Below are 60663 nucleotides of genomic sequence, written 5' to 3'. Positions count from 1 at the left end.
CATACAAATTACTTTTTTCATGTTAAATTGTCTGTGTTCGACAAAATCTGCTGATTTTTCACATGTGATAGCAAAACTGAATTGGGCATGCACAGGATGAGTCACATCATTTGAAACTTAGCCCTGATTGGAGAAATTGAAAGTGTTACAACTGACCCACGTTACAACTATCCCCGGTCTCCCCTACAGTGTGTTGAGTTTCTTCTTCTCTTCTTTGACATTTCTTCAGTGTGACTGCATCCACAGAGAGAGAGGGTTCACTGCTCATCAACTGTGACACCAACATGTTGTGTACTTGCTTTAGATGTTAGTTTGACAGAAATGTAGAGACTTTTTATTTAAATGTGAGTTGATTAAGACCATTAGCACATAGGAATTAGCACAAGGGATCAAAATGAAAGAAATGCCAACCATGTTACCTGGAACACAGCTGACAGGTTATCAGGGAATAGTATGACTGTTGTCATACTTTATTCCTACATTTAGTGTTTTTCATTAAAAATAATACATCACCTATTATAAAACCTTTAAAAATTATAATTTCATAGTAATTCACTGGATACTTTTAGAAAGGATTAATGTAGCTGATCTAAACTGTAGTTCATAGTCTAGGTACAGCATTTATATTACACTGAGTGAATAATTACAGTAAACTTCACTACCTGATTAAAGGAGCATTTGTGTTCCATCTGTATTATCTTCAGCAATATATCAACAAAGCAATTATTTCATGAAACATGGCTCATTTTGATATGATTCAGTGGTTTAATGAGGTGGCTTCCTGCTGACATTTGCACAATCTGATCCACAACTGCAAAGTGCTCCTTTAAATCATTACATTCATACTCCGTGTTTATAGAAACACAGAAAATGAAAACGTCTTTATTCTTTAATTTTTCTCCTAAAACAACCTGTGATTTTTGTGTGATCAATCTTATAACTGTTGGCTAAACGGCAATAAAATTGATAAGGTAGATTTCTAGAGGGGGGAATAGTATATAATGTTATAAAACCCTCTAAATTCAGTTGATATCAGCTCTCAGAAATCCATCATCAAGCCCAAACTTCATATTTTCAAAACCTCCAAAATGAATGTGTCATTCACGTCTTCTACGACTAAGATTCTCTGTAACCAGATATTAAATGTTCATTTTATTTAAATATTTCAAAAATTGTCAGAGCTTCAGCTTGACAGTTAAAGGATTTTGAACACTACTCGGGTGTGTTTTGGAGATAACTTGCTTGCTTAGTAAAAATAACACTGTTTTCTTCACATTTTTGGCTGATATGAATTCTAACCCTCGCTATAGAATCACTCTGACGAGCCTCAGACTCTAATGTGACACACACAAAACAGGGAGGCACACAGGATTCAGTCGAGTCACATCATGCTTTTATGACGAAAAAGGAGCTCATTTACAAGACAGACGGTATATAAAACATACATTTAAATTAAAAAAGAAGTCATATGTGTTCTATAGACAAATACATTATTGTCTTATCCTTCCCTTTGAGACCAAGCAGCCATGGGACTGAGCAAAACATGGGCGATCCCCGGAGAGAAGAAACAGCCGATAAATCCTATTTTACTATACCTACACTATTTACAGTTCAACAGTCATTTTCCTCTGTCAGACATGGCAAGGAGGTCTACAGATTGGATGACATGATATGGCTAATAGATCTAATATGTACAGTTCCTGTTCTTCTTCTCCAAGGATCCACTTGCTATGGCACAAAATTTACATGCTAGAAATATTCACGTACACTCAGACGCTCAAGAAGCCGGAGAGGATCAGAGTCCAGGTTTGGTATTGATTGTATAACAGTCTCTTTGACATTAATGATTGATCGTTTTAACGCCATTCGACCTGATAAGCTGCTGTTTTTACGTTGGCTCTGCATTTAGTTGGAGCTCTCGGCACCCATTCCTAGGTTTCAGCGGTCAGCGACAATCACGCGAAAGAGGAACAAATATCAAAGAGTGATGGATGGAAAATGTTCTGAGATACTCAACGAGGTCAGTGCCAGGCAGATAGATAGATAGATAGATAGATAGATAGATAGATAGATAGATAGATAGATAGATAGATAGATAGATAGATAGATAGATAGATACCTTAAGTATCAGTATTATTTTACCTGTTTGTATTGAATCAGAGCGCACCAAGAAATGCAGAGCTATACCAAATGAAAGCTTCCTCTAAAGAGTGGGAGAGGCAACAGAGCGTTTTATTACCCCAGACCTGGAAAAAAAGAAAGCATAAAAGCTGGCACCATCTCGTTTTAAGAGGAAATCATTACAACAACAAAAAAGAGGTGTAGAAACCTAGGAATGAGTGCCAACCAGGTCTATGAGAGCTCTGTATGCCTCCTCCTACTCCAGAGAGACTTTGAGAGAGTGACAAGATTCAAGATAGATCAATGAAAGTATGCCATTAACAATCCTGTCCCCACACAGCATGATTGATCAGTCCCACCACCCTGCTTGGAATATCAATAGCTTTATCAACAGCTTACACATCAGAGCAGATCATCTGTTTGAAGATAGATATGTGTAAAAGTACAATCATCCCAAGTAAACAAATGCTTCTTTATATATATATTCGTGAATGCCGGTGACTCTTTGCCCCCTGGCTTTAACTTGTACCAGATTAAAACACACGTTAGTCGTTTCAGCCAGTCCCATGGCCAGCAACGATGGCACCCATGGCTATCTGTACAAGTGTAGGTGAGAGTTTGGCAAGACCAATCACTGTATATAAAAGGCATGCATAGATTTAATCTGCTAAGACCACAAGAAAGAAACTTTTTTTTTTTTTCTTCTCTAGAGAGTAGCTGATCTTTTGCTGAGCAGCACTTAATCATATACAGAGAAAGAATAATGCTGTGAAGTTTTCTGGGGGGAGGGTTTGGTGAGACTGGTGGTGGGGGTTTAAGTGTGTAATCTCCAGACTTAGAGCAGTTTGCTTTTTGATGAGATGGAGGCCTCTCCTGCTCCCACTGCAGGCAGAAACACACCCAGTGCCAAGACAGGGGTCACGCTATGGCTATAAGGAAATCAGTGAAGCACTGACTTATGAAGCTAACAGTCAATTTTCTCGCTTACCTGCTTGAGACCCCGAGCTGTTGCTTTGGTACAACAGTCATCAGGATTTGTTTCCTATACTCACAGTGACCACTGGGGGTCAGTATTGTCACACAGAAGGAAATGGAGGTGATTTTGTTTGTGTGTGTGTGTCTGTTGGGGGGTGGGTGGGGGTCTGGTCAAGGTTAAGATGAAGCATTTGTCTGTCTGAGGTGCTCTAAAGTGTTTCAGCAAAGCTCTGCAGCATGCTCACTTATATCAGGCGACAGCGATTGTTTGCATCACCGCCTCTTTGCCTGAGAAACTCATCACAGGTCATATCTCTGTCTGACACTGATGCTGTTAAACAGCTAAAAGTCTATTTGCATGACACTCTGTCTGAGAGGCCCGTTATGGAAATGGTACTAATAAGCCAAGTAATCACCCAATCAAGCCAGGCTCGCTCCTCTGTCATCCTATTACTGCTCGTCTCAGCTCTGATAAATCTCAAGTCTAATCCAATCAAAACCAGCAGCTGTAGGACGCGGAGCAAGAGATGGATTTATTTAGAGCTAACATGGAATCAGAAATGACAGGAGACAAAAATGTAGAAATGTAGTCCTGAAGATACGACTAATATGGTTCTTTTGATGTTGTTGTGGCCAAAATTGTAAGAAAACCGCTTAAAGCGTTTAAAGGAAAGCTTCCCTCAGTGTGCTAATGGAATGGAAACAATGGGACACACACCAAAAAACCCAAATATGAATAATTCAGGCTTGACGCCACGACTGTGGTGTGTGTCCAAAGGGTTTTTTTCGTCTTGTTTTGTTGTGGGTCTTTGAAGAGTTTCCTCAGTGGAAGGTACGCTAACGGTGAGGTTGCTTCTGCTCCTGCTGTAAATGGGACGTCTAGACTACGGTGTACCAACCGCAGGCAAGGACAAACCAGCGGAGGGAGCGGGGGATATCTCAGCCTACTTTCTCAAGAATCGTGGCAGAGGAGATGAATCAAGCTCGCCTCCACTGGTATCTACAAACACAGAGAGTCTGTCAGTCAGAGTCAGGCAGGCAGCGGCTCAGCTGCAAAGCTGTGTTGTGTGCTGCAGCCTTTTTGAGGAGAGCTGCTGAGGATTTTTTTTTTTGGAGAAGTGTCTTTTTTTTAATCAGTTTAGCATACCAATAAAACCTTTGAAAGCAAATCTCTGCTAGGAAATTTAAGATGCAGGACATTTTTTTTAACAGCATCTAGCTTGAAGCAAGCTTTTGGAGCTTGAATAGACACAAGTGCTTCGTTCCAACCCCGATCAGCTGGAGGTGTCAGGTTTTTAATGAATGGACTACCTCCTTGTCAAGATGACTCAGTGTACCTCAGTAGGCAGAAAGCGAGCGTATAGGCGTTTAGTCACGGCTCTGCAACAACCCAACCTCTTTTCTGCATTTGCAAGTTAAATTGTGTCAAGATATCATCAAGAGAAAGTACGTACAGTACAGTTCACAGAGTTTCACACGCAGAGAAAGATCCCAGAGTGGCACTGTGCAGAGAGGGAAAAGTTCCAGACATTTTTATTTTAAGGAATGGGTGTGTGAAAAATGAGAACCAGTGTTTTTTTTTTTTTTGTTATTTTGTTTGTTTGTTTTGATTTTCAGGGAACCTGGGTCACCCCTTCCTTTCATCTTTTGTCTCCAATGATCTAATCACTGCTCCGTGTTTGATGGTATCACGAGGAGCAACACATCATAAGACAACAACACTTACTCACCAGTCACAGTGAACACGTGTCTACTACCGCACAACCATATTCCAGCCTAATACTGTGAACAGGGACAACGAGGAGATGAAGAAAGAAGACGGGGGCGGGGGACGGGAGAGGGGGCCACGAGGACGGTAAAGAGGGAAGAAGGAGAAGAAGGTCAAAAAATGAAAACACACCTTCATCGACGCTTACAATTTGAAATCGATGTTTACACAATAACACCATCCACAATCGCTACGCACATTCTCACTGTCATCTAAACCTAAGTTTGCACTGAGAAGTACCGGGGGATGGAAACACAGAAGGAAGGGCTGAGGGAGAAGAGATATCCACGAAGGCAACATCCTGTTCTCAACACCACCAGAGCCAAAATGGCTGCAGACCCTGTCAAAGACACTGTTAAAAAAAAAAAACAGGCTAATTTGTTCATCTATTCTTGTTCGGCCTCATGAATCTTTAAGAGCTGTTCAGTTATTCATTCTGACAGAGAGGCTGTGGTTTCATCATTCGTTACAAGCGACAAAAATGGAGTTTGCAAGATTTAACTCGCAAAGGAGTCTGAGGGTGTCTCTTACCTGGGGGAAATGATTTTCAAACCATTAAGTTGCTATATAAAGCACCGTTAGACCCTCTGCTACCCCTGACATGTGTAAATAGCAGCTATTTTTCTAATCTAACTAATCTTTTGGCCTTTTGTTATTGCTATATCCATTCTTCCATCCTCTTCCGCTTATCTATAGTCTACCATGGTTTTATTTCTTTGTTTTCTTTTTAAATTCTATGAAACAACATTTAGCTTTAACATATTTTCCATTACTTTAAGGTTCTCTTCAGAGGCAGGGACATTAGCAGTGATAGCTATATGTAAATAGACATATTTACCTCACCACAGGAAAAAAAATGTTTTGTTCTTTTTAGTTATTTTATTATCATTATTTTTAATCATCATTATATATATATATATATATATATATATATATATATATATATATATATATATATTAACAGGATTTCACCACACAACAGGACACCAGCCCATTTCTCTTCCTCCTTTTTTTGTGGCTTCGATCCATTGCTCATACCGAGGCTCTCTGGGCTCTGGATAGCTTTAGCTATATCCACTTTTCCATTGTTAGTTTCTTTAAAATATTAATGTTCAGCTTGGTGATTTAAGTATCTGATTAGGTCTGTCATTACAAAAGTTTTTGGGGTGTTCCTCCCCTGCGTTTAACTTTGGTGAGCTTTGCTTATTTGCCTATGCTGCTGTGCACATGTTGTGCATACTGAAACGCACACACATGAGGCTCATTGGCCGGTCACTGCTGAAAATCCGTCGATTCCTGTCCCCAGCTGATCGATCGGCGCACCTCTAATTTGTTCTCATTCAGGATTTGGTTGTATTAAAAGACACTGCAGTGTGTGAGCTGCTCAGTTTTCATGTAACTAAAGTTAACATCACATTTATTATTACAGTGTGATGTATGGACATGTCCATTTAAAAAAAAATGGCAGCAGCTAAAATGTCAAATTCGAGTATTCAATAAGCCAAAGCTGTCATCAGGATGAGTGAATCAGGCTGTGTTTTACAGTCTATGGTAAATCCATGATTAGTGTGTAAAGTTTTAATTTCACAGCTTTTAGTAACTAGCAACTATCAGTTTCATCTGTTAACTTGCAAACATTTTTTTCTTCTCCACAGAACAGCTTTAGATCAAATCTCAGCTGTGAATGAACTTAACGCTCTGCCTGCTTTAGGCTTACGTGCACCTTGAGATCTGAAAGGGTGCTACTGCATGAGGTGTTGAGAAGAGGACAATCCCACATGGAGGACGAAGAACATTAAACAGCCAAAAGGTCACAGAGAACAACTGAAAAAAAGAAAAAGAAAATGAATTGAAGGACAAACAGAACACTTAAAACCAATTTTTTTTTTGTCTTTTTAGTCTTTTTTTCCATTTTTAAAACCACAGTACTACTCTCCACTATACGATGCACATGGCGTGGGTAGGGTTACACGACTTCATTTACATTTTAAATCCTCGGTCTCCAGCCAGGGACCCCTCCCAAAGGAGGACCCAGTGGGGGTGTGTGGGGGATTTGGGTGAGGAGGGGGGGAAGCACTGGGCTAGGGGGGCAGAGACATTCGCACACCGGCCCTCTGAGAGACAGACAGAGAGCAGCGAGTGCTGCACTTTGTGATTTGTGGATTTTTATTGGTCCGTGTGTCGCTGAGTGTTGTTCCTATCAGAAAAAATCACCTCAATGTGGTTCTATCTCCTCTGAGCACGTGCGTGCGTGTGTGCGTGTTATGAGGTGAAACTTTATGCAAGCCCGGTGACAGCAGATGGTCTTGTGATCATTGCGACAGCTTGTAGGATGGCAGTGGCAATAATTATATAACTGAATCATGCACACACTACTGTATAAAAATACAACCTACACAACTATGGCTTAGCTTATACACTCACGAATTCACATCACTTCTCTCTCAGAGAATGGACTTTTAGCTTTATGGCTCCACATAAAGTATTGCTGGAATGTTTTACAGTTTATCAGAGTAAATATGCATAACCATTCTCACTCTGTAGGCTAGTTATTTCACTTTTCCTGAGAAAAGGGGCTGTACGTGTGCCGCCTTCCACTCGTAGGATGAGGGTGTTAATGTGTGTTAATGTGAACACCTCCTAGTGGGCCCGTGTGTCCTCTGTCTGCCTCTAGGTATGAACCAACTCGCCAGGCTGCTCCCCCCTGGCAGCGCTGGTAGGGTTGGGTGTCCACCAACACAGCAGGGACGAGGGGCAGGAGGCAGGTTGACCCTCTCGTGTTGAAGAAGAGCACGAACGGGATGCAGGGCAGAGGGAGCAGAAGTCACCTGCCTCTTCTACCCAGCAACCCTCTTGTGGCCACCATCCCGGTCCCTCCTGTGTTGGTTGGCATGGTTACAGTGGTGGCCTGTGACCGGTGGGCACGACTTTCAAACCAAACCCACCGGGCCACAGGCAGCTACAGCAACTCTCAGCCGGTGCGCTCGTCCCAAACTCACACAGCTAATGTTGTAAAACCTCACAAAGCTCACAAAGAAGAAAAAGCCAGATTTTTTTTCTTGCTTTACGCAAATCTTATTATTTTTCAGCTTTTGTGCATAAAAGCAAAGGCCATATGATAATATTCATAAAACATTTTGCTCTTTGTTATCCTTACTCCTCAGCGGTGGTCTGAATAAATAGAAAAACATATTTAACTGTCTTTCAAAGCTATGTGTTTTTGTGAGTGGTACAAACTTACAGCTTAAAGCTACATGCATGATTAGCAGCACGGCAGGCTTTAGAGAGAGTGATTAATGGACAGAAGCTCTCTGTACTGAATTTCTTTTCAAATCCCTGACTCTACAAAAAAGAGAGAAATTGAAATTAAAAAGGAAACCTTATCATTTCTCATTAAAATAAATGAGAAACAGGACTATCACTGTTCCACAGGCCAGTGATCGTGCCAATTTACATCTTATCACCTATATTTTCTTTCTTCTGTGCCTATTAAGCATAAATGACAAGTAGCTAGCACTCCTTAAGGTATAATTTAAGCAAATTTTGACCACAAGCTGAATAAAACTGCTGAGAGATCAGGGTCACAAATCAGACCAAATTGAGAAGTGGCTCCGGTTTTGATGTGGGCGCTCGAATGAGTGGAGCCACGGACAGGGGCTTGTGCTGTCAAGCTTCTTTGCGAGTCAGAGGCTGTGTGCGTTTGCGTGCGTCAAACACGTTTATGGGACGTGCTCATGCCTCCCCTGAGGGACCCCTGGCTGCGTTGTTTCATATCATTTTCATGTTAAACTTCCTGGTCCCTCCTGAAGAGCTTCCAGTGACGGGTTCAGATTTCCGGAAGGAGTACTCCACTGTGAAGTTGTTCCTGCGTTGTCCGCGTCCCCGGCTCCACACGAACAACAGCAGGAAACAGAAGAGGACAACCCCGAGGAACGTGATGCAGCCCATTGCCGTGGAGACCAAGATGGTGGTCAGGTCAAAGGTGAACTTGAGGAAAACGCGTGTGCTGTTTAGATTTGTGTCGTTGAAGAACTCGCTGCTGTACAGTGAGCGGTTGAGAAAGAAGGCTGAGGCGGCATCCAGCGGTTGGCCACGCACCGTGAGTGTGGCAAAGTAGGTGTCATTGCCTCCGGCGTTACTGGCTATGCAGATGTATGTCCCACTGTCAGTGAGCTGGGCGTAGCGGATCTCCAGGGTGCCACTTGGGTGAACTATAATGCGCCCTGAACTCTTAGTTGTGATCCGCCTGCGCTGTGGGGAAATCCAGACAATAGAAGGGGGAGGGTCTCCTTCGGCTCGACACAGAAAACTCACCGGTTGGCCTTCACGAGCGATCATCTGGAGAAAAAGAGTGAGTGGATGAATAAATGCACAAGTTTAAAAAAGCACAGCAGATATCTATATGTAGGAATATTTTAAAACCTTAAAACAACCTTGTTTATGGTTGTAGAAAGTTTAACAAACTCATCACCATTCATTACCTGCTGCAGTTTTCGGTTGCGTATCTTAGGCTTCTGGCATGTGAAGTGATCGAAGAGTGCAGAATCGGTGAAGGAGCTGAGGCTGACGCCTTGCACCTCCACCGGCCCCGCACACACCGGCACTCTGCCGTCAAAGTTGAGGGTCTTGCGTCTTTGCAGGATCCACAACAGACGGCAGTCACACATCAGGGGGTTCCCGTCCACTCTGAGGGTCTCCAGACTGTTGACAGAATGGAAGGAGCCCTCTTCCAGTGTCTGCAGGTCGTTTGAGGAGAAGTTGAGCACGCGGATCTGTCGGAGGCCTCCGAGGGCATGGGGCTCCACCGTCATCAAACCTGTGCTTACCATGATGAGCTCCTTCAGCCTCAGCAAGTCTTTGAAGGCCCAAGGCTCTAATGTGGTGATGGGGTTGTAGGACAGGTTAAGGTGGGTGAGGTGGGCAAGGTTCTTAAAGGAGGACGAGGGGACAGAAGTGATGTTGGTGTTGGTGATGGAGAGCCAGTGGAGGTCCAGGCCCTGAAAACTGAGAGGGGAAATGTACTCCAGGTACGGCCAGTGGTCGATATCCAAACCCCGCAAGTTTGACAGCTTGCGAAAGTTCTGGTCCTCCAGGGCAGTGATGCTGAGGTGGCGAAGGCGAAGAGTGACCAGGCTGCGGAGGTAGGACAGCGTCTGACCAGAGATGGATGTCAGGTTGCAGCGCTCTATTGTGAGGTCCTCCAACCCCAGCAGACCTGAGAATGCCTGGAAATAAGAAAAACATAATGGGAATCTGGGAATCACTGTTTGCTTATACATATACATATATATTTATTTATGTTTAAGTAAGACAAACAGACAAAACTTGGTTCAGTATTTCACCAGAACACATTTTTGTTGTTGCTACTGTATGTGAGGTACATGCCAAGAAAAGGACTCGTTTAATTTTTAATATTTCATAATCATTCTCAAAGGAAAATATCAGATTTGTGGCCATAGCAACCAGCTCCGATTATGACGAGTTTTAAAAGTGCTGAGACATTTTTCTGGTTTTCTCTGAGGTCTTTGTGTTTTAATAGTGCCTTAATCTCTTAATACGTAATTAGAAACAATAAATTCAAATAAAAGTAACAGAATCATTTTTTACACACTCCATTTGAATGTGTGCTGCTGTTATTGTAAGTATTGCAGTATAACAGTAAAACAATATTTCAATTTATCATTTTATTTTTTGACACAGAAAAAAATATTCAGATGTGTTTGGTTTCTTCTAAGTGTAGTCTAAGTAACAAACCAAACACTGAGCTGAGTGCTTTTTTACTTATTCATGGGGAAGCTGGAAATGTGTTACATGGATGCTGTGTAACTGGTATCAGTGTTTTTATCTATGCAGGAAAACGAATAGACTTTGCCAAAATGTCACACCAGGATTTTTTAAAAATAAAGTGCAAATTATTGTATCCATTTCCCATTTCATCAATAAGCTCAATTCACTACTGGCCAGATGCTTAAGAGCTTACCTTGTGGGATATATAAACCAGGTCGTTGTCTCCGACCTCCAAGTGTTTTAGACTTTTCAGGTCCTGGAAGGTGTAGTCCAATAAAATCACCATCTTGTTCTCACTAAGGTCTAGGCTGGTAAGATTGCCAAGCTTGGCAAAGGCTCCCATGGGCACCAACTTCAACTGGTTCCCCCTTAACTTCAGCACTTTAAGACTCTGGAGGGTGGAGAAGGCATTCGGTTCTAACGTGGAGATGAGGTTCTCACTGAAGTCCACTTCCTCCAGTCGTGGGTACGGTGCCAGGTCTCCCGCCTGCACCCAGCGGAGCCGGTTCTTGCTGAGGTCTAGGAGCCGCGTCTCTGTAGGAATGCCCTCTGGGATGTTGGTGAGCCGCCGTCGCTGGCACGACACTGACCTTAGCTGGGCTGAACACTCGCACCGTGGCGGACAGGCGTGGCTGTTTCCTGGCAGTGTCAAGGTTATCATGGTAACCAGTGAAGTCGCCAGGACCCATCGCCACAGCTTCGGCCATGGCACTAAGGCACGCCCACCATGGCCAGGAAAGCCAGTCATGGCCCTGGTCCTCTGACTCCTCGCCTGTTACAGGCAGGGTGAGTGCGCCAGACACCTGCAAGACGAGACAAAGGGAAAAACAGGAGTTACAGAAAAGAAGTGAAGGGAGAAATAGAAAACAAGGACGGAATAAATATGTGATGAAGAAGGGAAAGAGGATGTAAGAAGATGGAGCCTATAATATACCCTATCAGCTCCCAACCTCATTAAGACAGGCCTAAATCCACAATGTTGTAAATTATCAATGTCTCCAGCAGTTTAAGTAAAGGAGTTGAGAATTTACTGCGGAGATTTGGGGCATTTCGTGACACAGCACTTAAACATCGCAGATGAGATCCCGTCACAGGAACAAGGAGCGCTTTAAGATAGTTTAGAAGATTTGTCTTTTCACTAATTCATCTGTGGTTTCAGCTGGAGAACCGGGACGCCTGGAGCCATGAGAGGGAGCTTCTTGCTTCAGCTGAATTCATGCATCTTGCATCTCCTCCGTTCTCCTTCCAGCAACGAGGCTGTCTGCTCCAGTTTGACAAACACAATGAATTTATTATAATCACCGTGCATAAACAAAGATGGAGCTCCTTAATAATCACAGTGTGTGTGGAAACCATGCACGCTGTGACGAGGAATAGGTGTTTGAGCCATTGCATGCATTCGAACAGGTACGCTTGGATGCAAGTTTGACATTTTGCTGGGTATGAATTAAAAATGCTTTGAGGGAAAAAGAGATGAATCATTTGTGCTTTAGCATTCCTTCAGGCAGCCGGTCATCTCTCCCACACACTGTTTTCAACATGAAGACAGTCAAAGAGCACCTGGCATTGGATCTGGAACACGGCTCTGTGTCCATCCAGCTAGCAGAAGTTTCATACTTGAGGAAGATGCCATTTAAAAAGAAAGTTTGGCTAGAAGAAAGTTTTTTTTCTTCTCTCAAACAACAACTACTGACCAGAAACCCCCAAATGTTAAACTGTTTGTTTATTTTTCAGATTCAATGGATATGAGAGAGAATATATCATCACCACCAGGGAGTATCATGTTAAAATGCACTCTGATGCTGTTTCATGTTAAAATGCACTCGGATGCTGGCAGAGGAGGAAGGCAGAGCTGAACAGATTAATAATATATGGGTTGGTTTGTGCGTAATGGGCAGTTTTCAGAGGGCCAGCCAAACAGTTAAAAGAGCCAAAAGTTGGTAGGCTCTCTCTTTTTGTCGATGAGGCCGTTGCTTCAAATTTCTTACAGGAAAACAGCCTCTAAAACGCCAAATCATATCCGACTGTTTCGATGCATTGGCATCAATGGGATCAAACGGGATGAAATGGGATTTAAGCTAAATATAAATGACAGCTGACAAATTCTATGCACACATATGCACATACTCGTATTTTCACACACAATCACACAAACTCAAGCTGTAGGAAAAAAAATCCTCCAGAGATTCTGTCTCATCTACTAAGCCTCAAGGTGGATAAGTCCTTCAATTTTTGACAGGCCTGGAAAACACTGTGTTTACAGATCCCATATCTGAACAATCTGGTAGAAATCTGGCACAATCTCTCCTTTCGCTGGGAGACAAAACTCAAAACACAGAGAAGCTGCTGTGCAGAAACAGACTGACCCACTTCTCAGCAGCAACTCGGCCTCGCACTGTCAACCATCAGCAACTCACCATGACCACAACAACAGAGCGGCAAACTCGGTGGAATAGTGCCCAGGAGAAAAACAGAGAGATCAGAAAAACTAGCAAAATTCTATCAAAGTCCTGAAATAATGAGATTAAATCGCACATCAGGTTCTGTGTCCTCGTGTCTTCATGGTGACTGTTGTGGAAACACTGATGATTTTTCTCCTTCTTGCACCTTTTACCCTGCTAAAGATTTAGATTGCATCCCATCAACTATCATCCAAATAACATGAAATGAAACATGAAATTTTAAAGGAACCACGAAGTTAAAAAGTTGTGCTTTTGGTCACTATTTTGCTGCAAGTCAAAGAATTTACATCTTTAACCCTTAATCACACAGGCCTAGAGACTGGTGGGCAGGGACACAGACTTTATTAATCCCACACTGTTACAACAGCACAAGTGTCAGCAAGAAATAAAAAAATAAAAATCCATCCATTTTTTCAGCTGGGATGTTGGAGCCTATTCTAGCTAGCATAGGGCGAGAGGTGGGGTACACCCGGGACAGGTTGCCAGTCTGTTACAGGGCTAACACAGCGAGACTGACAACCATTCACACTGAGATTCACTGCTATGAGCAATTTAGAATTACCAGTCAATGTGACCTCACTAACTGCATGTCTTTGGACTCTGTGGACTCAGAGAGAACCCACACAAACACAGGAAGCACATGTTAGCTCAACACAGACGGACAAAGTGCACAAATAAAAAAAAAGGCAAAAAAACTATACAAGAGTTATTTCTACCATTCACAAATTGTCTCTATATAGAGTAAATACACCCACAGAGAATTTTTCATATTTGGAAAAGGTGTAGTGGGAGTGATAATACACACAAGTACATTTTTGCAGGTATCTATTGTATGTGTGGATTATACAGTCTGACTGCTGTCAGGATGAAAGACAACATTCTTTGTTTCCTTTTTTAAAATCAAAATATCTTGAAAACGTAAATTGGCATTCATGGTCCCCCGAGGATGTTCTATAAAAGTTTTTTTTTTTTTTTTTTTTGTGTCCCGTTTGGATCTTTAGCCATCAGAATTGTTGTCTTAAGGCCAAGAAAGATGCCAAGCGGATTTATTTTACCAAGTGGATCATCATGGCCTTGCCATATTGGTCCATTTGATTGACCTTTATTATAATTATGAATTTATTTTATTTTCAGTTGCTACAAACGGGACAGACATGACTGGGGGATAGGACAGGGAGAAAGAATGAAAGAAAGAGAGGGAGAGAAAGAAAACCAAAGGGGAGAAGGTTTATAAAAGGTTACACAGAACATAGTTCAGTACTTGTGATTTAATGCTCATTTAAAAAATGTTAAGATTTTGGCACGTTATTGTTAAGATGTTGAACATTTGCCTGTAAAAAAAACCTTTTGAGTTAAAATTCTGACACATCTAGCGAAGATGTGCCCTGAGAGCGTGTTTGGGGCTACTGTGGGCAGACACACGAGCCCCAGTACCAACGTGAAATATAGGTCACATCTGGGCTCTGCACTATGGGGCCCAGACAGGTCCCAGTGGGATATCCAACAGTGTGGGTTGCCCACACTAAGCAAAGAGAGGCCCACAATGGGGCATATTATAGGGAGCGTACCCACAACTGCCCTACTGGGGCCCCACCTAGACCCCACAGTGGAGAGCTAATGCCATGGTATATTAGCGATACCAACTGGTGTGGAGTGTGGACCAGAATGTATTTTAAAACAGAAAAGAAAACAACTATCAGCTGCTCATTTAAAAAAAACGGGGTCACCACAACAGGTATATCTGCATGGTTCATTTAGCAGAGTTTTACACCCGATGCCCTTTAGATGCAGCCCCCTGCAGATTTGTGCTTTCTCCCATGGGATTTATTGCTTATTAGGCAAGTATGTAAACTACTACACTATAGATCATCTCACTAAAAACCAACCAACCAACCAGCCCTCCACACAAATCCTCTGCATAACATGTTAGTATGTTTAAGAAATTTGAATATTCTCTGATACCAGAATTTGCTGATGTTTTGAATCAGCTGTCTTATCTCAGCCTCATAATTCTGACACTATTTCTCCACAGTTGTCACATTTCCCTGTCTTGTGTTTCCTAACATACAGACCCCACATGGGATATCCTATATAGGCCCTATATGTGTTTTCTATAGACAGCCTATAGTGGGCTACCCACAGAATTCCCTCTTGAGAGCAGAAAGGGCAAAAATACGAACATAGAGTTTGGGTTTGGACAGGGTTTGCACACAAAAAAACACAGAGCACCCCATAGGGCAAAACTGCCGTGAGCCCATTTTGATCCCATGTGGAATAGATGCAGGTTGCCCACACAGCCTCACAGCTACCCACTGTGGGCCTGCATGGGCATGGTTGCTGGGCAGACATTCAGCTCTACACACAGCTGTTCCCATACATAGCCCGCTGCACGACTATAAACTCTTCACTCAGTGTATCCAGTGTCTCCGTGTGTGTTAGTGTACATCTTGCCCAGCTCTTTGGCATTGTGATGGATGCAGCCTGTCTCCGCACCCCCATGAGAGTCATCCTACGGGTCAGTGGCAGAGTCACAGTATGAATCACTGAGCTTACATCGTCAAGGCAGACAAGGTCCTTACTGCTTGACTCAAGGACAGACTTGGATTCCTTAACACACACACTCTCTATCAGACACATGGGCCCAGTGCTCTACGCATCATCTCATGAGCAGGTGATAAATACACACCTTGACTCTGACTCCCAGGCCACATACTGAAAGAACATTTTTATATGTTGTTGCTTTAGTTGCTTTCTTTTAGATTAGCAGCCTGTCCCTCAAAGTTTAAAAGCTCAGTCTTACATCTTATCCTGCACCTGGACAGTGGACCTGCACGGAAGTCACAACAGGAGTCCCTAAAGCTGCCATACAACCTGCAAATGATCATCTTCCAGACGTTATGGTAACAACAGGGGCAAATCCCACAGTTGTAGCCAGCGAGGAAGATAGAGTCACAGGCCAGCTGTCCAAGGAGAAAAAAAAGAAGAATGGAAGGAGAAACAGCCCAGAAGCTAAAAATAACTAAAATTTGATGGCTGACCTAATGAGCAGATGTTTTGGAGCAACATTCTTTCTCAGCCACTGCACAGGCAAGACACTGATGACCACAGCCAGATGTTTCAGACACCGGTTGTTTCACCTGCTTTATACAGTCAGGTTAGTCTGATTATAAACACCACACACTCTTCCCAGGGCTGGACTGGGACAAAAAAATCGGCCTAGAGACCGGCCCCCCAGGTATTATAGGAAAAGCCATTTTTAAGGAGCCATTGGAAACTCTACTAACTAACCTTATGAATAAAATAAAGTTCACTATCAGTAACATCACAGCACCCACCCAGCTGTATAGAAACTCCGTCATGCTAGCTAGTAGCAGTAGGAGGTATTGTAACTGACTGTAAAAAGTCAGCACAACGAAAATAAACTGCACCTAAACTTGGTTTATATCTGACCCAGATAGACTGCAGGTCATAACTTCTTACCTGAAGAGCAGTTCACCTGGCACTCGGACCGGCGGCCGCCTCGGGTCTCTCCTCCTCCTGCCTCCCCTTTCTCTCATCCACCTGCTGGCCTCCACCACTTGCTAATGTTACTGAATCTGTGGAAGCTCCGCGATGCCACCACCAAACAACTGAGTTATTTTTACACGTCTCCCAGCATCTGGCCAATCCACCACCTTTCATTGTTTATACCGTTACCAAAAAAAAAAAAAAAAATCATTGGCCCATAAAAACGAACAATCACCATCGGCCCACCGGTCAAATGCCCGTATGCCCAATGGCCAGTCCAGCTATGACTCTTCCCAAATAACTGCAGGGAAAATAACATCATTGTGGTTTGGTGTGCATTTGTATTTGTGTGGCAGTGTGCCTGACCGTAAATAGGTCATGCATGTTGACTGGTAGCCTTTACAAGCCTTTATATTTGGCCGGCAGAGCGTAGAGCTCCTCTCCCCAATATCCCTTCTTTAGTGTCCCTTCTTCCTCAGCTTTCTCGCTCTCCTTCACTCTCTCTCTCTCTCTCTCTCTCTCTCTCTCTCACACACACACACACACACACACACACACACACACACACACACACACACACACACACACACACACACACACACACACACATAATAAAGACCTCTCAAAAATAAAATCACACTTTAGCTTTCGTGATGGAGGTGCAGTCAAGCAGTCAGCATGTTATTAGAGAAAGCTTTTACATTTTATTCCTGCAAACAAACAGAGTCGCTAACTTGACAAGTTTTTATATATCAGAGGAAAGCTGACAGTTTGTACTTTCCATTGCTAAGTAGCTATAAGTCCAATATTAAATCTGTGCTTAGTCACTCCATTTTAAGCCCAAGTCAAGTGTGGAATAGAGTTTAGCAGGTCTTGTGGGGTTGCACCCAGTGCCAAAGAAGAAAGGAAAGTAAGGGGGCATTTTAATGAAGATGAGAGTCAGACAAATCTCTGTTTTGCCACATTATTGTGATCTACAGTGAATATTAACTAATGCAAGTCAATATAAGTAAGCCTAAAACGTCAAATTAAGTGTTTTTGTGCTGCTCGTCATCAAAGTTAGAGCTCCTGAAGGATCAACAACTCCCTGACTGCATTGCAGAAAGAGAAAAAACAAAAACAACACCCAAACTTAAATCCTAAATGACCACAAAGGAAAACTGAAATCAAAATATAATTAGGGCGGGTAAAGAAAAAAACAAAGAGGAAAAGCCAGAGGAAGAGGCTCACAGTACAGGATCCCCACAGTGATGAGAGGAACAAAGCTGCAGTGGGAATGCACACATATAAAATATGAAGCGGAAGAAAAGTAAAACAGAGGAAGTACACAGGAACACACACAATGTAGTAACTAGATCAACATCTTCAAAGTTTTCAGTCATTTGTCTGCAACATCCAGTGACGGCAACACTGTGACCATAAACCAAAGCTCCCAAAGCGTCTGTAAAAACAGAACATTTTCCAAGCTGCACTTCACTGAGCTGCAGAATGCAACGTGAAGGACACTGCAGTTGTTTGAGTTTGCATAAAGAGATGATACTCATGATGGTGCTCTGTGCCACACTACCATATCATCGCCGTTCTTGAAGTACTCTGAGTCACAGAGTCTGCGAGTTTGGACTGATCGAGACTGACATGCAGTCTGCTTTGACCTTCAGCTGATTAGAGCCAAAGACAAAAACCTTTGACTCGACTGCAGCTGTAATGTTTAAATGGACTACACATTGCTATATATAAGATCTAGCTCATATTCAGCCTGAGATGCACTCACTTGCTCACTTTCAGGAATCTACTAGGCACAAGTTTGAATTACGGGCAGAAATAATGTTGCTACATCTGCATCTTGAATCAAGACTGTACAAGATATGGAAGACACAATGAAAACAAGAAAGGGGCTAAACAACTTCCCTCAATCATACCATCACAGGTTGTAGTCCTCAACCAAATATCACACACTGAAATGGCTCAAGGTAAAAAGTCTTTCCATGAATCTCTAAAACCAGATTCTCAATGACGTAGGAGCTCATCTGCTTCATGATCCTTTACAATTTACAGGTTATTGTAATGTGTGATGTGCAGCAAGCAGGTGAAAAGTTGACTGAACTTTACAAACTAATTCGAATTAAAGTCAAGGAGGTTCACAAACAGTCATAATTATGATAAATCTGACCAGCAAATATAAGCTTGACCTTGAGAAAAGAGACCCATTGAGACCCATTAGGTGATCATTCTGTGCAGGTTTCACAAAAATCAGACTGACACTGTGGGATGAGCAGCAATTCTTGTGAATTGTTGAGACGCCATTGCATAAGCTCATCGCTCTTCCAGCTAATGAAGGTGGCCAGTGTAAGGCTAGCTAGACCTGAGGTCCCAGTGCAATATGAATTTGGATATTCTTCTATGTAGGCAGTTATCAGAGAGGGCCTTGCCTATTTCACCAAGACACTATCAAACCACATTCTGCACACATTACAACATCATTGCTTCACTTTAAACCAGCGTGCGGTCCAGACCTGCCACCCACTAGAAACACATGACACCAAATGCAGCTCAGAGATATTTTTTTTTCCAGTTTTTAACTACCAGGAATTATTCTCCTCAATTTTGAGGCCGTTACAGAGAGGTGGTCTGAAAAAAAAGTGACGCAACACGGTGGTAAACATGGCCCTGTCTCATTTTTTAAAAACATTTTACTTTGATCACATTTAAAATTAGCATGCAATTTTCTACGGTTCTTTTTAAATGAATTTAGGGGTTTACATGATTTGCAAATGATTACATTCTGTTTACATTTCTATTTTACACTGCATCGAAATGCCCTGTTTTGAAAACCCCTCTGAAAACCCTTGTTCGCCCTGAGTCTCAGTGGTTGCACTAACCATCATGCTCATGCTGTTGAGCTGTGGATGCAAAGTAACATATCTGCACTGTCAGTCTAAATCCTATCATATACTCCTGACAATGCAGCACGGTGAGACGTGTACAGCACACCCCGCGTATCATCACCCTGTGCTGATGACTGTCTCCTCATACTGTGGATGATGTTTCATGAAATGAAAGATGCTTTCTGACTCACAGTATTCTACTGTATTGTTTCCCCTCTAACCAGGCGATCCCCAAAATACTTCACAGATCTCTGTGACTTCTCTCAGATTCCACCTCTGTTTCTTTCTTGACAAGCACTACAAAGCGAGACAGCAACTGATGCTGAGAGTTAGTTAGTTAGCAAAAAAAGTGTCATGAACTAAGAAAGCTGAACCTTTGCCTCAGTTGTTTAACTGCATCAAAGTCTGCCTCGATCACAGAGAAACAGAAAGCCAGCGCACTGCATCGAGAACAATGCCTGACAGCCACAGAGGAACAACAACAACAGAACAAACAAAGCTAAAACAAGCTGAGCTAAAACCCCACAAGACAAGAAATAAACAAATAAAAATATATGTGCTGTTTGTTTATTAAGAGGAGAATCTCTTCCAGCTCTCAAACAGCGTCTTCAAAAAAAAAAAATTACTTTCATCACGCCAGAAATAATCTAAATGTTGCAACAACTGTTTGTTAAAAAAAGACTACACACACATATATGTGCACACACACATATATGTGCACACACACACCAAATGCCAACACCATAAATGTCCCTGATTTCAGACAGGAGCTGTCTGTGTTGGTGTGTGGGCAGAAGGTAACGCTAAATGGATTAGAAGGGAATGAGCCCAAAAGGTCGTTTCATCTGTGTGAGTACGAGTGTGTGTCTGTGTATGCTTTCACTTTGAACTTGAGCAGCACTGAGACCTTAGTGAGGGGTGACGCACACAGCAGGGAGTCAGACTGGCAAATGCTGTGACAGTGATAGCTTTAGTGTGTATCAGTTTCACTCGCTGCAACAGGAGGTGCTTAAAGTGATTAGTCACATGCAGCTAATCCATAAAATATGCTGACATAATGTCAATTAGTCAGCAAATAGCCACAGAAGTACCTTGGTATGGTAGCTTGGCTTTCTTTCACCTGAATACTAAGTAAAATGGTTTAAAAAGAAAAAGTCATCACGACTGGAGGTGGGGTGTTTTCAGGTTTTAGGAGATGTCAGATTTGAAGTTATTTAATGTGAGCTTTTGGTACAGATCTGGTTTCAGCTACACATCCAGGTATTATATAAAGATATCTTAAAGTTTTAATTTCTGCCAGATTTATGCTCTGCAACTGGCAGACAGGTACATCAGAAGCAATTCACTCATCATGTTTATTGTGGTTGGCCGTCAAATCTCACTGACTTTCAGTCTCTGGTCATCATGTTGCTGCCAATCGCTTCCAGTGCTGACACAGCTTTAGGCCCCTGAAGGTTTTAATCTATGTCAGACATTTCAATGAGGAGAGAGAATTAGAAGGAACTGAACATGATTTATTGATATACAGAATTCAGTTAAGGTATTTGCTGATTAGACTCCGATTGCCCATCACAGCCGAAGGGAATCCCAGCTGTGACAGGGATTAGTGCAGGACCCGTATGTCTAGACGCTGGTGGTGGAGATGAAGATGTAAGCTTCGATGGAACCTCAGTAACATGAGAGAGGTGGAAATGGGGAGTAGGTGGGATGCACAAAAGTGTCTGCCAGGGAGATTGACACATGCGCAGTGAGATTTAAAGCTTAGAGAGTGGAGGTTGATTGGCATGAAGAAGGTGGGCAGAAAGATGATTGGACTAGACTAGTGATGTCACAATGAGCTTGTTAGTATTGAAAAGTGGAAGTCATGCAAGCTTGGATCAGCCACCAAACACCTGGGAAGCAGACAGATGTATGGATAAAGCTCTTTTTTCAAACTTTTGCATACAATTTTCATTACAATTTCTACGTTTCCTAGCAACCACAAACCAACAGGCTAAAATGACTCATTTTTAGAGTTTCTGCACATATAACATGTTAGAAAAGCATTGTATAGTTTTCATTAAACAACAAGAGCATGTAATTTATATCCACAAAAATGTAATTATGCATGATACACTGTAATGCCTAACCACCTAACACTAATGTCACAGACAAAATTTTACTGTAGTACTGGTATGGACTAGTTATTAGTAATTGCTGACAGTAGACCCAAGGCTAGCAGACTACCAACCAAATGACTGACTGATCGACTCAACAACCAAAATAACAGACCAATCACCTGGCCAACCAACCAACCTACTGAGCAGTAGAAAAACAAAACACCCAGCCTACTATTCACATGTTTTATTGATTTAATAGTAAATAACCATGACCTGAATATTAACATGAGCTCCAGTTCTCTTAGATCTGTATGCAAACAGTATGTATGTGATTTATTAATACACTGAGTGATTTTGTAAGTCTATTTCTATTCTGTTGATATCAGCAGACAGGAGAAATCATACACTGAAAACAGCTGAAATTAATCTGAATCACTCCTTAATATATGCATATGTTGTATGTGTACATTACTCAGTATTAAGAGAAAATTAATATTTCTCAATATTAACTTCTATTGATCTGATCCCAGAGAAACAACACTTCACATACAGATCAAACGAATGTGTTTTACTGTATTTTTGACTATAAGCGATCAAGAAATCTTCAAATGTTAAGTGGATACGTCTATTTCAGAGAGGACACCTTCTGATCTGAGTAAAGGACGAGAATCAGGAGGTAATTTTCTTATTGGTTTCACAGGTCTCTGCACATCTCGCTTATTTTTTTCCAGTCAAGTCAGTTTCTGAGGTGCAGTTGTTTTGCAGTTCTTGTTGCAACTTAACAAGTAATTACTGTATGTAAAGTGTCCCTGTGAACATGCATATTGTGAAAACCCACCTCTTTGATGTCTCATGATACTTTGTTCCCTTTGCTCCCACTCATTGCTGGCTTTGTTATTTTTCTTTTTGCTGTAGTAAGCGAACTGCTCAGTACAGATCAACCAGACTATGATAAACATCAATGAAGTGTGTGTGTGAGTGTGCGTGTGTGTGAGTGTGTGCGACAAAGAGAGAGTGTGGGCAGGTTTCAATCCCCTGAAGTGATTATATGTGAGCATCAGTTCTTTCTGCTGTAATTATTTACTGTGCACTGGCTGCAGACGAGACCTGAAACTCTGTAGGTACTTCATGATAAATCAACCCTCTGAAACAGATGACACTCCTTGTGTTGCAGCTGATCGAGTCTAGTCGGTCAGATTACAGTAATAACTGAAAATCGTAAAGAATGAAAATTGGTTGAAAGTATTCATAGCCGAAAGCAAGCGCTAAATATTTCTCAGCATCTCGGCTTTCGCAGCAGCCATTCTGTGAAATCCCTCATGCACCTAAAATAGATTAAACTGGAATCCTTCTTGCAAACACACACACACACACACATATATACACATATACACACACACACACATACACAGTGTTTCCATCTCATTTTCTTCCTCTGCCTTTGTTTCCTCTCTCGCTTTCTGTCTGTAATCTGAAAGCTGAAGACAGTCCTGTTTGACAACTGTGATAAATATACACACAGGGAGGCTGGGATTAAAGGGAAAAACAAAACACCGCAGCATCCTGTGAATCACTTCAGATGCTGTTTGTTCTCTGCTAAAGTAGAACAAACGTCTATGAATTCATCTGCAGACCTGTTGTGTCCCATCTGTTGCCTTTCATTAAATCTTGATGAATGAAATATTCCAGTTAAAAATCTTAACTGACATACATTGTGTAATTTGTTGAGGGGAAAAATAATAATTTAAGAGTCCTGGTGTCACAAATCAACATTTTGATAGCTTGTGTGTTCCCTTAAGAGCTGTATGTATAGTATGTGCAATAAGAAAAAGCACCCACCTAGTACCTAACTAAGTAAAAATCCACTTCAAGTGTGAGAATGTCAATAAAAGCAAACGGTTTAGACATTTGTAGGTCTGGATGATTCAGTTGTCTTACTAGGATCCCACTGAGGAAATACATCAATCTGGCAGGGTTTATAAGGTCATTTCCAGACAATTTGAAGTTCATCATTCTACAGTGAGAAAGCTTATTCAGATGTGGCTAACCATCAAGATAGTTTCAGATATTCCCAGGAGAGGATGTACAGTGGGGCAAAAAAGTATTTAGTCAGCCACCGATTGTGCAAGTTCCCCCACTTAAAATGATGACAGAGGTCAGTAATTTGCACCAGAGGTACACTTCAACTGTGAGAGACAGAATGTGAAAAAAAAATCCATGAATCCACATGGTAGGATGTGTAAAGAATTTATTCGTAAATTAGGGTGGAAAATAAGTATTTGGTCACCTCAAACAAGGAAAATCTCTGGCTCTCACAGACCTGTAACGTCTTCTGTAAGAAGCTTTTCTGTCCCCCACTCGTTACCTGTATGAATGGCACCTGTTTGAACTCATCATCTGTATAAAAGACACCTGTCCACAGCCTCAAACAGTCAGACTCCAAACTCCGCCATGGCCAAGACCAAAGAGCTTTCGAAGGACACCAGGAAAAGTATTGTAGACCTGCACCAGACTGGGAAGAGTGAATCTACAATAGGCAAGCAGCTTGGTGTGAAAAAATCAACTGTGGGAGCAATCATCAGAAAATGGAAGACATACAAGACCACTGATAATCTCCCTCGATCTGGGGCTCCACGCAAGATCTCATCCCGTGGGGTCAAATTGATCATGAGAACGGTGAGCAAAGATCCCAGAACCACACGGGGGGACCTGGTGAATGACCTGCAGAGAGCTGGGACCAAAGTAACAAAGGTCACCATCAGTAACACACTACAACGGCAGGAAATCAAATCCCGCAGTGCCAGACGTGTTCCGCTGCTGAAGCCAGTGCATGTCCAGGCCCGTCTGAAGTTTGCCAGAGAGCACATGGATGATACAGCAGAGGATTGGGAGAATGTCATGTGGTCAGATGAAACCAAAGTAGAACTTTTTGGTATAAACTCAACTCGTCGTGTTTGGAGGAAGAAGAATACTGAGTTGCATCCCAAGAACACCATACCTACTGTGAAGCATGGGGGTGGAAACATCATGCTATGGGGCTGTTTTTCTGCCAAGGGGACAGGACGACTGATCCGTGTTAAGGACAGAATGAATGGGGCCATGTATCGTGAGATTTTGAGCCAAAACCTCCTTCCATCAGTGAGAACTTTGAAGATGAGACGAGGCTGGGTCTTCCAACATGACAATGATCCAAAACACACCGCCCGGGCAACAAAGGAGTGGCTCCGTAAGAAGCATTTGAAAGTCCTGGAGTGGCCTAGCCAGTCTCCAGACCTCAACCCCATAGAAAATCTGTGGCGGGAGTTGAAAGTCCGTGTTGCTCGGCGACAGCCCCAAAACATCGCTGCTCTCGAGAAGATCTGCATGGAGGAATGGGCCAAAATACCAGCTACTGTGTGTGCAAACCTGGTAAAGACCTATAGTAAACGTTTGACCTTTGTTATTGCCAACAAAGGTTATGTTACAAAGTATTGAGTTGTATTTTTGTTATTGACCAAATACTTATTTTCCACCCTGATTTACGAATAAATTCTTTACAAATCCTACCATGTGGATTCATGGATTTTTTTTTCACATTCTGTCTCTCACAGTTGAAGTGTACCTCTGTTGCAAATTACTGACCTCATCATTTTAGGTGGGGGAACTTGCACAATCGGTGGCTGACTAAATACTTTTTTGCCCCACTGTACCAGCAAATTCACCCAACGGTCAGACCATACAATGTTCAGAGAAAGTGCTTAGCTTTATAAATTTGCAACAAAACTAACCACAAAACTTCTGGAACAATGTCCTTCAGACAGATCTGATCAAAGTGGAGATATCTGGCCAAAATACACGGACCCAGATTTTGGAGAAAAACATAGCCGCACATATCGTGTCAGCACAAACCTCTTAAACTAACTTTTAAGCACCGTGGTGTCAGGGTTATGATTTGGACTTGTTTTGTAAGAAATATAACATCCAACTGGAATAAACTGTAAACTAAGCAAAAGGACAGAACACACAGTTGGCGAATGAGGGAGATCGCAGCACTGGATGGAGGGAAGCACGGACAATAAATACATGAGAGGGAATCAGGGCAGAGAGGAAACACCTGGGGAACACAGCTGGAAACAATCTAACAGACGAGACCGGAAGACCCAAAACTGAACATGACACGCACCCGCAGGAGACTATCAAAGTAAAGCAGGAAGTACGGGGACACACACACTGAGACACAGACTGACAAAACCCAGTGAACAGAGTGAGACAGAGCGAGGAACAGTAGTGAGGCGCGAGAGACAGAGTGAGAGAGTGAGAGGTGAGAGAAAGAGTGAGAAAGCGAGAGGCGATGGGGCAAGGAACCCTAACAGACTGAAATGCTGTGGCGGGACCTTAAGAGACCTGTGAACAAATAAATGCTGCAAACCTCAATGAATTCTTGTTAATAAATGTGGGTCAAAATTCCTCCAGAATGATGTGAAAACCTGATGAAGCCATACATACACTGCGTAATATGTCGTGCGTTGTTGTTCATCTGAAGTCAATGTGTCTAAAGTCAAAACAAGAGAAAGAAAAGAAAAACAGGTTGGGGATGAAACCCTTTGTGCTCTACGTGAAAAACATTCATTCATAAGTTTTAATAACTTTTGTAATAATACAGTTATATTTTATGTGATGGCCTGGGGTCCTTGTTTGGCCTGCCTTCTGTTTCCTCCTTTCAGGTAATTATCTATGCCTCGTCATCACAGAGGAATGTCTTCATCTGTTTAAGGGTCTAAAAATGTTTTCCTCCCAAGGTGTCTCTCTTTCTATCTTGCTTTCTCTCTCTCCGCCAACCTGAACAGCTGGTGTCTTTCACGCATCCATCTTTGTTTTCATTTAATTGCGTTGCACTTATCCTTTGTTTGTGCCACATGTCCTATGGAAACACCCACAGATTTGTTTGTTTTTGGCTCAGCTTTGAGTTAAAGTTTTTATTTTGCTGTGGATCTCCCTGTTTTGCCCAGAATGAGCCGCATTTAACATCTATACGCTCGCTGTCAACAAATCCACCGAAGAATTGTAAGCAAACAAATTCTAGTATCACATATTTTTGGTACAGGCAAAACTTAAAACACGATATTCCTCAGTGGATCTGACCTTCATTGTTATTTAAAAACTAGAAAAATAATCCTGTGTGACATTTTCATTCATGTGATAATGTCATGCAAAGATAAGCAAATCCCACATCCCAGTCTACTGCTGGACCATTGTAATAATGTATATAAACTTTTAAAATTTGTTTAAAATATGTAGTCATAGGAAATCTGGAGATTAGAACACTCAGTTCTAATTTCACATTATTAGAACACTGGAATAGTGAAGCTAATTTAAAATGTAAGTGAATGATTATTAGCCATCAACTGGTTACTGGGACAGAAGAGGTTAAATGTTCTTCTGGTCTTCTGTCTCATCAAAAATGAAATGCTTTGAAAACAAAAAGCATTTCAGGCAGTGCTCACTTTTAGTGAACATGGATCTTTTTGTTTTGGTCAAAGGCATGGCACATTTAATTAGCTGTAGCTATTCTGATGATTCTCACACCCCGCGGTGTTTCGACCTGCTTTTTTCTGGCTCAAACCTGAGCACATGGCTACACATACTGAGAACGCAGACACATGAAAAACATACACAGCATGCTCTCTCTCTCTCTCTCTCTCTCTCTCTCTCTCTCTCTCTCACACACACACACACACACACACACACACACACACACACACACACACACACACACACACACACACACACACACACACACAGGCAGACATATAGGTACAGTATGTGTGGTAACAACAGCGCAACAGAGGGCAATCTGGGTGTCTTATTAGATTGTCCTGCCACCATATGGTCTCTGCTAAGGTGTGCTCAAGTGTGCATCTGCTCAACCTGTTTAGATTTTTTTAGTTGACTCCCAGTCCACTGCGTGACATCAGCTCCTAATGATGCGATTTCATCTGTGGGTTCAGGGGTCATAAATCGTGTGTGCACTGGCCTTTTCCACTAAGTCGGCAGCAGTTGTAGGATGCCAGGGCTAAAAAGTGAGCAGACTGGCTTACACCCTAACAAAAGTCACCTGTACAAACTTACGTGCAGGCAACTTAAACTCTCTACTCACTTTACTGCCTATCACAAGATTGTGAGTCAAGTGTGAGGTTTTCCCTGCACACATATTTGCCTTTTATTCATCATCATTTAACAGTTTCGACACTATGAGTGGTCTTGTCATTCAGTGTTGCCCTGATTACTCAGCAGGTTGGAGCCAATACTGACACACTCTCCATGCTGAAGGATGTGTGGAATCAACCTTTAATTTTCATATCAGATCTGAGAGACACTGCCGTGATATTGGACTGCACTCCTTATATGAACCATGGTTCTTCAGGAATAATGAAGAGCTCGCTCTGCCATATTCAGAGTGTTGACTTACAAGTCATTAAGTCTGGTACCTGCACTGCTGAAGGTACACAGAGCTGCACAGATTGTGTCTGTGCACACAGGAATAAGCCTGTGTTTACATGTTATGAGCGTACTGACGAGAAGCATTTAGCTTGGCAATTGTTTAACCTCGGGTGTAATTAACCATGAAGGGCAGAGATTATTACACTAACAGCAATGTTGCAAGTTTGGAAGAAAAAAACTGGGAGATGAAATTTTTTTAATCAAAGTTGACCTGTTTTATTGAAAAGAAAGTGACACAATGACAAGTGACTGAACAGCCCTGAATTAGTCTCAGCCTTTAGGGATCTGTGGCCTTATTACTGGTGTGGATTGAAATGACTCATTAATTATCTCACACATGCTTCCCAAATACAAAAAAACACAAACTGGCCACTGCCATCAGCTTTATGTAGACAAACTTCTCCTTGGCGCAAACAGGAGACTCTGTCATCGCATTTCTCATTACCAGGCCCTAGACGGGATATGAAGGGAGTTCATTTCTGGTGTAATTTCCCTTCTAAAGGCTAATGACTTTCCAGATAACAAGATGGTGCGGCAATCCCCAGTGCCGGTCATTGGGAAGTGAAATCACGTCTTCTTGTCAGCGCCAACCGTGCGGCTGCAGATTGTGATGATAACTAGGCGACTCGTGTGAAGGAAAACATTTCCCTGGAGACATCTCACCTGAGAGGCAACAGCCCATTTTTTCACCCTGTACAACTCAGTGTGTATGGGCGTGTGTTTTTCAGTGTGTGAGTGTGCTGTTACGTCCCTGTGGTATCAGAAGCAAGGAAATTAATTCAATTCTCCGGCTCGTTAAGATAGGTGAAAGCTGGACAGGGAATAAAAAAGCAAGATAGCCGACACTTCCTTGATATTCCACTGCAAATACGTAGGGTGCAGGACGAAGTGTGATGAAAACCAACTGATGAGGCGCGGGGGATTGAAATAGATAAGTGTAAAGCTGCATAATATAACCACAATATGAGTGAAGAATAGATTTGGGCATCAGGGGAAGAGATAATGGACATGGAGGACCGTAAAGAAGTGAGTGTGATGGATGGAAGAGGGGGAAAAAGGCAGACGGGAGGGAGGTAAGAGGGACACTCTGTCTCACTCTGTCACTAATGATGGAGGAAGGTCAAAGCTATTCCACAGTTGAGAGATTCTAATGATGCAAATTAGGCCTGACGCTCAGTCAAATGCCACAAGAGGGGCCCAGAAATCATGATGTTGCTGAATAACACACAGTGAAACTGTCTGAGGGTTGAAATTTAGCATTTTAAACATCCTAATTTATTTATTTATTTTAATCACAAGGCAGCAGTGGCAATTTAAAAGGCCACATCATCCCAAAGAACAAAACAGAGCCTGACTGACTGAGCCTGGTACAAATATATAACTGTCTGTGTGGCAAGTAAACAGCAAAGAAAAGGAACAAGTTGGAAGCAGAAAGAAGGGGGAGGGGAGCAGTGTAACAGCTTTTCCTCCAGCAGTCTTTGAAGAGCAGCACGGTGCTGGATTCGCATGGGGAGAATTTATGATGAATATGTACATAGCTTTGACCTGAATGCATAAACTGATCCCAAATGCACCTTCAGTTTCATTCAAGCTCTCTAAATTTCTTATTCTTTTTTAAGGAAAATGGTCATATTGCAAAATACAGGCAAAGAGGAAGACCGTGACATCATATAAATGTGTTGTTCCACATCAAGAAGGATGCTCATGCACAGCTGAAACGTGCAGAGTAGGTATGAGGATAAGCACGGCATATGTGTACATGGCAGGAATGTAGACAGCAGCGTAATTGCACTGCTTCATGGATAATGGTGACCCTGTTAGCCTGAAAGCTTATTGGCTGTCTATTTCTCTGATTCTGCCGGAACAACCAATAAGAGCCGCCGCCACCGTTTCAGATGTGGGGATGAAGGAAGAGAAAGAAGGGGGGGAGAGAGAAGGACGGTGAAATAGAGGTGAAGGTTAGGGGAAAAAACCACGGGTATGGATGGTGTGGGGAGGGGAGAGAAATGGAGAGTGACAAGGTTGGAGATGAGGGATAAAAGAAAGCAGGAAATGTGGAGGAGAGAGCCGAATCCTCTGTACTGAGGAAACAAAGGCGACAATCCCTAAGCAGTGATAAAGCCGCTCGGCTTGCGGTTGTACAACACCAACAGAGCATATGTGTATCTGTGTGTGTGTCTGTGTGTTGAACAGCTTTGTGTATGTGTAAAATGATGGTGCTTCACAGAACATTAGGTGATCATCACACTTTCCGGATCCTCTTCTCACCAGAGATCCCAGAGGAGGATATTTACTCCAAACACAGACACACATGTCCGTATACACACATATGTCTTTGAAGGCTTTGCAAACGCTTCAGAGACGGAAACAGATTATTGTGAGGAAGAAGAGAAGGAAGACGAGAAAGACCACAAGGGAGGAAGTTTCTGGAAAGGTCATAACCGCTGTTGAACAAATAAGAGCTGCGGGAGAAGTGAGGAAAAGGTGAAATGATGAAAACACACACACGTGCACACACGCGATAAGAAACGGAGGATAAAGGAAGACGAGCCAGACAGGGGGGGGGGGGCGGGGAGCGAGCTCTGGCCACTAAATAGGATGTCAGGTTTGCAGATAGGTCAGGGTTGGTTTGCTGATTGACACCCGACTATCTTGACTCACAGCACTGTGACAGTTTCTATTTGCCAGTCCGTGTCTGCTCACACACACCTCAACAGCAAAAAACTACATTTTCATGTAATCGGAATCAAAATCATTTGGCCAGCTTCTCATAATGACATTGTTTGTTTCGCATACCATGATTTTAACATTAATATTCAAATTGGTAACATGTGAAGTTTGTATGCCGGGGATGCTTCCACTGATATTAAACCACAAGGTGACTTTGTAAGTCTGTATTTGCATTAAGGTTAAGATCTCCCATCTTAAGACTTAAATATTTTTACAACCTGGTTGTTAAAAAACCCTGCCTCTTGTCTCTATATCTAACTTCTTTTCTTCCTTTTAAATAATCTGGCTAATTTGTCTCTCATAAGTGAGAGAAATGTACGCAAAATCCCCACATTGCAGGAAAATTCCTTTAAAACACGGGTGATAACCGATCTTGACATTTATCCTCTGGTACATCCTTTTCTCTAGAAGACTTGGCCACCGCAGGAGGAATGTCAGTACCCCGCACTAAAAACTGATAAGAGAAACCCTTAACAGCTGATTAGTCAGATGATTTCTCTCCCAAAAAGCAGCTATCAAGTCAATGATGACAGACCCGCCTCCCTGAGAGAACAGTAGAGCTGTCAGGGTCCTTGAGCTCCTAAAAGAAGCTGTGGGACTCTGGCACCGAAGACACACAGAGATGATTGGAGTTCTCCCTAGGGAGCATCCAGTTAAAATTCAAGGACTCTCTCTTTATCCCTCATTTTTTTCCCTCTAATGCTCATCTCGCTCGCTCTCTCCCTCTTAGCGAGGTCATGGCTGAAAAGTTTCAATGATGCCCCAGGAGGCAGAGAATAATCATCCAAGTGTGCATCTGCGTCTATGTGTGTGTACTCAGCTGCATGATCGACCTTATGTGCGCACAACGCCAAGGGTCTGCATTTATGGCAGTGATGGCGTCATGTATGGATGTGTAGGAGGCAGATTGCTTGATGGCCTCTGTCACAGGGTTATCAAATCCATTGCCGGCAGCGGTCAGTGTAGGATTTGGACCTCGAAAAGGCCATCTGAATCAAAGTGAGGAGCATTTCATCCTCTCTCCTGTTATTTCCTTTTCATGAAGTATCATGAAAGTGAAACCGAGAGCTTGCGGGACTCATTTTAGGCCATTCGATAACTGTCATCTTAAACAGCAAACATTAAATTGGTGTCAAGCAGTGAGACGGCATGCGCTCTGTAATGAGATCAATGGATGCCTCTGAAAGGGAGGAAGCTGTTGACATAAGCTGTCAGCTACATGTTTTGCCATCAAAGCTGTTCAACAGAAATCTGCAAAAAAAAAAGAATAGAAGAAGAAGCAAACAGCATTCATAATAATGTTTTCACACTTACTTAAAGATTCATACAGGGTAATGTTCAAATCTATCAATACACAAACATCATGTAAAAACAGACAAAAAAACACATCCAAACAACACAGCTGACTATATCCAGAGACAATCCTATCCTCTCTGCTTACCATGCAGTCCTTCCCAAGGACGCAGAAGACATAGAAGAATTGTCTCTATCTTCATGTAGAGCGAGTGAACTGGTGGGAGGAATAAGAGAGAGCAAGTGGGGAAGGAGAAGAAAGAGTGAGCGCTGCAGGAAAGGCGCTGACAGCTCGCCGTTCGAAAATAGCCTGAATAGCACTGCTTCAAAATAATTCCCTTTTTCTCCCTGATCCTAATTTCAACCACAGTGGCTGAATTATTCATTCTAGACCAATGACATGCAGCGAAGGGGACAAAGACTCATTGCTCTATTTTGATTCACATAATAAATTCATGACTAGATGTTTAAAAGAAAAAAGAAAAAGGCGAGGGTGGAAGGAGGAGTGGAGACAGTGGTGGTGGTGGTGGGGGGGGCTGGGGGCGGCGGCTCGGGATATGCGGTGAGCGCGAAAAAGTGTGAAACAAAGATGAAACGGGAAGGGGCAGAGACAGGGGGAGAACAAGGCTCTCAAATGGGGAAAGGGTGCACAGGTTTGGGAGATAAATATTTCAAAAGGAGCTTTTGTGTAAAAACCCACACGAAAACATGAAGCCATAGCACACGCCACATCAACCAAGAATCAGCTGAGAGGGAGGCTGACACCTGGCGAGGAAAACTGAAAGGAGAGAGAATCAAATGCTAACTGAACACCACACTATGGGGATTAAAAAGCCCAGTCATGGTACATTCAAAGGGTGTTGTAGGTAAACTTAGCCATCACACCAAACTATTCACTGCACAGATTCTTGTCCTCTCAAATTAGAGACTCACCACCGCCGAAGGACTGACCGAGAATCGTGAGTGAGTGGATGAAGGAGAAACTCAGACAGGCTACTGCTTGGTCATGACTGAACAAGAGACCCACACCTTGGTCACATGACTGATATTTAGCTGACTACCTAAGGCCACATGTAAGTCCACACAGGAAGAACCAGGCTCTGTTTGACATTCCATCCTCTGGTTGCCTAGGTAACCCTAGTTACTAGCAGGTTGCATGTAAATCAACAGTATCCTTTGCTCTCATTGGTAGTTGCTGCAATCGCTTGCCTGGAAAAAAGTTGATCTGGGGTCCTGTGCACTTTGCGTCACCAGCAGCTATTTCGTTCGCACTTGCTTGCTTGAACTCGCCAAACGTCATTCACGCTCTGTGGTCTCTGGTCAACATACTGCTGCTAATTACTTCGGTTGTGGAGCAGCTTAATATTGTTTATGCTAACTACTTGTAGTTGGTGAATGGTTCCAAAGAACTATATTAAATGACTGTGATTACATGAACAACATCCCCAAGTGAACTCATGTTTGTGATGGTCCAGCTGTTTTTCCCTGTAGTCTCTCTGTGTTATCTGGCAGGTTCCTGGTAGGTGGGGTTAATTAGTAGAACTGAGAGCGCCCGGCCAGCTTCCCTGGAGCATATAAGAGCCGGGTGTCTCAGCTTTCATCTTTCTCTTCATTCACCCAGCACCACTGTATTTGTTTGTTTGGCTTTAGCCTGTTTACCCTACACAACAACACACGCTTCATGTTTGATCACTCATCCAGCTGCTGACACACTTTTAACACTGACTAACACATTAAATATTGTTACGTTTTTTTTGTTTGTTTGGGGTTTTTTTTGCTTTGTTTGGTTAATAAACTGTTAAAAATTTGGTTCAAGTTGTGTCTCTCCCATTATTATTAGTCATGGCTGAGTCAGATCATAATGCTTATCAATATTAAAGGACTGGATGTTAGCTGAATAAGACAGCCTGTATTTTCTGAGGATAACACAGTGTAAGAGTGTTGCATTACAGGTTGTTTATAGCCACAATGTGTTACAAAGATTAAAGATTGGATTTGTTTTGTTTTTTTTACCATGAAGAAAAACTGTTGATATTTTTGTCAGTGTCCCAGAAAGAAACAAAAGCCTAGGATGTTGTTTTGATGCTGCGAGAAACTGGAGAAAAGCAGGAAAAACATTCAGCCTCTTAGCCCAGACGAACAAAAGAATCATTTTTTAATGTTCATGAATTCAAGTTTTTTTTCATCTTTTTTGTATCAGTGAGTACAAAGTTTTGAATTTAATATGAATGATATTAATTTCAGAAACATGTATTTTGTCCTGAGAAAAGCAAGGAGGCATCACCATGGCAACAAAACCTTAAAAGATGTGGTAACTGTCGCATTTTACCGCAAACCAATATCTTTTTCTAAACCAAGCAGTTTTTAATGGCTAAAAATAACCAAGAGAATTATTTACTTCAAAATGAGTTGAAAATCTGTGAGGTGACTCGAACTTGGCTCTCTGGTGTGAAATGATCCACTCCACCACCGACCCCTCCAACATCCAGATGTGAAATCTTTTGCCTTTTAAAAGTGGATGCGGACATGAATCTGTACATATGGGGTGGGCGGCTGTCATGTTCAGAGACCTGAACATAACTCCAAAACTTTCATTTTTTTTCAGCTATTCAGAAGTGAACTTGGTGGTGTTTTTATTGTCTTGCTGCATAAACCAAGTGTGCTTAAGCTTCAGGACACAAACCTGGACATGCTCCAGGATTTTCAGGTAGAGAGCAGAATTCATGTTTTCATCAGTTACAGCAAGTCGCTCTAAAGCAGCAAAGCAGCCCCAGAGCATCACATTACCACCACCATGTTTGACTGTTGGTGTGATGTTCTTTTTATGAAATGCTGTGTTTTACACCAGATGTAATCAGACTCAAACTTTAAAAAAATGTTCAGTTTTTGTTTCGTCAGTCCACAGAAAATTTTCCCAAAGTCTTGGGGATCATCAAGATATTTTTTGGCAAATGTGATATAAGCCTTTGTGGTCTTTTTGCTCAGCAGTGGGTATCGCCAAAAACTCTCCCGTGGATGCCATTTTTGCCCAGTCTCTTTCTTATTGTTGAATCATGAACTTTGACCTTAACTGAGGCAAATGAGGCCTGCAGTTCTTTGGATGTTGTTTTGAGTTCTTTTGTGACCTCCTGGATGAGTTGACAGTGCGCTCTTGGAGTCATTTTCACTCCTGGAAAGTTCACCACTGTTCCAAGTTTCTTCCTTTTGTGTATAAAGGCTCTGACTGTGGTTCCCTGGAATTCCTGGAGGCTTTTTTTCAAGACCAATGGATATTTCTTTTTTACATAATGAGAGGTAGGTTTTGTTAGCTTTTTCCCCCAAAATAAATTAAGTTATCATTTTAAAACAGTGTTTGTATTCATTCTTTGACTAATATTAAATTTGTTTAATCATGTGAAACATTTAAGTGTCAGAAATATGGGGTGGGGCGATGGGGGTGGGAAGGGGATAGATATCTCACAGCACTGTAAGTGTAGGTCAGTGTTAAAGTTATGTCCTGGCATCTTTAGTCATGATGAAGTCTTGATGAGGACAAATAGTAACAATAAGAGAAAACTGAGTACATGATAAAGAGGATTTTGGATGATTTTGCTATCCTGAACTGAAAACACTGCATAGTGTAACTTTTAACTTTTTTTTCTGAAGAGAGCACCTAGAAAAACTTTTGTCAATTTGGTAATTTACGAAAAAAAGATGATCTACAGAAGAAGAGCCAAATTGCCACAGGCTTGTGTCCTTTTTAAACAAACCTCAATTTAACAAGCGGTTGTTACAAAGTGAGTCAGGGGACACGTGGCGCTACAGAATCTGTCACGCAAGAGCTGATGAGGAGCTGCTCTTTATAAATGGGAATGTAAATGTGCACATTAATAATTCAGGCTGTCTTTGTTTTACCTTTTCAGGGAGACAGAGCGATCTCTGTGGTTGCAGCCTCTATTGTCTGTACTTTGCTTTCAAATAATAAAACAAAAATGCCCCAACTGCCTTGCTAAAAGGCAACACGCAATGGAGTGAATGATTTGAGGCAGTTTTGCTGTATAAACGAGAGGAGATGCCAACCAAATCACTTTGAAGAGGCAGCTAACCTTCAGGTCTACACGAACTTTAACAGATATTGAATACATTTGCACAGTGACTCAACTGTTGGCCCTTTCATTATACGTGACATGCATAAAAGACAACAACGACACGCATGTGCTGGCATGCCCAAGTGACTTTCACATGCCTCCAGTTCTGCAGGAAGGGTGACGACGAACATGCGACCCTGGACGAATGTGTGGGTCTCTGTGTATATATGTGTGTACGCCAATGGTGAACTGTCCTGAGGCATTTTGCAAGCCTGTTTGTGTAGCAGTGAGGCAGAAGTAATGTCTGAATCTGTGTTCCCTCAGAGCGAAATGTATGTGCGTATGTGTGTGTGCAGAATAGGGGGTCAGCGCTGAAGGACAGCAGAGAAAATCCGTCCATCTACACTGAACAAGACTAATTACTCCCAAAGGAGTGAGAAAAAATAATTCAAGCCAGATACAGTTTACAGAAAACTGGATTTTTCTTCACTCTGTGCCTGAGGAAACACTCATGATACCACAGCTATGAAGTACTTTTTTCATGAAGCGATTAAAAAAACAAAACAAAAAAAAAGAGGATTTGTTGTGAAAACATTTCTTCTGATTCTGGTGTTTCTCATCAGTACTCAAGCATGGCCCAAGCTAGAAAAGTTGTACAACACTGTGCAAAAGTCTTGAGCCACCTCTCATTTCTTTATACATAGACTTTATTATACAGACTAACTCAAGTGATGAGCTAGTTTTGTGTTTACACAAAATTTAGGTAACTACCATTTCAACATTTTATCTTTAGCAGTTTGTTACTAGCAGCTTGTCACAAAACACATCATTTGTTCCCATGTATTTAGCTGAATCTATTAACAGATCAGACAACAAACTGATTCCCAAAGAGCTGTTGCACAAAACCTTGGCATATCGCGTCTTGGTGTGCATTGTGTCCTTAAGTTGACAAGTTGAAGACAAAAGAATAAATGGGTAGATAGACTAAAAAACTATCTACACCAGATGAACAGCATCTGAAAGTTATGTTCTTCAGAAATTGGCACAGGACCTGAGAGAGACATCGTATCCTTTAGCTGATTCATCTACTGTTCACTGAAATCTCATCAGAAGAAGAACCACAGTGAAATATTAGAAGCTGCACAAGAAACTGAAAATAAGTGGCAACTCCAGGTCTTATCGAGTAATGAACCCAAACTGGAAATGTATGGTTCAAATCGTTGTCATAGTTTTGTAGTTTATAAATTATGATTATATAAAGTTCTTACCCTTTTCAACAAGCCCACTCTGCCCCAGTTTGTACATGAAGATGAAGAAGGAGGACCCAAGTGCAGACATGAGCAGGCAGGCAGAAACAGTTTTAGTGGGTTATTAAAGTGCAAATTGAAGCTTACAGGTGGAAAACTGGGACAACAAGGAAGCAGACAACAAGAGTGAAACAACAAGAGCAAGCAGCCTTCCATGATGTGACAGAAAAACAAAGGCTAGATGGCAGGTATAAAACCACACAACACCTGGTGGGTGGATGTGGTGTGATCGACTGCAGGGGTGAAAAGAAAAACAAGGCAGATGCTTGAGCTATGATGTATAGTGTCGTACTTTGTCTGTTTCATCTGTACAATGTTTAGATTTCATAAGACCCATCATTTCAATCATCAAGTGAAAGCTAGTTCTCCTAGTGAAAGAAAAAATATTGTGTTCTGGTAATTGCAAGTTTTAGTTTGTCAGTTTTAGTTCTGCTTATTGATTGCTTAGTAAGTTAGCTTGACTTTAATCTAAAACACAGTCACACAAATGTAAATTGCCCTTAAAGGCATTTCAACTTCTCCAAAACATTTTATTTTCCTCTCCAGCCGTTTCTCTCTCTGCCTTTTGTGGAGGAAATCACATTTTAATGTCTGTGGGGAGCAGTGAGCAGTGTTCACAAAATGATACTTGAATCATTAAAATCCAATTTGCAGGACTGGGGCACAGCACTCCATCACAGCTATCAGCCGAGCCGTCCTCTCAACGCCGCACCGTTTGTGTTGTGCCTGCACAAACTGAGGGATCAGAGAGGGAATCAATAGCAATACGGCATTCCTTAACAGAGTTCTTATGGATCAGAGAGACGTTCATCTACTGAGAATCACAGATGAAAGAGAGAAAGAGAGTGACAGAGAGAGAAAGAGGAAAATGAAGCGTACGAGTGAGACTCACTGGCCTTATGTGTGTAAAGAGCGTGCACTGCAGACACACACACACCTACACACGCAAGCCCGTTCAGCTATCTTAGTGAGGACCTTCATTGACATAATGGTTTCCCTAGCCCCTAACCCCTAACCCTAACCATTAAAAATGAATGCCTAACCCTTCCCCTAAACCCAACCATAACCTAATTGTAACCCTGACACTAAAACCACATTTTGAGCCTCAAAAAGGCCTTCAAAATTGTGAGGACCAGTGAGTGTGTCCTCACAAGTGACTGTTGGTTCTCACAAGTATAGTAGAATGCAGATTTTGGTCCTCACAAAGATAGCTAGACAGGAACACACACACACACACACACACACACACACAGAAACATTTGAAGAGTGTTCATGGCTCGAAATCATGCTGTTAGAATTAATGAATAACGTCCCCCCTGCCAAAAGGTTGGGCCTACAGATGGCATTACATGGCAATGCACACACACACACACACACACACACACACACACACACACACACACACACACACACACACACACACACACACACACACACACACATCACTTGCATCAGCAGTTTTGAGAATATTGTACATCAGTATGTTTAAATGTCAAACTAGGTCACTTCAGGGCGTCACATGAATTCAAAAATTAATTATCACACAACTGCGTAATAACACTTTCACCTCCTTTATCTCGCACACATAGACGGAGTACAGAGAAGCAGAGAAGCAGAGAGTAGAACGTGGCGCCACAATATCCTGTGTGTTATCCTTAGTTCAGCTGCATTATTAAAAGATAAGATTATACAATTTAACCTGCATTCAACATTCAATTAACAAAAGGCAGGGATGGCTACGCTCTCACAAACACACACATATGCACGCATGAACGTTATCTCCTTGACCTGCATTAGCAAAGCCGCACACTTCATGACCTGCATCAACTTTTAATGAAGTCTGAGAAACACGATTCCTTTATTCATGCAGGTGAAGTAATGGGAGGACTGCTACAAACACACACACACACACACGCACGCACGCACGCACGCACACACACACACACACACACACACGCACACACGCACACACACACACACACACACACACTGAGTTGTTGGAACCAGTTCCTTTTACAGCAACAGGTGGTGAGACTTAAAACAAGCTCAGCTTTTGTGTCAGCCTTTCTGATTCAGCTGAACACCCGTGAGGTAGTTGAAGGTAGTTGGAGTCTCATTTAAAAGGTAACCACACAGATGTTGTATCACAAATTACTCCTAACTTAAAGGCCACACAGAGCTTTCAGAGCTTTTTACTGACATACTAATTTATTTGAGAACCAATGGTCTTCATGGTCTCTTTATGTGTTGGCTTCTCTACATTGCTCAAAAAAGTATATGTATGTTTTTTCTTTTAAGTTTGTCTTAGTTTTGTTCAAATGTTTTTATATAGCGCCAATTAACAGCAACAGTCGCCTCAAGGTACTCTATGTTGTAAGGTAAAGACACTACAATAATGCAGAAAAAACCCCATCGATAAGATGACCTGCTATGAGCAAGAACTTGGCGACAGTGGGGAGGAAAAACTCCCTTTTAACAGGAAGAAACTTCTGCCAGATCAGGATCAGAGAGGGGCAGCCACAGAGAGGGGCAGCCATCCGTCTTTCTCCTGAATCCAAGCTGTTTTTTGTTTGGTTGCTTTTCTCCAAACCACTCAGTAATGATTGCCAGTGTAAAATTCATGTGAAACATAAGCCACAGTGCTGATTTCTCATGAGAGATTAATGTTTTTCACTTCATCAAATAAACACTTTAATTTTAGATTTGGTACATTTGGTACACAAATCTGTGTAAACAGATATCTGCAGGCGGGGGAAAAGATTTCTCTTTTGGATACCAGAAGCTATCTGGTTTTCTCTTGAGGTCTGAGTAGTATTGATGAGTTAATGTGGGATGCTGGCTCATTATTTACAAAGGTGCAGGTCTTACCACTTGTTTTCTTTTAATGTGGCAACTCCTTTCATGGATGTTCTTAAACTGCTAGCTCTGTGCTGCTACTAACCCCGTCTGTACAGCTCTAATTGGCCAATTGGACAGTGGAAACAGCCGTTGATTGAGCACAACAGCAGGCTGATTTGAATAACAAAGACATTGTTGCTTAGTGATGAGTACCCAGACGTCTGGTTTTTGAGAGATGATAAAACTCTGGAGAAAATTTAGAATCAAAAGTCATGCAATGGTGTAAACAGGTGGAGGTGTGGAGATTGCCGTGAACTACTGGTTTGATGACATAAGTCTGGATGTGCTGGTGCAAAACAGTCTCTTCTCATTTTTATGTTCATTTTTATGTATTTCAAATGCCGGTTGAATACAAATAAAATGAAATTTGCAGATATTATAGAGAATCACAGTAAGCGTCAACACAGCGCTGCCTGTTCAAGGTCATTAACTGCTAGCTTTAATGTGACAACTCTAAGAGCCAAACTGTGTATTTTTCATAGTCAACACAAAGTCTCTGTATTTCCATGACTTCCTTTTTCTCTGTTTTGAATGAGAACTGTGATAGTAATAGCTGTTGGCAGAGTGTGACATTAAATGCAGTTATGCGATGCTGCCACAAAAGGCTGTTTGTCTTCAACAGTTATTTTTCTGCTCTGTGTGGATGAGCAAGAAACCTTATTAGGAGTGTTCAGAGTGAGGTGTCAAGGAAGACAAAAGCGCCACACACATGCAACAATGAAAGGTTTCTTTTAAAAGACAAGACAAGCACTTAATGTCGGTAAAATGAGACTCTTTCGTGGCTCTATCAAGCTGGTGTTAAACTCTTTAACATGAAAATGGGATGGACACACCTTTAAGGACTTTGTATCTCTCAGCAGGGGAGAGTTTTGTAATTAGAAAGGAGAGATTTAGTTACTTAATCATGGCTAAATTGAATTTGAGCGTTTAATTGTAAAGACATTGAGAATAACTCAAGGGATGGTTGTGTCAGACTGAATAATGAAGCAAAGCCAAATGCTAATTCATTATGAGAGCTAGGCAAGAGATAGCAGGTGACCTTAAAACTTTTCCTATCGGACCCAAGCAGCAGGGAGACAAAAGAGACAGAAACCATGTGCATAGTGAATGAACAGCAGAACCTGGAGCGCTCAGGGGTCACGTCTGAGAAAACGCAGCCGAGAAAGTAAATTAAAGAAGGAGAAATGGAAAGTGAAAGGGCAGCGTGAAGAAAACAGGGCAAAAGTGTGAGGAAGAATAATTCATCACGAAGGAAAAAGTGAAGGAAAGAGAAACAGCAAGTGAAAGAAGGAGGAGGCTGAGGCCGCAGAAGTGTTGTACTTTTCACCTGCATGTTATTTGGCCTGCAGCAGCCGCCTGCTTGTTCATTATTGACTGGAATCATGCCCTTTACTTTACGCTGTACATGGGAGGCTTCACCAGCGGCCAGCACCTTAAAGGCCTAATAACCTCACAGAACACACGCTGAATGATACTGGAAGTAAGACCATTAACTTCAGTTTCTGAGCGACCTCTAATGCAACATGAGCCTCCGTACTGCAATTCAAGACTTTAATAAGGACTGGTGTTTTATTGTGTGTGTGTGTTTGTGTGTGTAGCTGAGCATGGATGTGCGTGTGTGTGGGCAGACGTGGGCGGTGTGGATGTGACTCTCTGCCCTTGTCCGTGCAATCACCTCATTCGCGATCGAGCAATCTAATAAAAACAATCCGCCATGCTGGACCTCATTCTTAACCTCAAGGTTGACTATTGCCCTCTCTCTCTCTCTCTCTCTCTCTCTCTCTCTCTCTCTCTCTCTCTCTCTCTCACACACACACACACACACACACACACACACACACACACACACACAAACATGTATTCACACAAAAGCGCGTGCAGACACTTGTGCACACACTGACATCAAAAGCTCTTTCAGCAAGCCCACATACCCCCGGTCATTGTCTCAATCAAATCCTTTCATTGCACAAGAATCTTTCCTCTTTTCACGCGTCTCCTCCGGTGGACACATAATGCTCAAATTTTGCTCCCTGAAGCTTGATCCTTTCACATATATCTTATTCCTCCATGATTGGTATTGGTGAGAATACAACAGTGCTCACAAAATTGAGGGCTGATCTGCAAGAAGCTGAAAAAAATTCTGAAACAAAGAAAACTGTTGATTTTTACCAACCTGCACATCAAGATGTAAAAACAACTTTGGGGTATGAGCGCCTCATATAGTTAACACAATAAGTGCACTATCCTACAGATGATAACACATTCTTTTGGTAAATATTTGGTACTAAGGGGTAGAGTTGCCAATAATACATAAATAAATAATGTCATGGCTAGACGGTCCTCACTGATCGTCTTGCCAATTTGTTGTGGTGTTTGTGTGTACTGTGTCGTGTTCTCCTCTCCATCCTGGGCATGTGTTTTTCTGCTGGAACATGTACTTCCGGAAGCTGTGGCACGGAACGGCAGTTGACCGGAGGGGAGTGTCCTAAGCTAGAATCATCGCACCTGTGCAGAATTACCTTGCCAGCGCAGACGTATTTAACGGGGCGGTTGAGTCACAACCAACGCTGGAACGTTGAACTAAACCGGGTAGCGTAGTCATGATTAGCATACCCGGTTTGTGAAGGAGAGGACGTTTTCGTTATTGAGCGTGTGTTTTTTCTCATCTGCCTCCAGGGTTCAAGGATTGGAGGAGGAGCCGGCACCAGGAGTTGTTGTGGATTATTACTGCACTGTCACCGTGAGGAGAGGTCGCCGTATCACTGCACTGCCCTTTTTGGATTATAGACTCGAACTGTTAACTCACCTTTTCACTGTAAATAAATCCACTGTCATTCTGCAAGGAGTCTCGCACCTGAGTCCTTTAATCCAATTCACCATGACAGAACGTTCCAGCCAAGTGGACTCAGCGGACTCGGCACCTTGGCGGCGCGAGCTGTCGCTCCAGGCGGCGCTACTAGAACGCCATGAGAACATGTTACAACATTTCTCCAAGGAGCAATCAGCGCTAATCCAGGTTGTGACAGAGCTAAAAGGTATGTTGCTATCTCCACCTGGAGCTGCTGGGGGGCCTTTACCAGTGCCACCTCCGATCAACGTCGCTGCTGCTTGCCCACTGCCCCCCTCCCCTCCTCTGCCACGGCGTGAACATTTGTTGCCAGTCCCAGAAAAATTTTCCGGAGATTTGGACAAGAGTAGGGGATTTTTAATGCAGTGTGCCCTCACGTTTAGGCAGCAGCCTCAGGCTTACGCCACTGATTGTTCTAAAATCACCCTGATGGTGGAGCTGTTGACAGGTCGAGCCTTGCAGTGGGCACAAGCGGTCCTAAACTCCCAGCCTCAGATTTCCTACACTGATTTTTTGAGCAAATTTCGAAGTGTTTTTGATAAAGGAACTAACCCTGACAGTGCGGCACATAGGATGTTTGTTTTGAAACAGGGCCGGAGGAGTGTCGCTGACTTTTCGGTGGATTTCTGGATTCTTGCTGAGGAGACTGGTTGGGAGGAGACGGCGCTCCGGGGAGCTTTCTTGAACAGTCTGAACGAGGGACTGAAGCGTGAGTTGGCTTCCAAAGAATTGCCTAAAACCTTGAGTGCATTGATTAATTTATGTATTAAGTTGGACGATCACCTTCGGGAGTTCAGCAAGCGGACACCGGGAGGCGCTGGGTGGCAGACTGGATTACCGGCCCTGGAGTGGAAGGGGACGGACCCGCGGTCAGCGGAAGAGGAGGAGCAGCCGATGCAGTTAGGCGGAGCACGGTTGAGCTCCACAGATTGGAGGAAGAGACGCCAGACGGGTGAGTGTTTTGCATGTGGAAAGAAGGGACATTTTGCTGACGCATGCCCCTCTCGGGGAAACGACCAGGCCCGTCAGTAGCTGTGGGAGTACTGACGGGTGCGACCATGAACATTGCTCCCCATCTGAGTTGTTCTGCTAAGTTGGTTTTTCAATCTCACACTCACCAGTGCCGTGCATTAGTGGACTCTGGAGCTGAACAGAATTTTTTGGATGAATCGCTCGCTAGGCAGTTGGGCTTCCCCGCGGTTCCTCTCCGGGAGCCTCTTCAGGTTTCAGCTCTTAACGGCAGCCCGTTAGCGGCAATAACCCATCGCACTGTTGATCTGACTTTAGTTCTTTCTGGTAACCATGTTGAGAGAGTTTCCCTGTTTCTGTTTAAAGCCCCCGGCACCCCATTGGTCTTGGGGTTCCCATGGCTCAAACAGCACAATCCGCAGATCGACTGGGCTCAGGGACGCGTGACAGGCTGGAGCGAGTGGTGCCATGAACATTGTTTACGTGCAGCGGTGCCCAGTTTAGTGCCCCTAAATCCGGCGGCTCAGGTGAAGGCACCCGATCTCTCAGCCGTCCCTCCAGAGTACCACGACCTGGCTCAAGTATTCAGCAAAGACCTAGCAGTGTCTCTCCCGCCTCATCGCCCTTATGATTGCGGGATAGATCTGCACCCTGGCGCCCCATTACCCACCAGCCGGCTTTACAGCATCTCAAAGCCTGAACGTGAGACCATGGAGCGCTACATTACAGACTCTCTCGCTGCCGGCTTGATTCGCCCATCTACATCCCCTCTGGGGGCTGGATTCTTCTTTGTACAGAAGAAGGACAGGTCTCTCCGCCCCTGTATTGATTTTCGAGGCCTGAACAAGATCACCGTCAAGAACAGATATCCCCTCCCTCTTCTTGTCTCAGCGTTTGAACTACTCCAAGGGGCGACTATCTTCTCTAAACTCGATCTCCGTAATGCATACCACCTGGTTCGTGTTCGTGAGGGGGATGAATGGAAGACGGCATTTAACACCCATTTGGGGCACTTCGAATATCTGGTCATGCCATTCGGACTCACCAACGCCCCTGCTGTCTTCCAAGCAATGGTTAATGATGTGCTGCGTGACTTTATTAATCATTTTGTGTTTGTCTATTTAGACGACATTCTCATCTTCTCTAAGACTCGAGCCGAACATGTGAAACAGGTGCGACTGGTGCTGCAGCGTCTGCTGGAAAATCGACTTTTCGTCAAGGGTGAGAAATGCCAGTTTCATGTTCAGTCTGTGCTGTTTTTGGGGTTTATTGTGGAGGAGGGGCGGCTACGAGCCGATCCTGCTAAGGTGAAGGCAGTGGTGGAGTGGCCCGAACCCAAGACGCGTCGAGAACTGCAAAGGTTTATTGGGTTCGCCAACTTTTACAGGAGGTTCATCAGGAACTTTAGCCAGGTGGTTTCTCCCCTCACACAACTCACTTCTCCCAAACTGCCCTTTCTATGGTCTAGTTCCGCGCAGCAGGCATTTGCTCGTTTGAAACAACTGTTTTCCTCTGCTCCCATTTTGATCCAGGCTGACCTCACCCGACCATTTGTGGTGGAAGTGGACGCATCGGATTCGGGGGTGGGGGCCGTTCTCTCCCAGCGGGTGGGTGGCAAGCTGCATCCATGTGCCTACTTCTCTCGACGGCTGACCCAAGCGGAACAGAATTACGACGTGGACGATCGGGAGCTCCTCGCCATCAAGCTGGCCCTGGAGGAATGGAGGCACTGGTTGGAGGGAAGTGAACACCCCGTTGTGGTTTGGACGGACCATAAGAACTTGGCGTATATCCAGGCAGCTAAGCGTCTTAACGCACGTCAAGCCAGGTGGGCCCTGTTCTTTACACGTTTCAATATCACTATAACCTACAGACCAGGATCACGCAACACAAAACCCGATGCTCTCTCACGCCAATTTGCACCACACACGGATGACGGAGAGAAGCAAAGACCCATTCTGCCCGCCACTTGCATCGTGGGAGCTACGTTGCGGCCTGCCCTATCTGCGCTCGCAATAAGACCCCCAGTGCCCCCCAGGCCGGTCTCTTGCACCCTCTGCCAGTCCCCAAGCGCCCCTGGTCGCATGTTGCTTTGGATTTTGTCACTGGTCTACCGTCGTCATCAGGTAACACGACCATACTAACTGTTGTAGATTGTTTTTCCAAGGCGGCGCACTTTGTGGCGTTGCCCAAACTCCCGACTGCCTTAGAGACGGCTCGGCTCCTTACCGAGCATGTTTTTCGGTTACATGGGATTCCACAAGACATTGTTTCTGATCGGGGCCCCCAGTTTACTTCCCGGGTCTGGAGGGCGTTTTGTTCAGGACTAGGGGCCCGTGTGAGTTTGTCTTCAGGTTTTCATCCTCAGACGAACGGTCAGGCGGAGAGGGCGAATCAGGAGTTGGAAACCATGTTACGCTGTGTGGTTTCCTCGAACCAATCCACCTGGAGTGACCAGTTGGCTTGGATTGAGTACGCCCACAATTCCAGCACGTCGGCAGCCACTGGCGTGTCTCCGTTTGAAGCGTCGCTGGGGTACCAGCCACCATTACTTGCCATCACTGAAGGTGAGCTGGCCGTTCCCTCTGTTCAGCATCATATGAGACGCTGCAGGTGGGCGTGGCGCGCCACCAAGGCGGCTCTGTTGAGGACGACGGCGCAGAATAAGAGGTTGGCCGATCGTCACCGCACTCCGGCCCCTGCCTATCGTGTTGGACAGCAGGTGTGGCTCTCTTCCAGGTATATTCCCTTACGAACTGAATCCAAGAAGTTGGCCCCGCGTTTTATTGGGCCCTTTTCGATCCAAGCTGTGTTGAATCCGGTGTCTGTTCGTTTGGCCCTTCCTCGCAACATGAGGATTCATAATGTGTTTCATGTTTCCCAGGTGAAACCGGTCCGGACCAGCCCTTTGTGCCCGCCTTCTAGGCCCCCGCCGCCCGCCCGGGTTGTTGCCGGCGCTCCTGCTTATGCCATCACGCGGATTATGGATGCCAGGCGTCGCGGTAGGGGCTTCCAGTTTTTGGTGGATTGGGAGGGGTATGGTCCGGAAGAGCGTGCTTGGGTGCCGCGGTCTGCGATTCTGGATGATGCTATGGTGAAGGAATTCCGCCGCCGGCACCCTGACAAATTTGGTCGGTCGCCGGGGGGCTCCCGTTAATGGGGGGGTACTGTCATGGCTAGACGGTCCTCACTGATCGTCTTGCCAATTTGTTGTGGTGTTTGTGTGTACTGTGTCGTGTTCTCCTCTCCATCCTGGGCATGTGTTTTTCTGCTGGAACATGTACTTCCGGAAGCTGTGGCACGGAACGGCAGTTGACCGGAGGGGAGTGTCCTAAGCTAGAATCATCGCACCTGTGCAGAATTACCTTGCCAGCGCAGACGTATTTAACGGGGCGGTTGAGTCACAACCAACGCTGGAACGTTGAACTAAACCGGGTAGCGTAGTCATGATTAGCATACCCGGTTTGTGAAGGAGAGGACGTTTTCGTTATTGAGCGTGTGTTTTTTCTCATCTGCCTCCAGGGTTCAAGGATTGGAGGAGGAGCCGGCACCAGGAGTTGTTGTGGATTATTACTGCACTGTCACCGTGAGGAGAGGTCGCCGTATCACTGCACTGCCCTTTTTGGATTATAGACTCGAACTGTTAACTCACCTTTTCACTGTAAATAAATCCACTGTCATTCTGCAAGGAGTCTCGCACCTGAGTCCTTTAATCCAATTCACCATGACAAATAAAAATCGATACTCAGATATTAATCAATGCTAAAATTAATACCGGAGTCACTCATTTACAACAAACAGTGTAAACAACTTCACACAAACAAGTAGACACAAAGCTCTTCCCCTCAATAACAGGTGAAATACTGGACATTCATAACACTGAAACACTATCAGAGGTCTGTAAAGGTCCCGTTTCAACAGCATGGAAGTGCACATGTCAATATTAGCCATCTAACTATTAGCAGTTAACCAATAGCCACACTAGCCACCTGTTATCCTTAACGTGGTAGCTAGTTGACTTTAGTTAAATAAAAGATAAATAATTACTGTAGGCTGAACAGATCACGGGTGGAATATTGAGCCGTGACAGAGCAGATTACGGACATGTGGAGAATGGGCACAGTCAGAAGTTTCTCACTGTGCAGACCAGCAAGAAAACCATAGATGAATGTGTGGAGAACTAATCCAAGCAAATAAAGAGAGAAATCTGGAGCACAGCAGCCGAATCAGACAACTTCAGTCTTGAAGAGCTGAGGAGAAAAGCTGTAGACTGAGGTGGAGCAGTGAGAACAGTGGGTGAGATAGACACTGCAGGGAAGATGTGAACAAGATGATAAACTTTTCTACTTTTGCAATAATTTTTCAAAATGTGTTTCGTATTTTTTTAAAGCCAGTTGTGAGGTCAGTTTTAAAATACAGGCAGCGTCTGGTTCAATTTTTCAAAATAAGACTTGCTTGCAATTACTTCTGTTCTTGCAGGATGGGGTCAAAATCAGAGGTGTGGACTCGAGTCACATGACTTGGACTCGAGTCAGACTCGAGTCATTAATTTTATGACTTTAGACTTGACTTGAAAAAATGTTCTAAGACTTGTGACTTGACTTGGACTTTTACACCAATGACTTGGGACTTGAATTGGACTTGAACCGGTTTACTTGAAAAGACTTGATATTTTACCCCAAATATAAAATTTAACATGCATATTATATAGAGATTGAAAATGTGACGTCATTCACGGGTAGAACCGCAAAGGATTCTGGGAACTCGTGGCAAGCGGTCAAGCGGTACTAGCGCACGCAGGCTTTCAATTAAAATCAGTCACACAGCGATAAAAAGAAACACAAAAATGTCAAGAAGCTGTTGTGTTATTAACTGCAATAGCCGGTCGCATGACAGCCACGGGAAGCCGACGGGTAAAGAGATCGGTTGTTATCGGATTACGTCGTTGAAGAGAAATTGTTCGAGCCATGTTTCCGAAGTAACAAAGAGGCGACGGATGGTCTGGATTGCAGCCATTCAAAGACCAAATATAACGTCCCAGAACCCTCCAGCTCACAGGTTAGTCTGCTCCAAGCATTAACACGAAGGTCAGTGTTTTTTAGTAGTTAATACGTCATTTTCATAACATAATTGGTGATATAGGTTACAAGCAAGTCTGTCGCTGAACAGAAATTGTTGCGCTATGCTCCTTTATTTATTGTGCATAAATAGTGAATTGTCCTGACACGATATTGCGTTTCGCTTCTGTTATTATGGTACATTGACAAAAACACATACTTTTATTCACAGGATAAAACAGGTTTTTTGTATCACTAATTGCCCAGTACGATTACAGCATACAATATTATTGTCACTGCTACATTTCTGTGATGCTACCAGAAATGATTTCCACTGCTAATTAATTACCATTGAGCTCAAAGGTCCTATTAATAAACGGTTAACGAATGTGTATTTATGACGACGATTTGTGAGACTGGTAAACTTATGATACTTACGATGGTCTTTACTTTCTACACGGTGCATTTCAAGGTCCTGCACCCATCCGGCGGTAAACTGTACCTGGGCTTGTTGCAGTGACCTGAAGTTACTAAACTTCATGAGTGTATGCACTCACTCCAAGAACCGTATGATTATAAATATGCATATAAATATGCTACGATGAGATAGCTGACTTCATCTAACTAGCAAATGTTGTCCAGGCTACGTTGGTGATACAGTTTTTTTTAATGTGTATATTTTTGTCATGCGATTTTAAAGCCGGTCCTACAACCGCATCCAAGAATAACATGCAGCTTATCTCAGAACTGTTGGTGAAAATTATTCTTGGAGCTAGGTTTAATTGAGCTGCATTTTAAAGAGGTGCAATTTCACAATTTGTGTATATTTTCTAAGTTCACTATTTTGTCATGTGTTGAGAAAAACACAGATTTAAAAATTACATGGTCTAATATTTACATTTAGCATAACTGCAACATTATTTTTTCGTTGTTTTTTTTTTTTAAAGACTCGAAAGGACTTGAAATTCAAAGTTTCAGACTTGTGACTTGACTCGGACTTTTACACCAGTGACTTGAGACTCGACTCTGACTTGCCTGACATTACTTGAGACTTGACTTGAGACTTGAGGATAAAGACTTGAGACTTACTTGAGACTTGCAAAACAATGACTTGGTCCCACCTCTGGTCAAAATTTTCAAAAACTGTATCAAGCATTGAGTATTTTCCTGGATATTGGTATTGAGTTTGAAAGTCTAGTACCTTGACCACCCTGGAGGGAAAACAACTGTACAGATTCTTCAGTGTCAGAGAAACACAGTCATTCACTTACAGTCACACTTTCTAGCCATCTGACAAATTCATCTTTTTAGCTCCAGTTTTGGTCTCTACCATCTCCAGGAAATCTTTAGCCCAGTGCTAAAGGTCACGTTAGAGCTTGTTCATTGACAGGCAAAAAGAAAAAAAAAAAAGAAAAAAAAAGAGCTTGTTCATTGAAAGGAAAGTGTGCTGCTGATGTAAATGAGCTGAATGAGAAATTGGGGCCGGGTAGAGGAACCTGGTACTTTTTAGAGTATAAATCAAATTGGTTCCGGTATTGGTTTAAATGTCAAAGGTACCCAGCCCACACATAATAATGCTGAGTTGTAAGGCTTAAAATAGGCATTCATGTTCATTAAACATTCTGATCTCAGCTCTTTCAGGTCTATGTTAGGTTTAGTTAAAAAGTCTCACATGTGTGGAGGAGTAACTTCTATTTTCTGAGAGTACAGGGTGTTTCAAAAAGAAGCAACCAATTTAAAAAGGCAATATATTTAAAAGTAATGAGCATAGAAGCTTGTGGTAAATTTTTAAATACAATATTAGTTTTTACATGTAAACCTTACAATGTTCTCAAGTGCTCAGTGTTTCCCCTTCCAGACAGACATATGTCCACACAACAGTCAAACTCGCAAAAGCACGTCTGCTCGGAAAAGTATGGTAATTGGCATAGATGTGGGCGAATAAGTCTTTTTCTTTAATGTGGATTTATCACAGACATTTCAGATAAGCTCGCTTCTACCACTAAATAAAGGTGTTTGGAAAGTCAGTTGTCTTCTTTACAAGCTCTGTGCCCACCTACTATAACATGGAATAATGGGAAAAAAAGTTAAAATAAAATACAACTTGTACAAAAAACAATTTTCTTTTGTAAAGATTTTGTTTCCAGCAATGATCTCATCCTCTTCATTCTTTTTCATCACCTTCTTCCCCACGGGTGGCTGAAAACTATCACGTTGCCAGCATGTCCACTCACTGGAAAAACACATCTGCAATAAGCACCTGTCAACACAGAGGCCAAACAGTTCCACCCACATTCTCCCACTTTCCTGTCACACTCTCGGCCCTTTCTGTCCTAAATATCCCTCTGACGAGCCTTTCACTACATCACTTTAATCTCCTCCTGTTTAATTTTATGTCGCGCTTGCCTTCTTCATCCTTCTATTCGTGACATTCTCTTTCTCTTATCTAACTTCTCATTGATTCAACAGTGTCTCATTTCCAGTCTTGGTCTTTTCACACACTACGCAGACTTGGCAGCAGAGAGGACAGCGATATTATGCTTCAGGTAGTTGGCAAGCGTCTGCACTTAAAGGGTCATACTGATGGTGGGAAGGTGGGAATAAGTGCATGTCTTTGTATACGTGTGTGAAGGCTGGCTCATTACCAGTGGCGATTATAGAAAGAGGGTAAAGCAACAGGAATAGAGGTAGCTGAAGAGTCCGTGAGTGCAGAAAAAACTCTCAGACACAAACAGCAAGTTTGCCTGTATGCTTGGAGCTATCTGCCTGCCAGCAGTGTCTGAGTGAGTTCTTTTTCCTGTTTAGTTTTCAGGAAGACAAGACCGAGCAGCGATAAAGTTAGAAACCCAAACAAGTTAATGAGGAGCAGGAAGTAATGAGCTGATTCCATGATTAGAGGCATAATTCATCTGTACACTGAACACCCCACTCCTCCCAGATTGAGCTTCATATTTATGTATCTATTCCAGATCTATCTGAGTGGTATTAACATGAAGTGGCTTGTGTGCTCATGCTTCACTGCTGCTCCTTTGCTCATGGTTCAGGCAACCATTAAAAAATGGCCATGAAATGACCACCTATCCTTCACTTTCATTGTTGAGGAGACAGACAGAAAAACCAGCCAGCCATGATGTCCAGAGGGGAAGATTCAGGTAAAGGTAATTGCTTAGCAAGAGAATGAAACAGGAGATAGGATCAGGAGGAAAGGGAGAGAGGTGACAGTCTATAATTGGAAATGGAGAAAGGAGGAAGATGGTGGAAAAGGAATGAGACTGAGAACGAGGCGGGGGGTGTTAGATTCAAAGAAAAAGGGGGGGGGGGGCTGATAGCTAAAGCACCTAAGACATACTTGCCATATGCCCCCTGCCACAACACACACACACACACACACACACACACATTGCCATATGCCCCCTGCCACAACATGACATAACACATGACCACGCATGACACGTTACCACACATGGCATCCTGCAGTGTAGCATGGGTAAAGTAGAGCTATTCATGTCTCAGACCAGAGTGAACAAACAAGTCCTCACTTCAGCTGTTTTTCAGCCAGGTTATCATTTCAGATAAAAAAACAGACTGCAGACTGTGAGCAGAGCGCATAACTCATGTAGGTAATGTAATGAGCGATGTTATAACTAGAAGAGTCGGGCGATGTGAAACATGACAGCATTCCATCAGTGAAGGTTTATTAACATTCATCACTTGGTCAGCTTGTGAAGCCTTTTTAAATACCTCTAGCTGAGTGCACAATTCAGATAGGCGATAGTAAGAAAGCATGATCACACACACACACACACACACACACACACACACACACACACACACACACACACACACACACACACACACACACACACACACACACACACACACGCATAACCTCTCTTGTTCACTCTCTTTTCTTTCCTGCAAGTATCTAAGGGCAAGTAGGGAGCCTTGTCAGGATGGGTAGTCGTCAACCCTTAAGCCCAGCAAACGTGTACTGTTGCATTTCAAGTGTGTCTGCGCTCTATTTGAAAAAATCACAGTGGCTGTTGAGGACAAGATGTACATGCCCATGTGTGTGTGCGCGTGTGTTCTGCACAAGTTAACATACCCAGGGCTGAAGCGTGGTCCCTGATCCCTCCTCATCTGTCCAGCTGTGTGCGTATGTGAATCTGTTTTCCTGTTCTCGTTGCCCGCAAGTTTCTGACGCCGCTCCGCACGTGCGAGCCCTCCGAGCCTCAGGTCTCCCTCAGTCTGTCTCACTCTCAGACCTTGGCATCAGCAGCTGTACCAAACGTACCACTCATCCCCCTCTTCTCTCTCTCCTTCTCCCTCCCTCCCTCCCTCCCTCCCGCAGGCACGCTCGTGTGTACGCGCCTCCGTTCACTCCTTGTTGATTAACGTCCCAAAATAAGAAGGGGGGCTCACGCTGAGACTTTTCTCTCTTTCAGCCGGTCCTCATCAGCTGGTCAGGGTAGCCTTCATCTCCCTCCGGTATGGCTGTGGGATTATGAGGAAAAGAGAGGGAGGAATGGGGAAAGGAGCGTGCTGTTGCTGTTGCCTCTGCCTCCTTCAGTATGAGCGCCTCTCTCTCGTTTAGCATGCTTTTCATCTCTCTCTCTCTCTCACCTCTCTCTCGCTGCTCTCTCGCTCTTTATCTCTCCCCAACCCCCTCCCTCCCTCACTTTTCTCAGTCACTCTCTATCTGCTACTGCTCAGGCTGTTAGGATTCACAATTCAGTGTGCTGCCGAGCGTATGGCTGAGGGAGCCTCTAAACAACAGGGCTGGATAAAGAATAAAAAGAATGACAGCAAAGATTAGAAGACAGAAAAACAGCAGATGTATTTGTAAGAATAGATAAGAGGATTAGTAGTGCTCCTACTACTACTGCTAGTACTGCAGTCATTTAGAAAACAGTAATATTAAAGGTAATTCTAAGACTTTTCTAATAATCCAGCAAACATGGGTTGTACATGTAAATCACAGTTAACCGAGCTCAATTTGCCAGTATTTTAATTTACTCCTTTACACGATTCGTAGTCGTTTCCTACATCATCTAGGTTGCTCTCTTTTTATCACTGATTGCACTGAATGATAACAGCCTTGCGAGGGTGCCAGCAGGTAGAGGAAAGTGCCAACTGACAATGTGCATGGGCTTGATAACAAATGATAAGGGCCATTCACTGCTGTGGCTACATCTGAATCAGATGGTGAGGTATACAGTGGGGCAAAAAAGTATTTAGTCAGCCACCGATTGTGCAAGTTCCCCCACCTAAAATGATGACAGAGGTCAGTAATTTGCACCAGAGGTACACTTCAACTGTGAGAGACAGAATGTGAAAAAAAAATCCATGAATCCACATGGTAGGATTTGTAAAGAATTTATTCGTAAATCAGGGTGGAAAATAAGTATTTGGTCAATAACAAAAATACAACTCAATACTTTGCAACATAACCTTTGTTGGCAATAACAGAGGTCAAACGTTTACTATAGGTCTTTACCAGGTTTGCACACACAGTAGCTGGTATTTTGGCCCATTCCTCCATGCAGATCTTCTCGAGAGCAGTGATGTTTTGGGGCTGTTGCCGAGCAACACGGACTTTCAACTCCCGCCACAGATTTTCTATGGGGTTGAGGTCTGGAGACTGGCTAGGCCACTCCAGGACTTTCAAATGCTTCTTACGGAGCCACTCCTTTGTTGCCCGGGCGGTGTGTTTTGGATCATTGTCATGTTGGAAGACCCAGCCTCGTTTCATCTTCAAAGTTCTCACTGATGGAAGGAGGTTTTGGCTCAAAATCTCACGATACATGGCCCCATTCATTCTGTCCTTAACACGGATCAGTCGTCCTGTCCCCTTGGCAGAAAAACAGCCCCATAGCATGATGTTTCCACCCCCATGCTTCACAGTAGGTATGGTGTTCTTGGGATGCAACTCAGTATTCTTCTTCCTCCAAACACGACGAGTTGAGTTTATACCAAAAAGTTCTACTTTGGTTTCATCTGACCACATGACATTCTCCCAATCCTCTGCTGTATCATCCATGTGCTCTCTGGCAAACTTCAGACGGGCCTGGACATGCACTGGCTTCAGCAGCGGAACACGTCTGGCACTGCGGGATTTGATTCCCTGCCGTTGTAGTGTGTTACTGATGGTGACCTTTGTTACTTTGGTCCCAGCTCTCTGCAGGTCATTCACCAGGTCCCCCCGTGTGGTTCTGGGATCTTTGCTCACCGTTCTCATGATCATTTTGACCCCACGGGATGAGATCTTGCGTGGAGCCCCAGATCGAGGGAGATTATCAGTGGTCTTGTATGTCTTCCATTTTCTGATGATTGCTCCCACAGTTGATTTTTTCACACCAAGCTGCTTGCCTATTGTAGATTCACTCTTCCCAGTCTGGTGCAGGTCTACAATACTTTTCCTGGTGTCCTTCGAAAGCTCTTTGGTCTTGGCCATGGCGGAGTTTGGAGTCTGACTGTTTGAGGCTGTGGACAGGTGTCTTTTATACAGATGATGAGTTCAAACAGGTGCCATTCATACAGGTAACGAGTGGGGGACAGAAAAGCTTCTTACAGAAGACGTTACAGGTCTGTGAGAGCCAGAGATCTTCCTTGTTTGAGGTGACCAAATACTTATTTTCCACCCTGATTTACGAATAAATTCTTTACAAATCCTACCATGTGAATTCATGGATTTTTTTTTCACATTCGGTCTCTCACAGTTGAAGTGTACCTCTGGTGCAAATTACTGACCTCTGTCATCATTTTAAGTGGGGGAACTTGCACAATCGGTGGCTGACTAAATACTTTTTTGCCCCACTGTATGTCATTTTGGGCTAGAGTTGCATTTGTGAAAAGTCCAACTCCAAATTCTTTGAGACCTAGCCTCAAGTACCCTCGGTGCAGAGGTCCAATCTCCTCTTCTTATTAGCATTGACCTAGGAACAACTGCAATTCATCATGCTAAACAGTGGGAATGTGAAAGGTGACCTTTAAATCTTAAAATAAAGGCATGAAGGTGTTGCATCCTGCTGCAGCAGCTCTATACCAAATGCACCGAGCTGCTCCTGATTAAAGACAAATGGTGAGTATAATATACAAAAAGAGGATTTATGATGAAATGTCATTCTTCCAGTGAGTTTGTTCTTTTTAATCACCTCCCCCATTTTGCCTGGAGCATGCAGAGAGAGGGAGCGAATGAGAGAGGAGGAAAATAGACATTTTTATTGTTCAGTCCTGTTGCCTTGTCAGGGTAGATCAGATCACAGGGAACTGAGGTTGAAACACACACACACACACACACACACACACACACACACACACACACACACACACACACACACACACACACACACACACACACACACACACACACACACAGAAACCCATTCTTCGAGCCTGACTGCCCCTGAGGTCAGTTAACAGCTCATCACAGGAAAGGAGAAGTCTGGCCTGCGACCCCGAGGCCAGGGGTTGGGCAAGTCATGATGCCTGGTGGAGGCCAAGTCCAGCAAACACCTACCACTCCCACCTCTCAGCCAATCTGACCTGCCTGCCCACACACATACATTAAAACATCAGATCACGTGTTCTTCCTTTGCTGAACCCCCAAAAACATTATAGATAATATTATAGATAACTAAAAAAAAAATTCTTCTTTAACCAGAATGCCTTCTGGGTGAGGTGTTTTGGATATGTCTTACTGGGAGGACTCCCCGGGGTGGACCCAGGACACACTGGAGAGATTTTCCCTGCTTTCGGGCTTGAGATCACCTCAGTGTCCCCCAGGTGAGCTGGAGGAGGTAGCTGGGGACAGGGAGTTTTGGGCATTTCTGTCTAGACTGCATAGATGGATGGATTCTTTTCTTCCTTCCTTAGCAACACTTTCCTCAAGGAGCTATATACTGTAATGTAAAGACTCTCCAGTAATTCTAATACTTGCTGTAGTGTCAATTGATACTATTATGATATCTATGCAAGTGTATTGCATTTACTTGACAAGAAATGAGTCTTTTCTCTGAATTAACAAGATGTCTTAAAATTGTGAAAGAGTCTTCACTGACTTGAAAGCTTGAATTATTTAATGTTCCTCATTATTATAGGTCTCTGCGGTGACCAATAGTTTGCATGTAAGAGGCCAGCTGGTCTGCAAACACTCATAAACTACTAGGCAAGTGGTGGAGAAACTGTGAGTTCAAAGCAATCCAGAAAGATGGAATGTCTGCCTTAAAAGTAAAAGTCTGCTTTTTTATGTGTGTTGATAGCAGAAGTAAGGCTTCCTTCATTTCTGTCTTTTTTTTTTTGCACACTGCTTTCAAGTTTCGCTACAGCTCAGAGAATACATAATCAGTGTTTGCAGACAAGTTGACGTGTTTCAAGCAAAATATGTGCAACTGTAACCATCTGCTAGTGACCAAAGCAATCCCAAGCTTTTTGGTGTAGACTTTTCACCCAAGTCATAGTCACTGCTCATCAAAAAGTCTGGGAATACGACTTTTTTTTTGGGATTGCCAAATGATCATCAACAGATCTCTAAACCTGTTTGCATGAGGCCCAAGAAGACACAACATGTATGTAACAAAATTAAAATTTGAGAATAAAACCTAGCTATATTTCCTCTGCTATAGTGACTGTCGGCATAAAACTGCTCTCATCTGATGACGGAGAAACTAATTAAACTAAGTAAATATGCAGCACACGTCGAGCCGAGGTTGGTCGTCTGCCTGTCACAGACAGCCATAAGTTGTTTTCTTTTTTAAGGTTTAAGTTTCTCAGCTATGTAACTGTTTTGTTAAATAAAGAGGTTATTTCATTTTTATACACTTCTTAACAGATAAATAGAATGACATCTTGCGAAAATATCATTTGCTTGTATTTCAGCCAAATGTGTGTCACTTGGCCGAAACACCAGAGCAGGTTGTGTTTTTCTCCTGCTGTGTACTTTATGAACAATCTTCCAGTTTTGCAAATGGTTCAACATAAAACCAGAGAATAAACAAACAAATGTTTCTCTGTAATACATTTAATCACTGCCACTGTGTAACCCATGTCCTCTACAGACTCTAGGCTGCTACAGAGGTATTCTCATTTAGCCCTATTCTGGCGCATCAAGCTTGCAGAATAGTTTATCTTCAAGATGTGAGTGTAAAGCCAACACTATTGAGTATTAAGTATATGCCAACTGTTCCTCGGCTACATTCCCAAAGTGTTTGCCTGTGCTCTGCTCCACATTACCACCATGGTGAAGATGGAGACTTTCAAACAGGAACTTCAGGTGTTTTGGATTTTGGAGTGTACCAAGCTGAATTCAAACAGAGGGGTAACCAGTACTGTTTTATATAAAGATATAATGAGTAGATTTAATGTTTGTGTTTCAGTGGCAAAAGTCTAGAAATGGTCATTTGAATGTCTTTATGTTGTTTTTGGATGAAAATGTCAACTACATGAGTTAACTGATACATTTCCATACATGGTTTGATCCTGGTGTAAGTGGGGTATATAGGACAGGGATAGATTCTCCTTAGAGAGTTCAGTGGAGCGCCTCATTATTAATTTGCTGGCTAGTTCCCCAGTAGCCACAAGCCTTGCCCTGGGTTTTGTTTTGGTCAGTTGCCAAGCTTACTTATGTTCTATTGAACAATTTGATACATTTTGTGTAGATTTTCTTTATTTTTTCCACATAAAACCATCCTGATCCGCTTTGTTTATCTGGTAAATACTGTAAAAATCGAGAGGAGATACTTCCTGTCTCCACATGCATTTATTCACTCCAACAAATTGTTCTAGCTAAGACTGATGGCTGCAGATTTACCACCTTTCATGAACACCACACTCTTCTTTAGAATAAAAAAATAAAAATTAAAAACTTAAAATTGTGAAATTTATTCCTTGGGTCTGCCTTAAACAGCGGTGGATACACTCATGTTGTTGTACAGTGATATGTGCACAATGTGCCGTCACAGTGGGTGCAGAGTGTTAGCATTAAGACTACAAATGCTGTGGGTGACACACTGAACCCAAGTGACAGTCTTCTTTCTCGAAAGCCCACATTTGGGAGGAATTTAAGTTGCACTGACATTTTGGACAGAATACGGTGGCATTTGAATTCTGAGTGCAGGTGGGACGTGGGTCAGACATCATTGTATCAGATGGCTTGGAACAAATATAAAAGGAATTATCGGGTGGAAACCAAACCTGCATAATGGAGCTAGGTGTGACTAAAAGCTACTGCAAGGAAGGTATAACTAGCCAAATACAGGTGAATGTATATAATAAATGGAGCTGTTTAGCATAATTTTTTTGATGTTCAAACCCAACAGGGTTTTTTATCTCGCTTGGAAATGATTCAGGCTAACAGCATGAATCACAGGCTTAGGCTTACTCCAAAATATGCAAATTAATTCCACAACAAGAGCAACTTCTTACAGAAAACAGAAGATTTGATTAAACATGAATATATATTAGCTGTCTCTTCTGTGTTTTTGTGTTCCAGTCTTTATAACCCCTGTAAGCAGCTGTGTCATGAAACTAATCACCGCCTTGTCCATTACTGTTGTGTTTGGCAACTTCTCTACATTTCAGTCTGTTCAAAAAGCTGACCATCAAAAGCCGGGGGAATTTTTATCCGTGACTGTGGTACACTGCCAAAAATACCACCAGCTGCTTGTATTACCTGAGCTATTTCCCATCAAGTAACTCTATACTGGGGATGTCAAAGTCTGAAAGCATGGCGACTTATGTGTTAAAAATGTACACATTTATTGCTCGGTAAGCAAAGGTCAAGTCCTTCTTTTTCTCCAAGTCCATTATAGTTCAATAATTTAATAGCTTAGGGTTACAACCACCTTTAGCATAAATAATTGGAAGTAATCGTTTTTCTGTAAGACTTTACCAGTAACTCACATTGGGGTTTTTTTGTTTTTGTTTTTTTCACTCTATTACTCTATTATTTATTAATATCTGCTTGGTCAAGAATGATATGCCAGTAACTGAAAGCAGAGGACTTTGACATGAACCACAGCCAGCAAACAACAGAAAAATCCAACTATCTTTGAAGAAACAGTGCTACCTAATCCATACATGAAACAAAACCAAGCAAAACAATGTGTTAAACCCAACTACGTAACTAAGCAACAAAAGGAGAAATGCTACAACACAAAAACATAGTTTGGCACTTCTGTTTCAGTGATCTGTACAAGGAGTGAGTTTTTTAGTTTGTTTGTTTTTAATCCTGTCCTGTCTGGCAGCTTTTGCAATTTGAAATTTGATCTGAATTCACTACTGTGCCAAACACATTTTTCTTTTCCAAGATCCGTTCTATAATTTCTCTACAGGCTCCTCTTGTTCAGGCTTTATCTGTTTATTTCTTCAATTCTGTTTGTGTTATTTCAGTTATTACATCATAAGCGGTATA

General features: G+C 42.9%; 1 protein-coding gene across 2 annotated transcripts; it reads right to left on the bottom strand.

Annotated features, from left to right (window-relative positions):
• Positions 1 to 5831: 5831 nt before the first annotated feature.
• On the bottom strand, positions 5832 to 53565 carry lingo3b (leucine rich repeat and Ig domain containing 3b). Of its 2 annotated transcripts, none has more exons than XM_026149594.1 (4): positions 53359 to 53565; positions 10845 to 11454; positions 9346 to 10089; positions 5832 to 9202 (listed from the first exon to the last, which is right to left on the bottom strand). In XM_026149594.1, exons 2-4 carry the CDS (start codon positions 11397 to 11399, stop codon positions 8633 to 8635), a joined length of 1869 nt encoding a protein of 622 aa, XP_026005379.1. In that variant the 5' UTR covers positions 11400 to 11454; positions 53359 to 53565; the 3' UTR covers positions 5832 to 8632. The 2 variants fall into 2 exon arrangements, with proteins under 2 accessions (XP_026005379.1, XP_026005380.1); XM_026149595.1 differs by lacking the exon at positions 53359 to 53565 and adding an exon at positions 16594 to 16611.
• Between the last annotated feature and the right edge of the window lie 7098 nt (positions 53566 to 60663).

The sequence above is a fragment of the Astatotilapia calliptera genome, chromosome 18 (assembly GCF_900246225.1).
Source record: "Astatotilapia calliptera chromosome 18, fAstCal1.2, whole genome shotgun sequence".
Taxonomy (NCBI): Eukaryota; Metazoa; Chordata; class Actinopteri; order Cichliformes; family Cichlidae; genus Astatotilapia; species Astatotilapia calliptera.
The sequence above is the reverse complement of the archived record's forward strand: the minus strand, read 5'-3'. Positions and strand labels throughout refer to the sequence as shown.

Bases quoted from the DNA above. Each gene is read 5' to 3' on its own strand.
- lingo3b (XM_026149594.1), bottom strand. From the start codon at position 11,399: ATGACTGGCTTTCCTGGCCATGGTGGGCGTGCCTTAGTGCCATGGCCG. The intron at 10,090-10,844 runs GTAAGCTCTTAA...TCTTATTTCCAG, and splicing joins TGGTTTATATATCCCACAAG to GCATTCTCAGGTCTGCTGGG. The intron at 9,203-9,345 runs GTAATGAATGGT...CTTTTTCTCCAG, and splicing joins GCAACCGAAAACTGCAGCAG to ATGATCGCTCGTGAAGGCCA.